Source organism: Apodemus sylvaticus, chromosome 18 (assembly GCF_947179515.1).
Source record: "Apodemus sylvaticus chromosome 18, mApoSyl1.1, whole genome shotgun sequence".
NCBI classification, from domain to species: domain Eukaryota; kingdom Metazoa; phylum Chordata; class Mammalia; order Rodentia; family Muridae; genus Apodemus; species Apodemus sylvaticus.
The window spans coordinates 24,520,138-24,588,714 of record NC_067489.1 but is presented as its reverse complement, the minus strand read 5'-3'; the positions used below and the strand labels follow the sequence as shown (position 1 = coordinate 24,588,714).

At 49.9% G+C, this 68,577-nt stretch overlaps 2 protein-coding genes across 3 annotated transcripts; one reads left to right on the top strand and one right to left on the bottom strand.

Annotated features, from left to right (window-relative positions):
- Window positions 1-10,660: 10,660 nt before the first annotated feature.
- On the top strand, window positions 10,661-15,233 carry Brf2 (BRF2 RNA polymerase III transcription initiation factor subunit). The gene is made up of 4 exons (XM_052162441.1): window positions 10,661-10,926; window positions 11,768-11,827; window positions 12,950-13,271; window positions 14,444-15,233. The coding sequence occupies exons 1-4, from the start codon at window positions 10,773-10,775 to the stop codon at window positions 15,150-15,152; spliced, it is 1,245 nt and encodes a 414-aa protein (XP_052018401.1). The 5' UTR covers window positions 10,661-10,772; the 3' UTR covers window positions 15,153-15,233.
- On the bottom strand, window positions 15,169-54,602 carry Adgra2 (adhesion G protein-coupled receptor A2). 2 transcript variants are annotated; one of them, XM_052162437.1, is made up of 20 exons: window positions 53,932-54,602; window positions 40,128-40,199; window positions 28,752-28,823; window positions 28,368-28,439; window positions 28,147-28,218; window positions 27,569-27,732; window positions 26,936-27,149; window positions 25,958-26,122; window positions 25,155-25,353; window positions 24,422-24,571; window positions 24,134-24,295; window positions 23,156-23,380; window positions 22,765-22,981; window positions 21,263-21,462; window positions 19,999-20,126; window positions 19,592-19,715; window positions 18,993-19,138; window positions 18,454-18,543; window positions 18,121-18,254; window positions 15,169-18,015 (listed from the first exon to the last, which is right to left on the bottom strand). In XM_052162437.1, exons 1-20 carry the CDS (start codon window positions 54,321-54,323, stop codon window positions 16,982-16,984), a joined length of 4,032 nt encoding a protein of 1,343 aa, XP_052018397.1. In that variant the 5' UTR covers window positions 54,324-54,602; the 3' UTR covers window positions 15,169-16,981. The 2 variants fall into 2 exon arrangements, with proteins under 2 accessions (XP_052018397.1, XP_052018396.1); XM_052162436.1 differs by having other exon boundaries at window positions 15,169-18,254.
- Between the last annotated feature and the right edge of the window lie 13,975 nt (window positions 54,603-68,577).

Sequence of the window (68,577 nt, the reverse complement as noted above, 5' to 3'; positions counted from 1 at the left end):
ACTCACAGCTGTCTTAGGGTTTCTATTCCTGCACAAATATCATGACCAAAAAGCAAGTTGGGGAGGAAAGGGTTTATTCATCTTACACTTCCACATAGCTGTTCATCAACAAAGAAAGTCAGGACTGGAACTCAAGCAGATCAGGAAGCAGGAGCTGATGCAGAGGCCATGGAGGGATGTTACTGGCTTGCTTCCCCTGGCTTGCTCAGCTTGCTTTCTTATAGAACCCAGGACTACCAGCCCCGGGAAAGGGGCCCTCCCCGCTTGATCACTACTTGAGAAAATGCCCCACAGCTGGATCTCATGGAGGCACTTCCCCAACTGAAGCTCCTTTCTCTGGGATAACTCCAACCAGTGTCAAGTCGACACAGAAAACCAGCCAGTACACAGCTCTCTTAAAGAGGGACCGACAGCTTGGGGATGCTAGAATCTCTGAGAGCAAAGTTTTCATAAATGGCTGGCATTGGGAGGTTTGCTTCTCTTGCCTCTTTGTTTACAGTTCTTTCAGTTTGGTCCCTGCTACCAAGCTGAGCACTTAGACTCAGCCTAGTGTGTTTTCAAATATCCACTTCGAGAAAGGACACATCTTGACTTATTATTAACAGAAAGCTTTTGTTTAGATAGATAGATAGATAGATAGATAGATAGATAGATAGATATAGATCAGACAAAGAAAACAGGGAAATAGTTATAGAGTATATAAACAGCATAAAAAGCTTTTCTAAACCTGGACTTCTGGTAGAAGTTGACCCCAAGGTCCAGCACGTACCTGCCCGTCTCAGCCATGCAGCCTTGACTGCTACCTGATACAATTATTTTCACTTATGCCAGGATTTTTTCCTTAAGGAGGATGCCCTTTAAAAAGAGATCACTGCACTTGGGAGGCAGAGGCAGGTGGATTTCTGAGTTCCAGGACAGTCTGGTCTACAAAGTAAGTTCCAGGACAGCCAGGGCTACACAGAGAAAACCTGTCTCGGGGGAAAAAAACCAAAGAGAGAGATCACTGTTTTGTTTTCAATCTTAAATGTGTTTCCAAAGCCTTGTATTACATGCTGGGTGACCAGCAGGATGGCTTTGTAGTTCGAGGTGCTTACCACCCAAGCCTCGGGACCTGGGTTGGGTCCTAAGAACCCACCTTGGAAGGGGAGAACTAGTTCCTTGTAAATTATCTGTCCTCCACACATGCACTGAGGCTCATGCGCACCTGTGTGCCCAGACACTAATGATTTGGGGGTGGGGGGAAGGAAGGCTTGCTTTTCAGCCTAGGGCACTGGTGGAAGGTGACCCAAAGAGGAAGATGTAGTGACAATCATTTAGGTCTCTGAGGGTAGGTCCTTGAAGGAGATGTTGGGAACTGCTTCCGGCGTCTCTTTCCTGGCCACCATGAAGGATCAACCCTGTGTCCCAGCCATGATATGCTGTGGTGTGGCAACACAAACCCAGGGCAGAAGAAAGAGCCAGTCAACCTCAACTGGGAAACTCAAATAAATCTGCCTTTTCAATTGATCGCACCAGGCTCTTCACGCCTACTGTGGGACTCTTAACACAACCACACATCACCTCTGTTTTGAACATACCTCGTGAAGATGATCATAATTGGAAACAATCAGTTCTTTGCAACATGGGCTGACTGATAAGATTCAGAGAATATACATCCCGCCCCTCAGCTGACATCCACCCACCAAGAAGAGCCAGCTTTTCTCTGAAGCAGGACTGCCACCTATGGGCCGCAAAGGGGACTGCTGCTGGAGGGCCCTCTGGGATCAGCCCACCATTAGAAAACAATTGTAGGACGTTGCCCATCCTTCACCAAACCCAGAGTGTCAGCACCCAGCCTTCCTTACCCTTGAGCTTAGTAACCAGACAAACGGATCTTGTGTTTGGGGCTCCCCTTTCAGCACCATCTTCAGCACCCCTACAGTCTCGCCTCCTAGGGCATCCTGACCCCAACAAAGCCGGTTTTGTTGGGGTCTCCCACAACCGAAAGCTCAAGGGTGAATGTCCTCAGCATTTATTTATTTATTTATTTATTTATTTATTTATTTATTTATTTATTTATTTTAAAGACAGGGTTTCTCTGTGTAGCCCTGGATGTCCTGGAACTCACTTTGTAGACCAGGCTGGCCTCGAACTCAGAAATACGCCTGCCTCTGCCTCCTAAGTGCTAGGATTAAAGGCGTGCGCCACCACCGCCCGGCTTGATGCCATCTTCTGGGGTGTCTGAAGACAGCTACAGTGAACTTACATATAATAAAGAAACTATTCTTTTTTTAAAAAGGAAGGAAAAAACAAATAGCTCAGACTGGGGAAATGGAGTCCCCATAATTCAATCCCCTCCGAGACTTTGCATAATCTATAGTTCCCCAGGAGAGAAGGCTGGTGGGGTGACTGCAGTCCTGCTGAGGAAGTAAAGCAGGCCCTGGGTACAGTTCCCACCTATCCCATGCCAGCCAGGAGGTGGCACACAGACATCCCAGCCGAGACAGAGCATCATAACCGTGAGGTCAACCTGGACATAAGGGCTTGTCTCAACATCTTTTTTTCAAAAGAAGAGCTAAAGAAAAACGTTAACAGCTGGGCAGTGGTGGCACACGCCTTTAATCCTAGCACTTGGGAGGCAGAGGCAGGCAGATTTCTGAGTTTGAGGCCAGCCTGGTCTACAGAGTGAGTTCCAGGATAGCCAGGGCTACACAGAGAAACCCTGTCTCGAAAAACAAAACCAAGCCAAAAAAAACATTAACAGATGTTTTTAGTTGTGGATGCTCAAGAAGTTGGGCATATTGTGCTTTAGCCCAGTATATTCTCTCTCTCTCTCTCTCTCTGTGTGTGTGTGTGTGTGTGTGTGTGTGTGTGTTTGTGTGTATTTATGTGTGACAGTGGGAGTGCTTGTGCAACTGTGTGTGTGTAAATAGACACATACATATACACATATACATATACACATACATATACATATATGAATGAACGGGAAAGGTGACTGAGACCTAGCCGAGACGAGCCCTGCCCATTCTTCATACCGTGGCTCACTTGTCGGTGTTAGAGAATGAGTGTCCACTAAAGAGCTCAGGTGATGGAGAAGAAATGCAATCACAACCACTCCAAGGCCTGAGGAGACAGCCAGGCTTGGAGTGGCTACGAGAAGCCTCAGAATGAAAGTGGCCGAGTCCCAAAGCTGCGGTCAAGCGAGCAGAGAGGAACATAGCTGGGGCTGGGTCGCAAACCTCACTGGTGACTCACACTAGATCAGAAGGGTCTAAATAGATGACCTGAGGAATTCCATCTATTTAATGCTTCTCCCGGGCCCATCCAGGACTGCTATTAATAGCAACTGAACCTTTTTTACACAGTGTTAGCCCTCCTCGAGATGATCAGGCCTCAGGAATTTACAACCATAGGGAAGGTGTGCCAGACCAGACCGACAGTGTGTTAGATTGGCTGTATCTAGCCCCGGGGGCAGATGGGATTCCTTGTCTCCGGACCAGCCTCTCCTTGAGCACATTCCTTTCTGGTCTCCCACAACTTGACAGTCTTCCCAGCATCCTCTCTGGGCTGTCTGGAGCTGCCTCTTTGTGCCTCCTTCCCCAGTAACTCTTATACAGCCGTTGTGGCAGTCTCTCAGGAGTGCCTCAGATAAAGCAGTCACCACTGTGGGTTACCAGTAGCTTTTTTTTTTTTTTTTTTGGAGACAGGGTTTCTCTGTGTAGCCCTGGCTGTCCTGGAACTCACTCTGTAGACTAGGCTGGCCTCGAACTCAGAAATCCACCTGCCTCTGCCTCCCAGAGTGCTGGGATTACAGGTATGCGCCACCACCGCCCGGCTACCAGTAGCTCTTAAGGGTAGGTAACAGGAAGGACTGGAAGTACCAGGAATGACACGTAAGCCTAGGCACGCACACTAGGCATGCAGAGTGTGTCCTGGATCTATCTGAACGTCTGTCCTGTCACTTAGGTGTCCATTACCTGTGTCTGCTCCTCTGACCCTTAGAGTTGCCAGTGAGAGGCTTTATAATATTGATCTTCTTTGAACAATGGGAAAAATGGAACATCCTGGTTCTGCAAACTCTCCCTTCCCCCTTAAATGGACTGAGGTTCAAGAGCTGCACACAGTCATGGATACAGGCAATCTGATTCAGTTCTGTAGAGTAACGTAAGAACGACTTCAGAGCAGAATCGGCAGCATGTTCCTGTGACCCAGCACCCCAAGACTGAAGCAGGAAGACTGAGGGATGGAAATCAGCCTAGACTACACAAGAAGACCCCGCCTTAGTTGGGTGGCGGTGGCGGTAGAGGTGGCGGTAGAGGTGGCGGTGGCGCACACCTTTTAATCCCAGCACTTGGGAGGCAGAGGCAGGAGGATTTCTGAGTTCAAGGCCAGCCTGGTCTACAGAGTGAGTTCTAGGACAGCCAGGACTACACAGAGAAACCCTGTCTCATAAAAACCAAACCAAATGAAAACAAAACAAAAAAGACCCTGCCTCAAAAACTTTAGAAATGTTCTTGAGAACCCACTATTATTTCTAATGCTAATTGTGATGCTTTTTGAGATCTGAATAAAAACATCAGCTGGACCATCTGAGAAGCATATATGCATGGAAAAAGTGAAAATGTAAAACATGAAATGAGTAGCATTCAAATTGGTAAGTCCCCCAGTGAGCTGGCCAATGAGTCGCCCCTTGTCCCCCCTTCCTAGCACCACCCTGGCCCCTCTTTGTTCAGCCAGACAGGAGAGTGGGAAAAGGAAGTTCCTGTATAAAAGAATCATCCTTTCCAAAGGAAAGATCTGGAAGAAATGCCTGCCCACGTATCTGTCAGTGATAGAAAAGGCTCCCTGACAGAGAGGATTCCCGGTAGGAATCCAGACAGAGAGAAATGCTGGATCTCAGAGTCAGATTCTCTGTGTGTGTGTGTGTGTGTGTGTGTGTGTGTGGTGTGTGGTGTGTGGTGTGTGGTGTGTGGTGTGTGGTGTGTGGTACGGCATGTGTGTGTGTTGTGGTGTGTGTGTGGTGTGTGTTGTGGTGTGTGTTGTGGTGTGTGTGTGGTGTGTGTTGTGGTGTGTGTTGTGGTGTGTGTGTGTGTGTGTGTGGTGTATTGACAGCGCCCGCGCTGCCATGGTACCGAGTAGCGGGCATAGGCCTGGGGGATTAACAAAAAAAACACAGACATGGGTCATTCTGCAAGGAGAATGCCCAAGCTTTACTGAGAGACTAGCAATATATATACTAGAGGCCAGGGAAGGAACAGGAGAAAACAATTATAGTCAGAGGTCAGGCACCTGGTAAGTCCGTACCACACCGGGTGGGAAGGCAGGAATCAAGCTAAGCCACGGGATGTTTTGCTCTCAAGAAACCTGTGCAAACAGCTCAGCTGGGTGTGTTGAGCCAAGCTCTCTGGTTCCCAACAGTGTATGTGGTGGTGGTGTGTGTGTGTGGTGTATGTGGTGTGGTGTGTGTGTGTGTGTGTGGTGTGTGTGCATGTGGTATATGTGTGTGTGGTTTCGTGTGTGTGTGTGTGTGTGTGTGTGTGTGTGTGTGCATGTGGTATATGTGTGTGTGGTTTCGTGTGTGTGTGTGTGTGTGTGTGTGTGTGTGTGTGGTGTGTGTGCGTGTGGTATATGTGTATGTGGTTTCGTGTGTGTGTGTGTGTGTGTGTGTGTGTGTATGTGTGTGTGTGTGTGTGTGTGTGTGTGGTGTGTGTGCATGTGGTATATGTGTGTGTGGTTTCGTGTGTGTGTGTGTGTGTGTGTGTGTGTGTGTGTGTGTGTGTGTCCTTAACCCTAACCCTGCGCTTGTGCCGTGCAGATGCCAGTGATCAATCTATGGTGTCCTTCCTCAGTTGCCCTGGAACTCACTGTGTTCAGGCTGAACTAGAGCTCATAAACATCTGTCTGCCTCTATCTTCCAAGAGTTGGGATTAGAAAAGGTGTGTACCACCACACCCAGGCCACTCTTTTTAAAGAATTCTTTTATTGGGGCTGTAGAAATGGTTCTGTAATTAAGAGTACTTGTCCATCTTTTAGAAGGCCTAAGTTCTGCCCCAGCCCTCACTCTGGGCAGCTTGTAGCTGCCTGTCATTCTAGCTCCAGGAGATTTGATGCCTTCTGGCCCCTGCAGGCATCTGCACACAAGTGACCTATAATAACACTGACACATCTACGTAAATAAAAGGGCTTTTTTGTTTGTTTTTGTTTCTCAAGACGGGTTTTCTCTTTGAGGCCCTGGCTGTCCTAGAACTCACTCTGTAGACCAAGCTGGCCTCGAACTCACAGAGTTGCCTGCCTCTGCCTCCCCAGTGCCGGGATTAAAAGCATGTGTTACCACTGCTCCTCTAAAGAAAGGTTATAAAAGAAGTATCTGCTCTGCAGATAATTCTTGCAAGGCCTAAGACTTCTTTACAAATTTGTATTAGAGGGAAGTGTCATCAGAGCCAGGAAGGACAAACGGCTGGGTGATAGACAAAGTACAGCCATCGGCCAGTAAGCTGCCCATTTTCTCAATTATAGTTTTGGGAACACAAAGTCTCATTAGATACAAAGGAAGCCCATTGCATCTCAGTCCTGATTAGAACTCTAGTAGAATTAGAGCAGCTGGCCTGGCCTGTTCCACTTTGTCTTCCCAAGGCCCAGCTCCTCTAGCTGAGGATTCACCATGAACGTGGTCATTGTGTCACCTGGCTCTTCTGAAGAATAAGCATCATTTCTCTTTCAGGGTTGTTGTTTATCGGTTGCATGAAAATATATTGATCTTCTAAGGAAGGCGGGTGTGCTCCTTAAGAGAGGACCCTTATTGATGAAGAAGTTAGTAAGACACTCTCTGGAGTTCATTCTGTACAATAGTTTTCTGTTTGGTCTCTCATTGCCCCTCCAATGCAAGGCTGGAAATGAGTTAACGCACACCTGTAAGTTCTGCACAGTCTCCACTGTCAGCCTGAGAAGCAGGAATTCTCAAGCATACTTGAAGCCCTGGCGCCCATGAATCTGCTCTCAGATTCCTCGGGTCTCTCATTCTTCTCCACATTTAACTCATTTCCCCCCCCCCCCATTTTTCAGATACAACTGATTCTAAAACTTTCAAGCATTTTCGTTGATACTATTTCTGAGCACAGTGGTACACATTTGTAATCCTACCTTCTTAGGTAGACACAGGAAGATTATTTGAGCCCAGAAGGGTTGGGTTTTTTTTTTTTCTGTTTTTGTTTTTTCTTTGTTTATTTTTAGATAGGGTTTCTTTGTGTAGCCCCAACTGTCCTAAAACTACCTCTGTGGACTAGGTTGGCCTTGAATTTATAGAGATCCACCTGCCTCTGCCTCCTCTGCCTCCAGAGTGCTGAGAATAAAGGTGTAGGCCACCACTACCACCTGGCACTGAGCCCAGGAGTTTGATACTGTCTTGGGCAATATAGCTAGATCCTGTGTGTGTTGCTGTTGTGTGTGTTGCTGTTGTTTTTTTAATTATCTATTTATTTTATGTATATGAATACACTGTCGTTGTCTTCGGACACACCAGAAGAGGGGGTCAGATCCCATTACAGGTGGTTGTGATCCACCATGTGGTTGCTGGGATTTGAACTCAGGACCTCTGGAAGAGCAGTCAGTGCTCTTAACCACTGAGCCATCTCTCCAGCCCACTTCCGGCTTTTGCCAGAGTTTAATTGCTAGAGCCTGTGTTTGACAGCTCCCAACTGCCTGCAACTCCAGCTCCAAGGGGTCTGAAACCCTCTTCTGGCTTCCAAGGATATCCACACAGGTATGCAAATACCTACACACAGAAACACACATGTAATTTTAAAAAATAAATCCTTTAAAAAACACTTTTGTTACTTAATTTAAGCTTATATTTATATATCACCATGCGTCTTAACTTGTGCTGCCATGACAGAATGCTTTCAAGCTTGGTGGGGGCTGCTGCCTCTTTCCAAGAGACAGTCTTAAAGGCTGTATCCTTCAGAGAGATGGAATCCTATGTCCTCATGAGGCAGAAGGCTTAAGGGCAAATGGAATATCCTTTTTATACTGTATTGGTCCATCCCCCTCCCCCCCACACACCAGATAGGGTTTCTCTGTGTAGTCCTGGCTGTCCTGGAACTCACCATGTAGACCAGACTGGCCTCGAACTCAGAAATCCGCCTGCCTCTGCCTCCCAAGTGCTGGGATTAAAGTTGTGCACAACCACTGCCCAGCTGTAATGATCCATTCTTAAGTGCAAAGCCATCATGGCCACAACTTCCCAAAGACCCTGCCTCCCAATACTGTTTCCATGGGGACTAGGTTTCCAACACAGGCGTTTGGAACAATGGCACCAACACATCAAGCACATTGAATTTGTAATTTGGTTTTTATAATGGTATCACTGGAAGCAATATTTTACTCAGGAGTCTTTGATCTATATGAAACTAAGAAGTTAGACTCTTAGGGCATCTTAAAGATCAGGTTTTATTTTATCTTTTTTTATTTGTTTACTTTGGTTGTTTTTTTGAGACTTGGTCTCCAGTAGCCCAGGTTTGTGCGCTCTCTCTGTCTCTCTCTCTGTCTCTCTCTCTCCGATCTATTTATTTATTTTACATATATGAGCACACTGTCACAGACACACAAGAGGGCATTGGATCCAATTACAGATGGTTGTGTGCCACCATGTGGTTTCTTGGAATTGAACTCATGACCTCTGGAAGAGCAGCCTGTGCTCTTAACCCCTGAGGCATCTGACCATCCCCTTGCTTTTAACTTTTGATTTTCATGCCTCTACTTCCCAAGTGCTGGGACAAGAGGCATGTTATATTAAAGTTCAAAAGATTGTTTTTCCCGTTTCTCTCTTACAAAAGGAGAAAAAAAGTGGGTCTAGCTAGCCCTGGCTGGCCAGGTTCACTCTGTACACCAAGCTGCACTTGGACTCACAGAAACCTCCCTGCCTTTGCCTTCTGAGCGACAGAATTAAAGGTGTGTGCCACACAAGGACAGCTCAAAGTTCAAGGTTTTATTTTTTTAATTTTTTTTTTTTTTCTGAGACAGGGTTTCTCTGTGTAGCCCTGGCTGTCCTGGAACTCACTCTGTAGACCAGGCTGGCCTCGAACTCAGAAATCTGTCTGCCTCTACCTCCCAAGTGCTGGTATTAAAGGCGTGCGCCACCACTGCCTGGCTAAGTTCAAGGTTTTAAACATGTCTGAATCGGCCTGTATCTTCCAGTTTGCTGAAAGCTGAAGGGGAGAGAGGAGAGAGAACATGCCTACACACACACACACACACACACACACACACACACACACACATATGTATGAGAGAGAGAGATTGAGATGGATTGAAGACCAAATGTAGTAGCACATGCCTTTAATCCCAGCACCCAGGAAGTAGAGAGAGGCAAGCAGATTTCTGTGAGTTTAAGGCTAGCCTGGTATATATAGTGAATTCCAGGACAGCCAGAGCTACACGGTGAACCTTGTCTCAAAACAACAACAAAATGAACAACAACCACAAAAAACCCAAACCAAACCAACAACAAAATCCAACAATTTAAAATGTATTCTTAGCCAACTTCTAGTCTCCACCAATCCAGAAGCCCTAATATCATCAGACAGCATCTGAAAACCATGGGAAAGATTCTCCCATATCCCGTAACGTGCTTACCAGTGGTCCCATCATTGTATGCTATATAACTCTTTGTTCTGTAACTAATGCAATCTTCTTATAACCACTTATACCGTTCTATGTGCTATTTGGAGAAACTCGCATCTATCTGTTCCTGGGCTCTCCTCTTCCTTTCTGGCTCTAACATAAACTTTTGTGTATCCTCTTTGAGGTGAGAACTACAGTTTTGCTTGTTATTCTCCAAAGTTATCTAAGTCTACCACTCAAGATTTGAATTCATTTTATTGTATTTATTAGAGACAAGTTCTCACTAAGTTGCTCTGGCTTGGCTGAACTCTATATGTACACCAGGCTGGTCTCAAACTCTGTCTCCCAAATGTTAGGATTAAAGAAGTATGGCTACCATAATCATGTTTTGATTTATTGGCGATAGTGTCTCGTGTAGCACAGACTAGCCTTCAACTTGTTCTATAGAGAAGGATGACCTTGAACTCCTAAACATCCTGCCTCCATCTCCCAAGCACTAGGATGACAGGTGTATACCACCATGTCCGGCTGAATTCCCCCATTTTATAGTTGAAAAACAACAATAACAAAACAGACGTTGAAAGAGAGAAGGCAACTTAGTATAGGGATGTCCGTAAACTACAATTTTCTGCTCTCTCACTACAGAGTGATCTATTTTCTACTATGGTCAAACTTAACGTTCCTTACTAGATAGGAAGGGAGAAACTGGTTCCGCCTTTTAAAGGAGGTTAAATCAGGCATGGTAATGCAAGCCTGTAATCCCAGCACGCGGTAGGCAGTATTCTAAGTCAGCCTGGGCTACATAAACATGATAGTCTAAAAAATAAATAATAAATTAGATAATATTAAAAAAAAAAACATAGTGTTTCGCAGATAACAATTCCTCATTTGTGCTTTGTGTCAACTCCCAACGCGCCCTAACTTCAACACACCAGATAGCCTGAGACCTAGTTAAAGTCAGGAACCTCCCTTTCTAACTCGGGTTTCTACCCGAGTCCACCGAAGGGATCGGAAGTGGCGTAAGCCGAGGGGCGGAGCAAGCCATCAGCCGATTGGCCAGCTGACGATAGTGCATCCGGAACAAGCGCGCCTCCATTTTACTGCTGCAGTGCAGTTAAAAGGTTCTCTGGAATTGGCGTCTGGCCGTACCGCGGCTCTTAAGAAACGATGAGATGCCGAACGGTAGCCTCTGCCCGGACTGCGGCTCCTCTGAGCTCGTGGAAGATTCGCATTACTCTCAGAGCCAGCTGGTGTGCTCCGACTGCGGCTGCGTGGTCACCGAAGGTGTCCTTACCACTACCTTCAGCGACGAGGGCAACCTCAGAGGTACTGGTCTGGAAGCCCGGGGAGAGCCTTGGGCGGTGTAGTTCTTAAACCCGGATTCCTCTTCCTAGCTTCCTCCCCTTCTTGGTCAGGCGTACAGTTAAATGTGGGAGAAGCTGGTTTAATTAAACAGATTAGCTGGAGGAGGGTGCTATACATCTATTTATTCAGTATCTACTAGGGTGTCTGGCATTTGGTGAAGTATACTGGCTGGTGAATGAATGAAACGAAAAAGGTTTCATTCATCTTGTCAGACCTGGTCAGTGCTGAAGGAGTGCCGGTAAATTATTTGGAAATAGAACACAAGCCATTATCACCTAACGGGTTTTAGCACTAATTGGCAAAATGCTCGCCTTAGCATTCCACGCCGTTGCTTTAGTATAGCGGTTCTCAACCTGTCGGTCGTGACCCCCGTGGTGTCCACTGACCCTTTCACAGAAGTCACCCAAGAGCATCCTGCCTATCAGCGATTTACATTATGATTCATAATTCACCTTGTCCTGTAACTAATGCAGTCTTCATGAAACAATTACAAAATTACAGTTATGAAGTAGCAACGAAGATAATTTTATGGCTGGTGGTCACCACAACATGAGGAACTGTATTAAAGGGCCGCCTTGAGGCAGCCCTCAAAAGTGAATGTATCAGAGAGATTACTGGAAAATCAGAATCACCAGGGCTGCTTTTTGTTATGTAGTTCTGTCCTATTACTTTTACGTGGATGGGAATCTTCTCTGAGGTGGAAGTAGATACGTTTGAAATCTCCCTGGTTTTATGCAGTCAGAGGGCAAGGAGGTGTCGAACAGAGACCAGCTGTGCCAATTGTTGTTTGCTTATTTTACAGAAGTAACATACTCTCGAAGCACAGGGGAAAACGAACAAGTTAGTCGCAGCCAGCAGCGAGGTGAGAATCAAACCTTTGTTTACCCTAAAATATCAGCTTTGCTTTTATTTAACATCGCTGTGTAATATTTTGATATTGTGTGGGAGCTCTAACTGCATGTCTGTCTGTGCAGCATGGACATGCCTGGTGCCCATGGAGTTAGAGGAGAGGGTTAGATCATCTGGAATTGCAGTTATAGGTGGTCGTGAGCTGCCCTGCCGATGCTGGGATGCAAACCCCGGGGTAGCAAGAGCAGCAAGGGCTGTTTAACTGCTGAGCCATCTCTCGAGCCCAGAGCATCAACCCTTTATAACACTGTGGCTTTAAAGACGGTTGTTTTGATGACCTAGTCCATCTGTGTGTTCTTGTTTTCAGCATTACTGGTGTAAGGCAGGCTGCAAGAGAACAATTATTAATGTGGTGTTTGCCTACAATCTCAGCACTCTGGGGGTGAGGCAGGAGGATAGAGTTTGAGGTCAGTCCAGCCTACATACTAAGTGTGTCTTAAAAACCAAAAGGAATAGAGGGAAAGGAAGGCTTGGGTCTGCACAGGGATTAAAGGATCCTCTAGGAGCCTGAGGAAAAAGCATGGCTCTGGAGCTAGGGGGTAGGTCGGGGATAGAATACATACCCATCATGTGTAAGGCACTAGGTTCAATCTCCAGTACAGAAACAAATAGAATGCACGCCTTTAATCCCAGCACTTGGGAGGCAGAGGCAGGCGGATTTCTGAGTTTGAGGCCAGCCTGGTCTACAGAGTGAGTTCCAGGACAGCCAGGGCCACACAGAGAAACCTTGTCTTGAAAAACCAAAAAAAGAAAAAGAAAGCAATTTGGCCTTGTCTGTGAGTTAAAATAACACATGCATGGGCTGAATTTCTACAAATGTTCCGTTTCATCCATAGGACCATAGTTCTAAAGAGTAGAGCTCAGTGATTAAAAAGCACGCCCTGCGTGCCTGAGGATCTCCATCTAGCTCCAGCACCCCAAAACACATGGCCATATCAAGTGTCCTGCTAGCACAGAAGAGCGGATTATTTGTGCATCTGGTATATATGGCAAGTTTAGCAGAACTGAATTGAGCCCTGGCCAGCAGTTGTACACTATCTCCTTTGACCTCTCTGCTTGCCCTGTGTTTTTCTAGATCTCCGTCGAGTAAGAGACCTGTGTCGAATTCTGAAGTTGCCACTAACGTTTGAGGACACAGCAATCTCCTACTACCAAAAGGCTTACCAGCTGTCTGGCATCCGCGCTGCTAGGCTGCAGAAGAAGGAAGTGTTAGTTGGATGCTGTGTTCTAATCACCTGTCGGCAACATAACTGGCCCCTCACCATGGGAACCATCTGTGCTCTGTTGTATGCAGATCTGGACTTGTTTTCCGGCACCTACATGCAGCTGGTGAAGCTTCTGGGGCTGGATGTGCCATCCCTGTGCCTGGCAGACTTGGTGAAGGCTTATTGCGGCAGGTACTTGTCTAGGAGGAACCCTGGGATGGGATGTATCCTGTGCATTCTTTTACCCGTGGCTGTCTCAAAGTATGTGAGGGTCTTTCCTATTTTATGCTTACTAGTATTCATACAGTTGATACAAGTTAATGCTGTTTATACAATTCCAAAATGTTATCATTTCAAATCCCTTTTTCATCATAGGACTGATCATTTAAAAAAAAAAAACAAAACGTTTCTTAATCCTGGCCCAGTACTGCTGAGTTGCCCATTCTTGCTTTACAAGTGCAGTCATTGGAATTACGTGGCAGGGGCCAAAGATGCCAGTTAATGGTGCTTCGGGCTTAGATGCTAAGGTTTTACTGGGAGTTTTGGTTGTTTTTGTTTACACAGTCTCACATAGCCCAGGCTAGCCTCGTACGTCTGGCCATCTTACACCATCCTCCTAGTGCAGGCATTACAAGAGTGCCCCACTATTCCTAGCCTGCCTTTGTCTGTTTTATTTTGTTTTAATAAATTAGTTTTTCCTCACAAGTATACTTTAAAACAAAACCACAAAATGGCTGACCAAGTATGGTGGTACACATTCTTTTTTTTTTTTTTTTTTTTAAGATTTATTTATTTATTTTATGTATATGAGGACACCATTGCTGTCTTCAGACACACCAGAAGAGGGCATCGGACCCCATTACAGATGGTTGTGAGTCAGCATCTGGTTGCTAGGAATTGGACTCAGGACCTCTGGAAGAGCAGTCAGTGCTCTTAACCACTGAGCCATCTCTCCAGCCCAGTAGCACACACTCTTAATTCCAGCACTTGGGTGGCTAAAGCAAGAGGCTCAGGAGTCTGGGCCAGCCTGGACAACATGATGAGACCCTGTGTTTAAAAAAAACAATAGCAAAAAACCCAGTAATGGTTGAAACTTGGTCATAGCCTAAGTAGATGTAGGTAAGAGCACACTTTCCATGGAACAGTTAAGGACATTGGAAGTGTGCGGAGAGGAAGGTGCTCAACTGTGTTAGTACCCTTCACCTGACAAGCGTCTGCCCCCTTTCCTCAGTCCCTCTCCCCAGCAAGCTGGGGCGTCTTCAGGACCAAACAGCTTCCCGGTCTATCTTGGGAGGATGACGCTTCTCACCCTGGCAGGGCACCGTTATCATTTATTCACTTAACCCTCATTTTGGTTGTTTCAGCTTCAAACTGTTCCAAGCGTCCCCATCCATTCCAGACAAATACGTGGAGGACAAAGACAAGATGCTGTCTCGCACCTTACTGCTGGTGGAGCTGGCGAGTGAGACGTGGCTGGTGACTGGACGGCACCCCTTGCCGGTCATCACTGCAGCCACCTTCCTGGCGTGGCAGTCTCTGCGGCCTGCAGACCGGCTGGCCTGCTCGCTTGCCCAGTTTTGTAAGTTGGCAGACGTGGACCTGCCTTACCCAGCGGCCTCTCGCCTGCAGGAGCTCCTGGCCGTGCTGCTTCAGATGGCCAGCCAGCTGGCCTGGCTACAGGTTCTAAAGCTTGACAAGCGGTCGGTGGTGAAGCACATAGGTGACCTTCTCCAGCACCGCCGCATGCTGGTCCGAATGGCTTTTCGAGATGCGGCAGCAGAAGTGGAGAGCAAGAAGCAGCAGCAGGGACAGGGGCAGCAGGAAGAGGTGGGGGATGGTCCCTTCGATTTGCCCAAGAAACGTCCCGCCAGTCCTGCCCTCCTCCTCCCCCCCTGCATGCTGAAGCCCCCCAAGCGGACCCAAACCATGCCCCCCGATTCTGTAGTGACTGGAGATGAGAACATTTCTGATAGTGAAATAGAGCAGTATTTGCGCACCCCTCAGGAAGTTAGAGACTTTGAGAGAGCCCAAGCTGCTAGCCAGGCAGCCATGAGTGTCTCTAACCCTCCCTGATGCATGTTCTTTAAGGTGTTTTCATTTGTGGCTGCAGTTTATTAACAGGTCTGTTGTGTTGCAAGAAATGACTATATATGGCCCTTGGCTTTTTTTTTTTTTTTTTTAAAGAAACCCAAGCGTAGCCTTGCAGTCAATCTTGGACCCAAGGTTCTAGAGAAGGTGGGAGGTGCATGTGATGTCTGTTGGGGGGAAGCCCTGACCCTTGCACACTATCTATAGTCTAGGATGGATCCTTCCTAAGACTAAGAGATCTATCCAGCCCTCTTGTACCCTAGTGTGCAGTAAACACACTGCTGTTGAGAATGACCTAGCATTCTAGTGGTACCAGTCGTTCCATGAGCTCCTGGCCTGTGTCTGCCCTAGTGGTTTTCAGTATTCATAAGATCCTTTACATCATTAACAAAAGCACCATGGGTGCACGACAGCTGTCACTCAGTTTCCGCAAGATTTTAATATATTAAAACACAGAGGCATCTGCTGGAAAACATTCTATTGTATAAAACCAGAGCTCTTAAAACACGTTTTCTTTGGCACGTCATTCCCTCCCTCCCCTTTCCCCGGCATATTGCAAAAAGCTCTCCAGTGCTAAGGCATCGGCAGGGTACGTTAGCAGCAGCCAGCATATGTGAAGAGTAATACAAAGCTTTTCCTCTAATACTGTCTGTGCAGCAAGCATAAATAACGGGCCCATCTCCAAGTACGCAGTCTTCCCCGCTCTGTTCTCTCACTTGACCAGACCCGGGTCCCCTGCTACCTCACCGGGCCCAAGGATTCCTCTACTGCCATGGTTCTGTAGTGAAGGCATCTTAAGTTGAGGGAAATGGGGTCTGGAGTTCTGAGCGAGCAGTGGAAGCAAAGGCTCGTGAGCAACCTGGACCCAGGTGCTGCCTCAGAGTTGGGTTGGGTTTCATTGAGTTAGGAGGTGGTTTGGTGGCATCTTAGGTTTCTAACTGAGGTTAGAAATCAGATCATTAGCATGGCTTTGCCACAGGAGCCTCAGGGAGGCATTTCCCCTCAGTCCCCTGGAGTTGGAGGGCTGGCTACAGGAAGTGGGTATTCTAATTGAGCAGCTAAGCCGGGCCACTTGCAGACCACTCTATAGATTGTGAGACCCAAACATCAGCTCCCTCCCCTGGAGTCTTCAGGCACCTGCTGGCAGTATCACTTCTCAGGTGTGTGGGGTTCAGGGTTTGCTATGAACTTGGCTGGAGGGAACGTGTACCACTCCTGTAGGTAGGGATTATGTCTCCCTAATTGTGCCCCTCTCCAACCTTCCTGTGTCCCGTGGACCTAGCTGATCGCTAGAGCTGCCTACCACACCGCCCTGCCCCTCCCACACCCCTTGCATAGTTAATCTGAAAGGCAGCACCTGTTAGGCCCCCAGCACATCTGCTAGGATGGTTTCCCAAGCCAAAACTGGGGGAGAGGCCTGGGATCTCCGCAGTCACCTGACCGCCTTGCCAAGCTGGCAGTTCCCAGGTCTCCCTCTCATTTCCTGAGCCTACCTGGGCGGGGCTGTTGCACTCAGTTTTTGGGTCACCCTAAGGACGGATGGATGGCTTATCCCTACCTGGGAGGATACCAGGAACTTGGCCATCAAAACTGGTCTGGGATTGTCTGTCGCTACTGCGAAGGGATAGTCCACCAGAGAGTAGTGGCAAGCGTCGGCCTCCCCCTTCCCTAGCTTGGATAACTAAAGATGGTGAACCCAGGGGCAGCCATCAGCATGGCCGCCTTAAACCTACATACACGAAGAGACGGCTTGGACCGCCCAGGAGAATTTGAGAGTAACAAGCCGGCCTGGCCGGGCCATCCTAAATCTGGCCCTAGACGGTGGTCTCGCTTTTCCAGAGGCCGGTCTTCATGCAACCTCCCGCTATGGCCTCTGCGCCAGTCACACTGGCATCCTCATACTTGCCCCCTTTGGGGGCACCGTTAAGACTGGTAGTGTTGAGCGGATAGGAGCGGCGCTTGCTCTCCCTCTCCAGCGCGCTGCCGCTGCCCTTGAGGTTGTCACGGCTTGCGCTGCGGCGCTGCCCGGGGCGCCCGGTCTCGGGGATCGGCGCGGCGCTTGTGTCGCTGCCCTCCGACGGTGTAAGCATGGGCTCAGCCTCGAGTGGAAGCCGGTCGCCAGGACTGTTGCGGCTGCTGCCCGGGTAGCTATCGGACGGACTGTTGTGCAAGCTGCCGCTCTCGCTGGACAGCAGCTCGGCAGCTCCCGGGGACGAGCCGGCGCGCAACGCCTTAAGCCGGCTCTTCCCACCAGTCTCTCCGGCTCGGTGCCCCTTGGCCCGACTCTTGTGTACTCGGCGCCCATGATGCAGGTTGTTATGGTGCCGGGGAGCTAGGCTGCCGCGGGAGCTGGTGGGCTCTGGCTCTCCATCCCCGCGGGCGGCCACGCTTGCCTCGCACCCCTGACTCTGGGCCACCTGCAGATTGGTGAGTTTGCAGGGGGGCGGCGGCGCGCGGCCACTGCTGCCACTCGGGGAGGACTTGAGGGAGGCTGGTCCCTCCCCCAATACTGGGGTTCCATCCTCCGCAGCCGCCGCCAGGGCCCGGGGTGGGGCGTGGGAGGCCGAGGGCGAAGCAGGAGGGCAGCAGGCGCGCCAGGAAGCCCGGACATCCCTACGTCTGGCACAGTGGTGCGTGAAGACAAAGAGGCCCAGAGCTGAAGCTGCCACACCGTACAGACAGCTACACACCACTCGGGGCAGCCAGCGCTGAGACACCGCCAAGGCACCGCAAGCCCACATAGCCAGGTACAGGAAATGCGTGGTCATCAGCGCCCCCAGCTGGACTCCAGGAGAATAGACGCCATCACCATCCTCTGGGGGCGCAGGTGTCCCTACTCCTGCGCTAACTGTAGCCAAAAGAGAACCAGAGTCACTCAGGAGGACGCCACTGCTCCTGAGCCTGGTGGAACCCTTCAGGTCTTCCCCTGGCTCCAGAGAGAGCCTACTGTTACCCTGCTTTGGATTCTGGGCCACATGGCCCCGTAAGTGAAGGCCCGCACACAAGAAGTAGATCCAGGTGATAGGCAGAATCAACGCCACCGGTATGTAGAAGGCCCCAAGGCTTGGACGCCACACCAGCCAGCAACTAGGGGGAGACAGAGGTGGTGGATGAAGAATTTTGGAGAGCCCCGGAGGTGGGGCACAGGCTGGGTGGCCGATGAGGGGCAGGACCTGACTTGTCAGCATGCAGGGGCTCTGTGGCTGGGCGGAACAGCAGGCATGGGGCTGGTGTGAAGGTTGGGCAGGAAGATGGTGGTGTTGAGGCAGGAGGGAGTGGTGCTCACTAGGGACTGTGGTCCCGGTAGTTGTGGATGTTGACCGCAGCGGTGATGCCGCAGATTATGAGGGGGATCCCTCCTGCAATCAAATAGAACCTGGGGGGAGGGGAGACGGGGTTGGAAGGTTAGAGTGATGAACCGCTGGAGATAAGGGAACCAGGTGCTCAGAACCCTCAAACTGACGTCTGTCTTTTCCTCTGCTCTCTTGAAATCTGTGTGATTTGGGGAGGAGGGATGGGGCAGGGAGATAAGACCCCTAAAGGTTGGGCCAGCTTCTTCAGAGCTTGGCCAAGAACTGTTCTAAGGAACAAGAACCAAAGCCGTTCTCTCCACCCCTAAGCAACCCGAGTGAGGGAAGTTTTCAGTATCCTTTCCCAAAGTCCTCCGGTGCCGCCGCCTCCTTCCCTACCCTCTATGCCTGAGACGCTTGCCTCTTCCCCTTTGGAGGTTGATGCCCAGGGATCTCGTGCTCACCCCCACCCACCGGGGCTTTGCCACACCTGTCTTGAGGCCCTTCTCAACAGCTGATAGGTGTAAGCACTTACCGGAGCATGGGGCGGGGACCGGGCGGGGCCACATCCCCTTCTTCCGGAGGGGGCGCCCTCCAACTAAGCTCCTTGTGGAGGACTCGAGCCTTTACCCCCATCCAGAGCAGCGAGGACAGCGAGGAGTAGTGCAGAGTGATGCCCACCTACAAGGTCAAGGCACTGAGGCTTGCGACCTGAGCTGCTGACTGGGCTACACCCTGGAACGTCAACGGCCAAGCATGTTCTCACTCTTGCCACGCCTCCAGCGGCCCACGGGGGAACTCATCGCACTGGTCCTCGGCGGCGGCGGGGTCCTCTCTGCTTCCATCCAGGGCTTTCCCCCACCCTAGGGATTCTCCAGGGCCCAGGCGGGGCTGTCTGGCTGCTACAAGCCCTCTCCCCACTGTAATCCCCACTCCCTACCTAGCCCCATCTTAGGTGATCTCGAAGCTGGCCTGATCATTCCTGTTAGTCTCCATATCACCTCTTTCCAGCCCCACAAAGCTGGCACAGAGAACAGAGGAACCAGGGGGCTAATCCCGTGCACCTTACTGTTCTTCTGCTCCCCTACTCCTCTGAAGTCACTCTATATTCTAGAGTGCCAATCTCCTTCTTACCGCTTGACAAACCATTTGGTAGTTGGTGAGAGTGACGCCCCCGACAAAGACAGCAGAGGTCATGGCCATGTGGAAACACAGGTTCAGCAGCATGTGCCAACCCTTCCGGGACACGTGGATGGAGCTGCCTCAGAACAGAGTCTCTTATGAATGAGCCATCCAACCTCCCACAGGGTCTCAAGACCACTGGGGGAGCCGAAAAGAGGAAGACACGTTCTCTCTGAGCACGTATATAAATGTGCTCTAGGTAAGGGGGAAGCAGTCCTTCATCTCTCTACCCCCACCCCCCAATATAGGTTCTCCAACTCCAGGGCCTGGTCAGGTCATGTGGACCTGCTTGAAAGAGAAACATCTGCCTGTCCATGGTGAGCCCTCTCCACCCCCCTCCTCGCTGGAGCAGCCCTCACCTGTGGTTGAGGATGTACGTGATGATGGTAGAGAAAAGACAGAGCAGCAGCAGAGCCGTGCAGGGGTACACAACAGGATGCAACCCAGCCCCAGAGCCTCCGGCCTCCCGCGGGAACGCACTCAGCTCCTGGGAAAGAGGGGTTGAGAGGACTGAGCTGTCCCCATCTGTCCCTAAGCCGCTTTCCCTTGTCTTGACCCCTGCCGGCCTTGACCCCACGTCTGAAAGTTTCAGTCCATTTGGTAGGCAGAATGTCAGTGTGAGGAGCTGGCCTCGGGGAGCACTGGCTGTCCATCCTCTGCCTTTCTGGGGTCACCTTTTCAGATGCCCAGTTGAAAACTCAAGCGTTATGAGGGCTGGGGAGATGGGTCATGGTTAAGAGCACTGGCTGCTCTTCCAGAGGACCTGAGTTCAAGTCCCAGCACCCACACAGCAGCTCACAACCATCTGTAAGTCCAGTTCCAGGAGATTTGATACCCTCACACTGACACGCAGGCAAGACACCGGTGCACATAAAATAAAAAGAAATAAATCATAAAAAACAAAAACGAAAACTCAAGAGGAAGATTGTCTGTGATATGGCTGTGTCTCTGCCCAGAACCAGCAAAAGTTGTGTGAGGAACGGGGTGAAGGAAGACTGACTAGATGTGTTCCCAGGCTGCTTTTCAACTAGAAGAATTCAGGTCAAGATAAGCACAGTGATACGATACACGCTCATTATTCTAGCATTTGGGCAGCAAAAGCAGGAGGATCATCAGTTCAAGGTCAGCTATATAGTGGGCTGGGCGTCAAGAAATCCCATCTCAAAAACCAGAAACCACCCAAATGGCCATGGCGCACGCCTTTAATCAAAGCACTGGAGGCAGAGGCAGGCGGATTTCTGAGTTCGAGGCCAGCCTGGTCTACAGGGTGAGTTCTGGGACAACCAGGGCTACACAGGGAAACCCTGTCTCAAAACAAACAAGAGAACAATAAAAACTCCAACCAAACAACCCATACCCAAAATCAAAGGGCCTGAGGCCAAAGCTAGGCGGTTCCAGATCCCTCTTGAAAGATGGAGGGGAACGGAAGAGACCAGAGGGTCATTTCCCATGAACCCCGACACCAGCAGAGCGCAAGGCTGCTGTCCCTTTTGTGTATTTTCTTGTGGCTCCAATTGATCAAAGTTCCCCAGTCCCTACCTCCCACACATATTTCCTTGCCTCTCTCTCCCCAACCCCCGCATCTCTACATTCTTCCCCCCCATCCCCCACCACCATACACACCATAAGCACAGCCACATTGCCCAAGTGCTGGCAGTCCAGGGAGCTGACGTTGGGCTGGCTGAAGCGGAGCTTGCAGCCTTCGGAGCTCCAGCCTCCAGGTCCGTCTTGGTTCCACCAGGCAGCCATGGGGTCAGCTCCCTCCGCCCAGTGCCTCAGTGAAACGGCCACTGGCTCAGTCAGGTTTCCCACACCACAGCCACCTGCAGGGACAAGGAAGTCCATGGAGAGACACGGAGCTGTCAGGAGGGCTGCTGAGAGTGACCAGAGCATGCAGGGTGACTGCTGACCTGGGGACATAGCTGGATACAGCCTGGGTGCAGGATAGCAGAGAGTGAGAGACAGACAGGCCACACCACTTCTAACAGCTTGCTAGGTGCCTGTCAGCCGAAGTGTGGACCCTTAAGGGGACAAGCACAACTGTCTGTGCCCAAGTACGCCTCAGCCCACCAGAAACTGGCACATGTTAGGTACTTAACAAGTGTTCCCACTGAGACTGGAAAGAGCCCATTTTAGGAACGGGAAGGGATCCTGGGGTAGGGGTAGTGACGGCCACACCTTCATGGCACACATGCATGGTATGCAGAGGAAGGTCTGTTATGATAAACCAGTGGTGTCTGAAGGGGCTCTGCTGTGTCTAGAGGTTTTTTCAGAGGGCAAACCTGATGACAGTGTGGGTTCCACTGTGGCTGGAGGGGGCCGGGCAAGGAAACCAGGGTTTGGAAGACAGAAGGGAAGAGGGCCTTGGAAAGACACATGCGGGCGGCAGGCAGTGAAGGAAAAGCTGCTCTTGATGGGACAGACCAATTAAGGCCGGGGCTACAGTGTTGGGGACAAAACCGCCAACAAGGCAAGTGTATCCCTCCTCCCTCCAGTTATCCCCCCTGCTCTAGTCTCTAGCCTGTGTGCTGTGTCTGGAAGTTCTGACTACCCCCTGGGGTCAATTCTGTCAGTCCTACCCCTAAACGCGATGCCACGGCTGTCTTGCTCTTTTGGACATTTTTCAGCAGGGCCGCTGCTTTATGGATCTAAGGAGCCTCTGATTGGAATAATAGGGGAGTATTATTCAAATACTCCACTATTCAGGGAGACAGCAGCTTCTATGGGGCAGGCCATGACCTTCATGTATCACGTAGCGCTGTTTCCAGGATGCGCTCATGCACTATTGCTTACCTGACCAGGGGCCATGGGTCGGTGCGAGAAGCCAGGGGTTTGGTATGGAGGGAAAGGAAGTGAGGCTTCGTGCTTGTAGGCTTTCTGATGTGTCAAATGCTTAGAGTTTAAAACTGCTCTTTGTCTGCGATGTCGAGTCATGTCATTTAAAGCTTAATCTCCACCAATCCCTTCCTATAGGACCTATCTCCATCCCCGCCCTTCCTTGAAAACTGGTAAGGTTTCTGATGTCCTCTGCTAACTGAACCAGGGCAGCGGGGGTGGGGGGATGGGAGTGGGGAGACACGGAGGTGAAAGGGACAAGACAGACGTGCAGGAAGTTAGTCCCTTACTGGTTCCTGCAAATATGACTGGGGTGGCCACACCACGCCTCTTGCCAGGCCCAGCTGCTCCGGGACGGGAAGTGTTGCCGTGGCTGCGGAAAAGACGGCCATTTCTGAAGACCAGCAGTTGCAGGGTGCAATCTGGAGGGACTGGGGGAGCCAGAGCAGCCGGAAGGGTTGAGAACAGGCTGGGGGGCAGCTGGATGGAGGCCAGGGCCACGCTATTCTGAGGGGACATAGGAGGTCCTCAGAGATACTCAGCATCCCTGGGTTTTGATGTCTCTCTCCCAGCCCCTTCCTGTCGCCTGTGCGTCCCACCTCCACCCTGCTTCTCAGTACCACCCTCCCTCCTCAGCTTCTGGTTCCCACGCCCACCCTCTTCCCTTCCCCTGGTGCCCACCTTGATGTGGAAGGATGACAGAGAAATGTTGGGCCTCCCAGTGGTGCAGCGGAACCGAAGCTGCTGGTCAGCTAGGGACTCGGGCTCCAGGGGGACATCGTGGCCAGGGCTGCTTGGCTGGACGCCCGGCACGCCCACCTCCCTCCTCTGGAAGGCCGTGCAGGTAAGGCCCACATAGCTGTGAGGCTTGATGAGGTAGGCCTCCAATGCCACATTCCTTGAGTTCTAGGGACAGGGAACTTGTCACCCAGTGTCTGAGATATATAGGTCTTCTGCCCAAGACCACACATTTCCTTGCTTCAGATCTCCCTTTATCCTTTATTCTTCACTGTCTCTTCAAAGCATGGAAAGTCTTACGTGTGCCATGGAGTCACCTATATGCACACTTGTGCTGTGCATGCACACACATACATACACACGCACATGCACACACGTGCGTCTTCCGGTCTCAGGCTTTCTCCTTCTCTCTCAGAAGCATCGCTGCACCCGTATGCTCCCTATCTTTTCTACCTGCTATTTCTGTTGCCCGAAACCTCAGTTGTCAAGCAGGGTCCACGTCTATGCACCCCCTAAATGTCCCCAAGTATCTAGCCCAACATCTTATATAGAGATGCTCTACCATGCTTATTCATTCTACCAGTTTAGAGATGTCACTGCCCCTCAGTCAACTTTGGCACTCATCATTCCACTGAAAGTGCTGTCCACCCTGGACCAAGCCTCCCTTTTCCTGCACTCACGCCCACTACGCTCCTATTTCCTTCTGCCAGCTAACCCTCATCTCAGCCCCCAGCAGGGAAGGCCCAGACCACGCCACCATCGCGGCCAACAGTCCATGATCATGTCTGTGTTTGCCACCACGCTACCCCAGCCTGCTACACAGTGGCCCCTGTCCCGGGAAGGAGGAAGCACTTCCCTTCTATGAACCCCTCCCCCAGTGCTAGCCCCCCCATGGGTCCCTCCCACGCCAACCTACGGTACCACAGAGATGTGCTGGGCATGGGGGCTGAGGGCAGCTCCTCCGATTCGCTCCAGGGCACCCACAATGCCACTACAGGCTTTGTCTTCTCGCTGGGCCAGCCACAGAAGATGCTCGTCCACCAGCATCAGGTTGCTAGCCATGTCCACCATCACCTCTACCAGCTGAGGGAGGGAGAGAGGGAGGGAGGGAGGGCCGTTACTAAGGTCAGGGATAGTATTTGGGACTCAGCAAGTGTGAGGCCTTGGAGGATTGCTTCCAGGGGGCCCAAAGGATACATTGAATCTCACCTCTTTGATCTGGTCAACATAACCCAGAAACTTCTGGATCATCTGAGCCACATAGACCACGTCCATCATGTCTGAGAAGCTGGCAGCCTCCGCAGTGTACACACGCAGCTGGTGGGCCAAGGTCAGTGCATTGGAGGCATTGATGGGCATCTGGGGGTATTGGGGGAGGGAAGAAGATCAGCCTGGTTTCCCCTTTCTGTTCTAGAACTAGCCTCCGAACCCAGGGCCAACCCAGGAGAAGAACCAAGACCATCTACTGAGACCATTATGACCAAAAGTGTACACTGAGTCCCTGATCATCACAACTCTAGGCTATTTAAGTGGAGCACCACTATCCTAAGGACGGGGAGGCTGTGAGCCAATGTGATGGTGGATGGGGAAGACAGAGGAGAGCGGAGAGGCCTGACCCTGGGGAAGACAAACACCAAGGGATAAGGAAAAGGTGCCATCCCTTAGTTCTTGCTGTTACCTCCTTTTGAGACTGGGTCTCTCTATAGAACTGGTCATCCTGGAACTCAGTACACAGACCAGATTAGGTTTGAACTCACAAGAGACCCACCTTCCTCTGCTTCCTGAGTGCTGGGACAGAAGGCATCTGTCACTATGCCTGGCACCTGTGCCCACTCTTCATGCACACCCGAGAACCGAGGTACAGCCTCCCCTACGAGGCATCAAGCCCCATCCCAGCCAATTCCAGGAATCGAAGTTGGGGGGGGGGGTGCCCCAGCCTCACCAGCACAAAGGTGTAGAGCACCCGGGTGATGTCATTGGTGTACAGACAGTGCGAGTAGTCCCCTGGCTCCCAGCGGCCAGCTCGGTCACACCTGCGTGAGGCTCGGGTACCTGGGGCTCCCCCGCTCAAGGGCACAGAGGTGAAGGGGTACTGTAAGCAGGACTGGTAAGCCGTGATGCCAGCCAAGGTTCGGGGCCACCTAGCGGTAGAGATCGGAAACTGGCATGGCCAAGGCTCCTTGAGACAATCCCAATCCTCCTCCCCTCCTAATCCCAGCCCAGGACGGTGACCCTAGACCCCCGGGGCTTAGTGAAGAGTTCAGTAAAGGGTGTCCTGGGAGACTTTAAGGGGTTCCCAAGCTCTGCTTTCTTTCAGTTTTTTTTCTGACAATGCTACTGCAGGCAACATGTGGAGGTGTAATGCAGGGATCTGGGTTCACAGACAAGTTCTGCCACTAATTGGACAATATGCTGATTATTATTATTATTATTATTATTATTATTATTATTATTATTATTTGGTATTCTTAGCTTACAGTATAAGGAATAATACCGGCCCTCCATACAGAGGGCCTCTAGAACATTAGCATGTGACACTGTTTCCATGAAAGCTTTTGCAAAGTGGGAGGACCCAAAGAGAAGATGCTCCTCTGCCTGAGATGTAACAGCAGGATTGTGGGTTAAGTGACAAAAACGGGGAGACCTTGGGACTGGAGGAAGAAAGCAAGTGTGTGCCCCTGGTCATTTGTGCTCTCGGGGGGCGTGGCTTGGGGAGCAGCCATTTATAAAGCAGAAGCAGCCAACCTGAAGTCCCCGCGGTTGTTGGTCACCCGTTCGGCAGGGCAGTAGGAGGCAGACGTCTCCAGTACTACTATCTCTACTTTCTTGCTGGTGTTGCCTTGGACCGTGGACACGGAGCACTCCCATTCACCTGAGGCCCACACGCCGATGTGGGACAGGGTCAGCTCACTGCAGGGGAGGAAGGGGAGCTGGCTTTGTGGTCTGGTCAACATCATCACCATCACCACTATCATCATCATCACCATCAATTATTATTATCATTATTAATCAACTTGACCCAAGGTAGGGTCATCTGAGAAGACGGAACCTCAACTGAGAAATTGCTTCTGTCACGGGAGCATTTTCTTCATTCCTGTATGATGTGAGAAAGCCCAGCCCACTGTGGGCAGGGTCACTCCTGGGCAGGTGGTCCAGGGATGTTTAGGAAAGCATGGGGGGTGGGCAAGTCGGGAGGCAGTGTTCCTCCATGGTCTCTGCTTCAGTTCCTGCCTCCAGGTTCCGACCCTGCTTGAGTTCCTGCCCTGACTTCCCTTCCTGTCCTCCCCAAGTTGCTTGTGGACATGCTGTTTGTCACAGCAACAGAAAGAAAACTGAGACACTTGGCGATCGATCGCTCTCAGGCCCAGCTGTGCCTCCCTTCCACGCCCCCTGGATGGCCCATCTACCTACGCCTTGTCCTGGGACAGACACCAGCTGTGCTTGCTTTAGGAATGAGAGGTCCACGCGCATACACGCTCACTGTCTTCTGATTGGAGGGGCACTGCAGCCACTGCGGAAGCCCCTCCAATCAGAAGGCAGTGAGGATTTAGTTCTAAACTCTATCCAGACCATGGATGATGGCATCTCAGCTCTCTATAATCTCCCTCTCCCCCTCTTCCACTCCCCACTTCTCCCTCTCCCAGGAGCATATCTGGAGGGCAGTGGTGACTGTGGCTATCCATCTCCATGCCCTCTACTAGAAAGGGACAACAGAGCCTGTACCTGGTGATGAAGCTGCAGTCATGGATGAGGTTTTCTGCAAGGACGATGCCGGCCTGCTCATCGCCCTCCATAGGGGCCCCGTTGTGGTACCAGTGGATGCGGGTATCGTTGCCCAAGTAGCTGGCTGAGCATTGGAAGGGCAGGCGGTCACCCTGGAACACCACTTGACGCAGGGATGGGATGAGGTAGTGTGTGTGCAGCTCCAGGGCCCCTTCTGTGCATGAGACATCGGGGATGACATCTGAGCTCATGCACACGTGAGCCTATGTCTGTGAGTGGCTCCAGTCAGTGCCTTAATTGTCAGAACATCATAAGATTGGGATCCCACAGAATAGGCCCAGATCCTCTGCCCCTAGTGATCTCTGGCTGGGATTGAAAGGAGTCAGAATGAATCCTCCCAGAGAAAAGGGAAACAAAAGCATACGGTGGTGTTACCCAGAAGGGAAAACCAATGAAAATATAGGCAAGCAAACAGACCAAGAAGAGGTTTAGGCATGCTGGTAGAGGGTCACCCCATGGAGCTGGGGCCTGGAAAACATGGTCATCATATATAATATAACCACGTCCGTAGCCCAGAGAGCCTTGACCTGTGCCTGAGGGACCTGCTTTTGGGGCCTGGGACAGGTTTCTCACCACATCGGAGCTGGGACTCCTGGAGGCTGCTCAGGGCGTGGGCGTGCAGGGCACTGGGGTAGGCACAGAGTGTGCGCTCTGACAGCTGCAGGGAGTGATTCCGGGCCCAGGGGAGCAGCCAGCGCAGGTGGCAGTCACAGGTCAGAAACTCAGTACCAAAGTCCCTGCAGGGCAGGTATAAAGACCCTGTGTGGGCTCCCAGGGATGAAGCTAAGCAGGTAAGGCCTGGAGAAGATAACCTTGGGTACCTGTGTGCCCTGCTGCCCAGGACGTGACTAATTTGGGGGCGTTTCTAGTAATCTACCTAGCCAACTGGCATGATGTTCACCCCTCAGGGCTAGAAATGGCCACATATTTAGCCCCAATCAATGTGTTGAATAGAGAATGGGAGTTGGGGAGTTGAGAAGGAGGCAGTGTAGGGTGGTGGGCAGGTAACGCCGTGGTTGCTCACAGGATCTGGGAGTTTCTTTAGGGGGAAGGCTGAGATTTGTCCTTCCAAGTCCCCTGGTTCGAGGTATCTCCCTTCTGGGCAGAGGAAGGGACCAGGGGACTGCTCCAGTGTCGGGAAAGATACTCACACAATCTTAAGGGCTGGCAGCTCATCAAAGACCCCAGGTTGCAGACTAGAGTAGATGTTTCCAGATATGTTTCTGCAGAGGGCAGGGAAGGGTGAGATCAGATCTTAGGGACTCCCTGGGCCAAGCCAGTAGATTGATGGAAGGAGATGATGTCCCAGCCTTCTTCCTCCCCTCCTCCTCCACAGCTCTCCCCCCTCCCCCCTCCAAGGCCTATCACTCACAGTCTGAGAAGTCTAGGGAGGCCTTGAAATGTCTCAGAGGTAAGACAGCCAATACGATTGTTGGAGAGATCTCTAGAGAGAAAGACACACACACACACACACACATTCAGCAAGTCCTCAGATACAACAGGATGAAGATTCTCTTCTGAGAGAGACACTCAGCTGGAGATTATGTGCGCTGTGCGCGGTAGGCTTGGGTCCAATGGCACAGCAGACTGGAAACAGCTCCAGGGTTGGACACAGCCAGTGTACGGAGTAAAGGCTAGGTGTCTGAGAAGGGACAGGGCAGGGTGGGTCCTAGGGGGTGGGTGCTTATGGTATCTGGGAATTTCTTTGCAGATAAAGAGAGGGCTGGGGATAGGGTGGGCAGGACGCACTACTCACAAGCGTTTCAGCTCTCCTAGACCTAAGAAGGCTCCGGGCTGCACTGTGCTGATGACATTACTTCTCAGGTCCCTGTGGGAAGCATTGAGGAGACCTTCACACTTCTGTCTGAAGGCTTCCCTACTCCTTGGGTAGAGCATTTTGTCACCCCCGAATGCTGGCTTTCTGTGGAGCTTGGCTTTTTTTCTACATCTGCTTTCCTATACGGCCACCCAACGGGTCTCTTCAGCCTCTCTAGCCACCAATAAAGGGTACTGTTCAGAGAACTGTTTGTAAGCTAAAGTCCAGTGAAAAAGAACAAATCTGTACTGAAGCCCCTGTGGACTAATTCACAAGCTGCTTGCCTAATGATGACAGAGAGTTGTGTTGCAAATGGAAAGCCACAATTATCTTGGGCTATCTTTAGTTCCCTTAATAGCCGCTTTGTATTCAGCCAAACTTCCTTTAGACTATCAGCTAAGACCTTTGTGACTTAGCAGATAACCCAAAGCTAAGAATGCCCTCTGATAGCATCTGAGGCCCAGAAGAGCTGATCATCTTCACTTGGCTGTCATGCCTACCTGTTTTCCGCTAACTTGGTAAATGGTTCGAGGTATGGATTTCTTTGTTCTGGGACTATAAAGTTTATGTCACCTCTTCCTTGTCATTCAGGGCAAGTGGAATCCATTCCACTAGGCCCCGGTTACCCATCCGTGGCTCAGAACCAACCACATCTTACTCCTCAGGGACAAGAGCTGTGCTTTATGTCAACATGTCTGAGATGATACAGGAGGCAAGAGACGAGATAGGAAGGGCTTTGGGTGGGGAAACAGGGAGAAAGCTTTGCATTGGGAAACAGAAGACTTGGTCGTTTAACAGAGCCACTCTAGACCTTACAGGGTGGTTCTGGGAAGCCTTTGAAAACTGCTATAACTAGCCATCAGAGGGAGTTTTCCAGTTATTGTATTCAATAGCGCTCTCTCCCTCTCCCTCTCTTCCTCCTCCTTTCCCTCCCTTTCCCTCTCCCCCCTTCTCCTGTGAGGAAGAGGGCAGAAAGTCTGGTGGGTGAGCAATTCGCTGTGCCCCTGTACAGCTCCAAGCTAAGGTTGCCAATCATGGATCCAGATGAGGCCCAGGGCTAATAAAACCCATGCAATGTCTTTAGTCCCACCCCCTACCCTCCCGCCCCCACCCCCTGCCAGCCCCACTGCTGTCAGGAGGTGGCAAGGAAGCTGCCTCCAGGGCTGAGCAGGTCACAGCAGGACGTACCACCAATAAGTCTCATAGCAGCAGACTCTGAGTCCCAGTTCAGGGGCTCAGACACCACTGATGCAGGAATACAACTCTTGACCCTCCCTCTCCTCCCCTCCCCAGCCACTGCAAGTTCCCGCTCCCCCCATCCCCCCCCCAACCAAGAGGACCTGCCTATCTAATGGCACCAGCCCAGGACCTACCATGCAGGCTGGCCTCTGCACTAAGGGCCAAACTGGGTACCTGCCTACTGGTCTTCTGTATTATCCTCTATGCTGTGCATGGCTACGGGAGGGCTACAGATCATGACCCACCTACCCAAGGCTCCACCACCCACCTACCCAAGGCTTCACCAAACCCCTTTTCTAAGCTAACACAGACTGAAACTGAGGCTGTACTAAGGGTCATCTCTTTAGCTCCTACCTAACGGAGCCTGGAAGGCTAGGAGGCAGTGGGTGAAGACACTCCTGGGGGAAGACAACAGAACTCTGACAAAGATATCTGGGGGCATCAACTTGGGGTCATCTTAGTTTCCAAAGTTCAGCCATCCCAGCCAAAGCTAAAAAGCCTTGGAGACTGTTCTGAATTATGGACAGGAGAGAGTTAACTAAGCTATGTCCCTGCTGGGTAAGAGGAAATGGGTGTCGGGGATGGGGAGGCGCTGTCCTGTCCCACCAGGGGGCCTGTTTGTGCAGTCCCTGTCAGGGAAAGAAACAAGAGGCAAGACCAGAGGCAGAGATGAAGTTTCTTTCAGGCTGTTTGTACCTTAGCTCCCCCCCCCCCCCCCCCACACACACACCAAAGACTCAGACGATGGTGAGTCCCCTTAAGGAAGAAGGGAACCCCTAATATCAGAGCTCAGCGCCCTAGAGAAAGAAAGCTCCAGCTGTGGGGAGGTGCCCAGTGCTGGGCATAAGCTGAGAATGTGCAAGGGCTTGGCCTGGCCCTAGATTCCCTGCATGCCCAGGCGAAAGGACAGAGTAAGTCCCCCTGCCCAGGACTGCCCTTCCTGTGTACCCCCACCCCACCCCCTCTGGCTGTCAGGCTCCACCCTTTCATCCCACCCTCTCCTGTTGATCCAGCATGTGCTCCCTGGCCTCTGCTGGGGTCTGGCCATTCTCAGGGATCTGCCTCCCACCCCCATGCAGGGGCGGGTAGAGGGAAACACATTCCTCATTGTGTGTCACTTCCCTTCATGGGCTGCCAAGGGGCTGAGGCGGCAGCCCCCCGCCCCTTCCCTCTCTGCTCACTTGTGTTTATTCTCATTTCCTTCCCCCCCCAAGCCCACCCCACCCCACCCCACCCCGTGAACCCCACCCGCCTGCCCCACTGATGCTCTGCAGATGGGAGCAAGGCAGCCCTGGGGCCCCAGCCCCTCTCCCTGCCCTGTTTCCTGCAGCTGAGCCACTCTCTGCAGGGCAGCTTCCACAGGGACAGGCCGTCTTCCCCTTTCCTCAAGTAGGGCTCAGAGGTGACCAAGATGGCCTCTTACAGTTAGTTTCCTAGGGGGTGGGCCAGCTCTGGGACACCAGGTTTTGGGTGGGGGGCGGCAAATGCCAGGGGAAATGCTTCCGGGGCTGAACCCTGACAGCCCAGTGGGATGAGCCACTTCTAGTCCCCGAATAAGGGAAGTGGCTCAGGGCTGCACCTCCCCAGGGACAGGAGGAAATGCTACCCCAGGAGCTGTATATTTTAGAAATCCAAGGCTCTTGTCAATTGGCTGTTCTGAATCCTTCCTGTTTAATACTGCTGGGAGAAGCTGATGAAGGCTGAGACTCCCACCCTAGAAGAATGTTCTACACTTAACACCGGGCACATGGTTTTGAAGGGCTGAAGAACCCTGGCGCCACAGAGCTGGGGTTGGGGGTTACTGGGAGAGCTCTCACCTCATGTGTAGGCCCTGAGTTCCAACCCACAATGAAAAAACAGTCCAGATATGGTGGTGCATACCTTTAATCCCAGCACTCAGGAGGTACGGACAAGTGGACCTCAACAGTTTGAGTTTGAGATAGCCTAGTCTATATAGTGAGATCCTGTTTTTTTGTTGTTGTTGTTATTTGTTTGTTTTTTTAAGACTGGGGCTGGTGAGATGGCTCAGGGGTTAGGAGCACTGACTGCTCTTCCAGAGGTCCTGAGTTCAAATCCCAGCAACCACATGGAGGCTCACCACCATCCGTAGTGAGATCAGACGCCCTCTTCTGGTGTGTCTGAAGACAGCAACAGTGTACTACATATAATAATAAATAAATCTTAAAAAAAAGACCCTTGCTCCAGATTATCCAAGCTAATCACCTATTAGTTAATTAGCTGAGGTCACTTGAAGCTAAAGTATCCAGTTGAAGGACACAGAACTGTTTCTAGAATATGGATTGCGTGACTCCCTGTCTGCTTCCACAGAGCTCTGGACCTGGGAAAGAGGCACTGCACTGACGGAGTGTCCCTATCCCCATTACCTTTTGTCCAGTCTCGATCATACGCTAGCCCAGGCACATTCTTCTCCTGCTATGGGTGTCGGCATGAAGGAAGGGACCCCTGACAGCAAAAGAGGAGGGACACTTCTAGGGCAGTCACGCCCTGTGCCCTTTCCGGAACCTGAGTGTGGGAGTACAGCAGGGAGATATCAAAGCTGGCCGAGGCGGTGACGCAGACCTTCCATCCCGGCACTTAGGAGGCTGAGGCAGGAGGATTGTGAGTTGAAGGTCAGGCCACAGCTATATATCCAGAACCTGTCTCCAAAACCCAGAAATAAGCAGAAGCCAACGCAAAACAAAACAAAAAGGCTGCCAGGTGAAAGTTCCTGAAAGAACTCGATCATTACAGCCTAGAACAAGAAAGTATCAGGAATCCATCAATGTATAAATAAATAAAAGATTTAAAGTACAGTGTGTTCAGTCAATGAGCTACTTATTATTTGCCCACAAAGAGGAACCAGTACTGCTAAAGCACGGATGGACCTGGAAAATGTTACCCGTGCTGAGAGGATCTAGTTATAAAAGATTACATATTATATAATTCTATTTATATGACATGGCCATAACAGGCAAATCCATGAAGATGGGAAGGATATTAGCGGCTGCTTAGGTCTGGCAGAGGCACGGAGACTGACAGCTAATGATTCAAGTTTTCTTTTGTGGATGATGAAAATGTTCTAAAATTAGATTAGAGCGACGGTTACACAATTTTCTGAAATATATCAGGGCCCATCGGACTGTACACTTTAAACGGGCAATATAAATTACATCATGTTAAGAGTCGTTAAAAGTGCGAGCTGGCGAGACGGCGTGTGTATGCGCTCACACGCGTTCGGGCAGAGTAGGGTTGAATAGAATTGGCTCCTCCTAGCCCTGACAGACCTCCCTGCCTGTAGGTCTGAAAACCAAATTATAGGTTTGCTGGCCACACAGCAACTTGCCCTGAGCCCTACAAGGTTTCCAGAGTTCAACTTGAAAGCACAGGCTGCCTACAAAACTGGCCAGAACACCCACCCCTGCAGGTATAGAGGTTGCTGGGAGAAGAAAGGAAAGGATCTTGTGGCTGGGAAATCCATTATGGTCTCACACTCTCACCTTCCCACTACCTCGCAGGATTCCTGAAACCCTCTATGGGTGTTTATTGAGCGCATACACGGTACCCGGTGTTTATTGAGCGCATACACGGTACCCGGTGTTTATTGAGCACATACACAGGGCCCAGCACTTAGACTGATGGAGGCAAACAAGAGGGGCTGTCCTTGATTCCTCTAGCCTTCCCCCAGGGCTTCAGCTGTTCTGGAGCCCAAGACAGCTTCTCCGTGTCATTCCTCCCCAGCGTTAGTGGGAACAAGAATGGAATGGAGAGACAGAGCGGGCCTCACCCTTGGCCACGCCCACAGATTAATGGAAACCACCTGGCTAGTTGAGCCGCCCATTCCCATGAGCATCTGCTTCTAATGAGCGCCCCAGCACCCGCTGCATACCAGCCCCCAGGGCTCATTAATCTCATTAGGCAATGACAAATCATCCCGAGCTGAGCAAACTCCCCTCCTTGGGCCCTTTGCTCTAGCTTCACACAAGCCTCGGTGGGTCCACATCCACACGGAGTCCCGCACCCTTCTACACACTAAGTCTCTCTCTCTCTTGACCTCTTCTGGGGCATGTCTGTCCAGTGGTCGCACGGGAGGCATCTCATAGAGCCCTGAAGGTTCGTCTCCCGACCTGTCCCTTGTCCCTTGTGCTTGCTGGGGACCTGGACAGAGAAGCATATGAAGCACCCGTGGAATGAGTCCTCCACGTCACGGTGGGGTGACTCTATGGCCCACTACCTGTTTAGCACGCATGCGGCTAACCAATACATCACCAGCACCGCTAACAACACAAGCAGGGCCTAGTGACACACAGCTGATCGCATCTGGAATGTCAGGACTCCAGAGGGCAAAGGACTACACATGGAGTTCTAGGTTCTCAGAACAACCCGGGCCTGCAAAGTGTGTCTGCAGATGAACGTACTTGCCACTGAGATTGCCAACTTGCGTGTTGGCCTTAAAACCTATATGGTGGAAAGAAAGGGTAGACCCCGGTGAGATGTCCTCTGGTCTTCATACATGTCCCTTGGCATACAAAAAAGACACATGATGGGAAGTCTGGACAACTACACATAACAAGTCAGGCAAACACCTTACGATGTATGGAACTCTTTAGAAAGGAAGGGCACTGCCTTCACTGGGATAGCCCATGCTCAGAGAAGAATTCCTAGCTCCATTCTCCATACAGGTCACACAAGGCTTGTAGAGGCATTCAGAAATGAAGGAAAAGACCAGGAGTTGATCCTGGGCCTCTTTATACCAGAGGAAGGAGCATGCTTTATTTGTTTGTTTGGAGAGGGTCTTCTGTAGAGCTATGTAGCCTGGGCTAGCCTGGTCTAGACGGTAAGTTCTAATCCAGCCTTGAACTTGCAACAGTGTTTCTGCCTCTGCTTCCCCAGGACTGGGCTTACAAGTGTTCTGCATGTCTGGTTACCACAGCTAGCCCTGGTCATGTTCTTTGTCAGTTTCTCCCCTGCCCCAAATGTCTTTCCTTTGGGTCACAAACAGGCTGCGTCAGGCTGAGGGGCCATAACAGTGCTTTAGGCATGTCTGGTCCTTCTGTCTGGTCCCTGGGCTGGCCATGAGCTGCCTGTGGCCTACTGGATTTTTGGTCCATTGTACCTAGCTGATGATGGGTCCCCCTGGATCCTAGATCCACCACTAAGATCCTTCTCCCCCCCCCCCCCCCCAGACAGAGTTTCTCTGTATAGCCCTGACTGTCCTGGAACTCACTCTGTAGACCAGGCTGGCCTCGAACTCAGAAATCTGCCTGCCTCTGCCTCCCAAGTGTTGGGATTAAAGGCGTGCGCCACCACCGCTTGGCTGCTTTTGCTTTTCAAGGGAGGGTTTCTCTGTGTTGCCTTGGCTGTCCAGGAATGCACTCCATACACCAGGCTAGACTCAAACTCAGAGATCCATCTCTATCTCCCAAGTGCTGGGATAAAAAGCGAGAGCCACTAAGATCCTCTGAACACGGACGGCCACTTCTGCATGCACTGAGCCTCCTTCCTCCGTCCTCCAATCCCACATTCACCCTGATGTCTCTGTCAGCTTACCTGTACCTTTCCCCAGCCTCACTCAGTAAGACCCTGGAGTCCAGAGCAGATGGCATGCAAATCTACTGCCCACCCTTGGCCAGCACAGTCACTGACACACACACACTCTACTCTCTCTTTCTCTCTCTCTCTCTTACTTACACACACACACACACACACACACACACACACACACACACACACACACACACTATCCCTTTCATCCATTTGCAAACTCTCAGCTATAGCTTACCACTGCAGTGACTAGACCAGACCCCAAACCTCCCATAAGACACCATGCCTGCAGATGGCGGGATATGGAACTGACATGGTCTCAGCTGCCCATGCCTAGACATCTGAGTCCTCCCACTGGACAGGAAAATCAGTGTTCCCTGGACACCAACTACACACCAGGCCACAATGTCATAGTTGTGATGAATAGGCCCACAGTCTAGGGGTCAACTGGTGTGTTAGCTGCCAACCTCAGATGAGCATGAGAATTCCCTCCCTGCTGGGTAAAATTCCCAGGCCCCGTCTGACCCAGTGACTTAACCACCCCCAGGAACAGGGCCCATTGCTTATGGGCCTTCTCCCTGCCCTAGCACAATGGTTCAATAGTTAGTCATATGCCCATCTGGCTGTGTGTCATGGTATGTACCTATAGGACTGGCTACCTATCGGGAGAATCCTAGGAGTGCAGCATTTCAAGGCCGTCCTGAGCTATACACTGGGACCCCCATATCAAAACAACAAACAGACCACTAATATTAGATTCTGCTAACATCAGTGCGCTGGGGAGGTGTTCTGTGCAGGTACAACCAGCTGGCCTTAACGAGACCCCCTTCAACAATGCAGTTGGATATCTTATAATCCTCTGATGGCTCAGGAGAAAACTATCTTGTCAGAGAAAATTCTAATCCAAGATGGTAGCATCTTTTCCTTACTTACCAGCCTGGCCTAGGAGTTTGTTCTTGACAGTCCCCACAGTCATGTAAGCCTGACAGATACACACTTATCAGTCAGCAGGCTAGAGAGCCTGAGTTCTCCAGCCCTGCTAGGTGCTCTCCCTACCCTGCTGTGCACAGCATATCTCTTTCCCCCAAAGGCCCTTCTTCCTCCTCACTGAAGTTCTGATCTCCCCAGGCAACACTGTAGGCACCACACAGATCCCAGAACAAGACGCTAAGTGCCTGGCTTGCCTACCCTATCACCTCCCTATTTTACAAGGGTCAGTACCCCACACTCAGCAGCCATTATTGGTCATTTTAACCTATATCCACACACAGTACCATCCCCCTGGCCCCTACCCACTCTATAGTCATCCGCTTCTTCTCTTTTGAAGTCATTCTAGTACAGGTTCCCACCTTTCCTAATGTTTCGATGCTTTAACACGGTTCCTCATGTTGTGACCCCAACATAAAATTATTTTTGTTGCTACTTCATAACTGTAATTTCACTGCAGTTTTAAATAATAATGTAAACATTGGATATTTCAGATAGTCTTAGGCAACCCCTGTGAAAGGGTTGATTGAACCTAGTGGGGTTGAGACCCACAGATTGAGACCCACTGTTCTGGGAATTTTTCTTTTTTGGATATACCTTAAACTGGCCTTGAACTCAGTCTGTATCCCCAAACTGCTGAGAACCCATCGGCTCTTTGCAAATATTTATAATTATACTTGCATATGATCCAGGTTGGCCTGGTACTTATTGCATCAGAGGATAACCTTGAACTTCAGGTCCTCAGGAGTTCAGGGGTTATGGGCATTTGGTACCACACCCAGTTTACAGGTGCTGGGGACTGAGCCTTGGGCCATATTTGAGGCCCCAGAGCTGGGAATTCTTGTCTTTTCTTGTGGCACAGTCCTCAATACCCAGCAACTAGGCAATACTCCTTCCAGGTACTTCTTCTGAGGGACCCTTGCTGCAGGTTCCCTGTCCGTGGTGCTGGGGAGAAGAGCCTAATTTGTTACTTTGTATAGGTAGGAAAAAAAGGAGGTGGCCATGGTGTCTCAGAAAAGGAGACAAAGGAAGCAAGAGGACAGATGGGAGATGTCGGAAGGACGGCGTGAGGCTCACAGAAGGGCTCCACTATGGGTGCCGGGAAGGAAAACATATAGGTTTGCCTTTCTCCCAAAATGTCCCTAAGGAGATGCTTGGTTTCCTGTCCTCTTAAAATCAAGACAAATGCCAGGCAGTGGTGGCACACACCTTTAATCCAAGCACTTGGGAGGCAGAGGCAGAGGCAGGTAGGTCTGTCTGAGTGTGAAGCCAGCCTGGTCTACAGTGCAAGTTCCAGGACAGTCAGAGCTGCACAGAGAACCCATGTCTTGGAAATAAAAAAAAAAAATCAAGACATAGATCCATTCCCAAATGCCCAATCATATATGGAAGAATGAACTTGTTCCCTCACCTGTAATCCCAGCATTTAGTGGGCTGAAGCAGGAGGCTTCAGAGCCCAAAGCCAGCCTGGGCTACAATAACAAGACTCTGAAGAAGAAGACTCTGAAGAAGAAGACTCTGAAGACTCAGAAGAAGAAGAAGACTCAGAAGAAGACTCAGAAGAAGACTCAGAAGAAGACTCAGAAGAAGACTCAGAAGAAGAAGAAGACTCAGAAGAAGAAGAAGAAGAAGAACAACAACAACAAGAACAACAAGAACAAGAACAAGAAGAAGAACAAGAACATGAAGAACAAGAAGAAGGAGGAGGAGGAAGAGGAGGAGGAGGAGGAAGAGGAGGAAGAGGAAGAGAGGAAGAGAAGAAGGAAGAGGAGGAGGAAGAGAAGGAGGAGGAGGAAATTATTAAGAGCTGAAAGATGAGAGCAGATGGGGAGGGGACCTGGGCTCCCTCTCTGACTGTGCTGTGCAATATTCTATGTAAATGGAACCACCTGGGGGGAGGATTTCTTTGAGCCTCAGACCTGAGCTTGAGGCTAGCCTTCTGTCATTATCACAGATACGATCTGCAGAGCCCGAGGACCCTGGACACAGACACCCAGCCCTACACTACACCACCCTCGCCTCCCTCCCAGGGCCCTCTTCTATTCCCAGCCTGCCCCAGGAACCCACATGGACTTGGCCACTCTTGTCTCCCATGGAGGCCACCGGGTCCCCCTCTTTACCTTGGTGGATTTGGCAAACTTTCACTCCCCCTGAGAGGCAGGCAGGAGGGAGGATGCTTTGACAAGAAAGCCAAGCATGGTTAAGTGGACTCTACTTCTCTGATGCCCTTGAACTCCCCAGTCCTGGTGACCCCTCCTTAACTTGTCTGAAAGAGGCCCTCAAACTCCTCTATGGTCACATGTACCAAGATGTGCGTGCTCTCCACCACACTGACGTCACCCTTCTCCATTTGTATTTTCCAACACACTGACCCAAGGCTTTGGAACCAAATGGTATAAGAAGGGGCCAAGGGCCCTACTGCATGAGTTAGGAATGCCTCTGAGAGGGACACCAGAGGTTACAGAGGTATGCATGGAAAGAAAGCAAGAATCAGTCCCCAGAAGAGAAAAGATCCCGGAATTCGTTTACATAAGGCAGTGATTCTCAACCGGTGGATGGTACGACCCTTTCGCAGGGATCACCTAAGACTACCAGAAGTCATATTTACATTATGATACATAACAGTAGCAAAATTACAGGTATGAAGTAGCAATGAAAATAATCTTATGGGGGTCATCATAGCATGAGGCACAGTATTGAAAGGTTGCAGCATTAGGAAGGTTGGGAACATGGGTGTAGAGGGACGAGAACCCGAAATGATGGCGTAGACTGGGTTTTAGAAGCATGACCGTGGGTCAATGGGAACCCTCACCTGGTAGGATGAGTGACTTAGCCGGTGTCCTATCCAGCCTCATCTCTTCTTCCTCAAGTTCCCCGAACACAGCTGGGTCCCCAGCCTTCTACCGTCTCACTTCCCTAACTCCTGTGGCCCCCAGACTGCTGCTCAGGAACTTTGTCCCACAAACTGCCCCTAGCCAGCCCCAGGGGTCATTAGTATGGGCTGAGGGTCTCCAGGAGAGAGTAAGGACACGTCTCCAAATGCACCTTTAAATTGGTGTGTGTGTGTGTGTGTGTGTGTGTGGTAGGGGAGCAACGCTCCGGAGCTCCCCACACTCAGTCCAGGACTCTGCCCCCTCCAGGCCCTGACTGTTGGTTTGTTTGTCTGGGTGGAGGAAAGAGCGCTCAGTCACATTAAGTCTCCCTCAGCCAGTTCCTGCTGGGTTGCCAGCTGGGGAGGACCAGGCTGGCTCACTCAGCCCTCTTGGCTAATTGCTCATTAAAGAGCATTAATGAGCTTCCCTTTGCCCTACCACTGCCTAGAACAGGGAACAGACCTTACTTTGCCTAGATCGCCAGGCAGTGCCTACTGAAGAGCCAGTTGCTCCCTCTCCCAGACCAGCAGCAGCTCTGTCCTATTGTAGCTCTGGCTCTGTAGGATCCAGTCCCTCTCTCCCTCTTCCCCCCACCCCCCAGAGTGACCAACCCACCCGTGGTTATCATGCCACCCCGCCCCCACCCCCACCTTGCCCAAACACTTCCAGCACTTACAACTTCTCCAGCAGGGACAGTCCCAAGAAGGATCCATTGCGGAGCCCAGTAATCTTGTTGTTGCTCAGAAGCCTGAAGGGACAGGAAGAACACAGATACACGCTGTTAGAAGGTAGGTGGTGCAAAGCGCAGACGGAGCGGGGACCCAAGATGGCCGTATGGCACTGTGTAAATGCCACCATCTAGCGTTCTGCAGCAGGGATGCCACCCGCCCCTCTAGGAGGTTATAGGGAGAAGCTGATGGAACAGTCCAGCCAGAACGAGAGCCTTCAGCCATAGACTGGACCTAATTTGAGATAGGGGTCAGTAGATGTTGTGATGGCTTGTTTCCAATTGGAGCCTCAGTGTCAACCCCATGGAGCCCATGCCAGGCCCCCCCGCCCCCCCCCCCCGCCCCTAGCTCTGTCCTCGCAGAAGTCCTCTCTCGACCCAAAATCCAGAGCATAGTGGTGGGCAGACTGGCCTCATCTGGGTCGGGGATGGAGAACGAACCCTAAAGCCCTGCATGGACACACACTCTTTTAATTCCAAGGCTTGGGAGGTAGAGAGCGGGAGTTTAAGGTCATCCTTGGCTATGTAAGTTTGAGGCCAGCCTGGGCTACCTGGTGGGATCCAGTCTCAAAGACAAAAAGCAGTAAGCAAAACAAAACAAAACACAGACACACAGACGGGGAGACAGGAGCGTGAGGAGGAAACCTTGGTGGAAGAGAGCTTTCCAATGCTCTCCTTGGACTTAAGGACTCTACTGGAGGGTGACCACTCTCAGAGACCAGGGTCTCAAGTTCAGAAGGGCTGTACTGTGACTGAATCCTCCTCGCCTTCCCAACCTGTGGAAAGACTGATGAAGCCCTGGATCTCATAGAAAACCAGCCCTCCCCCACCTTGCAATCTCTGCTCTATCCTTGGTTTCTTTACTGCTTATATTCTAGGGAGAAGAAGCCCCCAGCCTCATCTTTGCCCACCCACTCAGCCTTTCTTTCCCAGACTTCTCGTTAGGAGGAGGCAGTTCCAGACTGGCCAGAGGGCCCAACCCTCCAGTTAATTGCTTATTAGAAAGCTTTAATGAGAAATCTCAACCTAAACTCCTGGCTGCCCTGGGCTGAAGCAAAGGGTTTTCCCCTTCTTTGCTCTGTTCTTACTAGTGGAAAACTCACCGGAGGACCAAAGGACAAACTTTAAGAGGTCTCTGGAGTAGACGCCCTCTGTGCTGCGTGGTATACAGAGAAACCAGATTAGGAAGCAAATATAGAGGACCTGCAAAGAGATCTAACCTCAAACCTCATAGGAGTGATTAACCTAATGAATCAGAGAAGGACCCCGGGGCTCTGACTGTCCAGGACCTTTGGAATGCTAGGTAAGTGTTCCAACCACTGGGCCATATCCCAGGCCCCACATTGGCTAGGATGGCGGCAAGAGAGGGAGCTGTCTCTGGATTGATGGAAAGAGGAAGATAGATACCCCATCTCTTTCTTCCCTCCAGGTAGAGCACTTCCAACTTCCAGGACAGTCCAATAGTCTAATAGTCTTTCCAAGGGTGACAAGGTAATGTTTTCCAGCAGAAGAATGACTTAGGGGAAATTACTAGGTTTCCAAAATGCTACAGGCGCGCACACACACACACACACACACACCACGCACGCACGCATTCACGCACGCACTCCATCTTGATATTTCAAAGAGCACACTAAAGGTGTCAGCTATATGCTGCCTACTTGTAACTAGTGCACAGGAAGCTGAGGCAGGAGGAGGAAGGCTCAGGAACTGAAGGACAGCCTCCACTACAGAGCAGTAAACCGTCTGGGGGTGGGGGAAGCACATCCCATCAGAGCTGAGCTACAGCTCAGAGTAAGAATATGGGGCATGTAGTTAATATGCGCCAGGCCCTGAGTTCAGTCCCAACACACACAGCAAAAACAAGATGAAAATCAAAAGGCAGCTCAGACATAGGAAAAATTAAGAGCTTTTTTTTTTTTTTCTAACAAACTCCTTTTTTCTTGTTTTATGGATAAGGATGCCAGGACCGAGTTCCAATTCACAAACAGAGAAGCCCCAGAGAATGTTAGTGCTCACGCTTGGAATATGGATGTTATCTTAGAGTGGACAACCTGTCTGAATTCTAGAAATGTCTCAGGACTGAGGACTGCAGTTAGAAAAACCCTGACATTAAAAATCCTACACCAGGGGGCTGGAGTGATGGTTCAGATACTCTTCCAGAGGTCCTGAGTTTAATTCCCAGCATTGTCTGAAGACAGCTACAATGTACTCACAATCAATCAATCAATAAATAAATAAATAAGTAAATAAGTAAATAAAATAAAATAAAATAAAAATCCTACAGTAGCCAGGGTAGTGGTGCATGCCTGCCTTTAATCACAGGACAGCGGAGGCGGAGGCGGATGCATGCAGATCTTTCTGAATTTTAGGCCACACTAGCCTAGGTAGTGAGTTTAGGCCATTAAGGTATACATAGTGTGGTACTGTCTCAAAATAAATTCTAGTTCCAAGGGGATCCAATGCTTTCTTCTGGCTTCTGTGGGCATCAGGCATGTGCATTATATACACATACACACACTCACACACACACATACACACACACTCACACACACACACACACACACACACACACACGCACGCACACATGTGCATGAAAGGAACACATCAAAGTACCCATGTCAGAGGTCACCCAGCAGAAGCTGGTTTTCCCCTTCTACCATGTTGGCTCTGAGAGGAGAATTCGGCTTCAGGGTAGTGGTAAGTGCCCTTGACCTTTGAGCCATCTTGCCAGCCCTGTGTTCCTTTTCTTTTTGAAATGTCATTATATTTAAATGATGTGTATGAGTATCTGCTGTGTGGATGTGTACATGGGTGTGCAGGTACCCGTGCAGGCCAGAGGAGTTGGATCTCCTGGAGTTGGAGTTGCAGGTCACTGTGAGCCACCTGATGGGACCACCAGGAACTGAACTCTGGTCCTCTGGAAGAACAGTTCATGCTCTTCTTACTCACTGAGTCACCCCGTCAGCCTCTGCCTTTTCTCCTGCTTTGTACTCTAGGCTGTCCTGAAACCGATGATCTCTGTGACTCTCTTTCCCTATCAGATGCTAGGATTACACGCATGAGACAACAGACTGAAAATTCTTTCTAATACATAATTAAATATTTTATATATAAAAATGTTTGAAAGATCATGGAATTGAAATCAGAGTCCTTAAAAATGAAATTTCAAACTCTCAAATTTCTAAAACGAGAACCTGAGATCTCAGGTAAAGACCTCTGTCCAGATGGGCTCCTAAGTGTTGATGGGGGCCCCACATTTCTAGGCCCTTCAGTCATTGGTCCTAACCTCTTTCATATATCCCAAACCTTTAACTTAGAGCTGGCTCATAGAAATATAACATGATGGGTCCCCAATGGAAGAGTTAGAGAAAAGACCCGAGGAGCTGAAGGGGTTTGCAGCCCCATAGGAGGAACAACAACCAGAACCAAAGAGTACACATGGAGGGACCCATGGCTCCAGCCTCATGTGTAGCAGAGGATGGCCTTGTCGGCCATCTATGGGAGTAGAGGCCCTTGGTCCTAATGCCCCAGTGTAGGGGAATGCCAGGACCAGGAAGCAGGAGTGGGTGGGTTGGTGAGCAAGGGGAAGAGGGAGGTGATAGAGGGTTTTCGAAGGGGAAACTAGGAAAGGGAATAATTACATTTGAAATGTAAATAAAGACAATATCTAAAAAGAAAGAAAGAAAGAAAGGAAGAAAGAAAGAAAGAAAGGAAGAAAGGAAGGAAGGAAGGAAGGAAGGAAGGAAGGAAGGAAGGAAGAAAGATAGAAAGATAGTGTGAACCACAATGTGTAATTTAAATTCTCTATCAGTCTCTTTTTTAAAGTTTGGAATTGATTTTAATCAACTCTGATTAAGCCCAACATATTCAACGTCTTTTCACTTCAATGTGTAATCTATTCACAACATTATCAATTAGATATCTTATTTCTCTGTGTGTAACAAACCTTGGGAATCTGGAATGTATTACAGTCCTACCAGCACATTCTGGGTCAGATCAGCTACACTCTAAGTGTGCACAGCTAACATGGTAGGGTTCGGGGGCATTACAAAAGGTGGGGAGCAGCCCGTGAAGCAGTCCAGGATGAAACTCAGGACCAAAACAACGTGTCTCTTGGCCTGGCCAACTCCAGACTACATCCCATCCTATTCTTCAGGGACCTCCTGTGTATAACAGGGCTCCTTCTCTAGATGCCTCTGTGCTGGGACAAGGCACACCAGCACAAATGCCCCCAAAGCCTCAAAACTCATACATGCAGAGACCATGATTCCGACCTCCACACACACAGAAAGGCAGGCATTAGGCAAACGGCTCTTTATCCTTTTCCACCGGGCTCCACCCCTCCAGGCAGGAGTGCCACTTGTGACAGACTCCAGCAGATGGCTGGCTCTGCTGAGTCCCTCAAAACCCAGAACGGGAACTCTTGCTTTAATTTCCCCAAGAGAGCCGAGGAATTTCACTCTAAACCTGCAGCATCCACAGAGTGTTTGTGGGTTGCTGTTGCTTTCGAGTTTGTTTTCAAGTGTGTGGATCTAGAAAGTTGTTTTTACTGAGGTATGTCCTACTCTCTGACAGGCAACAAAAAAAAAAAAAAAAAAAAGGAAGTTTCTTAGAAAGGGCAACTAAATACTCATGGGAACAAATATGTACAGAGCAGAGATTGAAAGAAAGGCCATTTGGAGACTGTCCCACATCGGGACTCATCCCACACACAGTCCCCAAACTCTGAAACTATTGTGGATGCTAAGAAAGGCTTTCTGAAAGGAGTCTGATATGGCTGTCTCCTGAGAGGCCCTGCCAGAGCCTTACAAATACAGAGGCGGATGCTTACAGCCAACCATTGGACTGAGAGCAAGGACCCCAACAGAGGAGTTAGGGAAAGGACTGAAGGAGCTGAAGGGTTTTGCAACCTCATAGGAAGAACAACAATATCAACAATATCCAGACCCTCCTCCCCCCTCCCCCAGAGCTCCCAGGGACTAAACCACCAACCACGGGGTTCACATGGCTCCAGCTGCATATGTAGCAGAGGATGGCCTTGTCAGGCATCAATGGAAGGAGAGTTACTTGGACCTATGAGGGATGGATAGATGCCCCCTGGGAAGGGGAATCGAGAGCGGGGAGACAGAAGTGGGTGGAGGAACACCTTCATAGAAGCAGGGGGTGGGAGGATGGGATGGGGGTTTCTGGGAGGTGGGGGAAAACTGGGGTAAGGTGTTAACACTTGAAATATAAATTAAAAAAATAAATTAAAAAACCCAAAAGTATAAACAAATAAAATGAAATAAAATAAATGGAAGTTGCAGATCTGATAGTGGGGTGAACACAGACACACAGACACACACACATACAGACACACACACATACACACACACATACACACACACATACATACACACACAGAGCTCTATCCAATGGGAAGGAAAACATTCCCACCATTGTTGACTGTCTCAGAAGAGCCGGCAGCAGCCTGGATGCAGGAGGGAGCTATGTCCCCCACAGCCTCATCCAGCTATTCCATATACAGCACCAGCAAGGGCTCTCTTTAAACCCCCAGTCAGATCCATCCTCGGGCCATACTTCTCTCTCACACGACTGCCTCACAGGGAGCCAGCTTGGCGAGTCCCTTCCAACCACACAAACCCTACAGGCCCCACGGAGACCTGGAAAAGCAGCTGTAGCTTCTGCCCCCTACCTCCCCACCCCCGCCCTCAGCTCAAACTTTCTATGGGAAGGAGGGTTAGTCCCTGGGGTCCCCTCTTCCCTACTCTAGAGTTTGAAACCAGGCCAAATACTGGGCACACCAAAGCCATTCCAGAATCCTCTCAGGGTTGGGGCCCTATTTTAGGGAGGAGAGTGAAGAGAGTAACCACCAGTGGAGTGGCTGGCGTCTCTAGAGCCCTTGTGGCCTCTGGGTAGCCACAGGAACTCACCAGATACCACTCCCACATCAAAAGTGACCCCATAGGACTCATGCGGGCCCTGCACTATGGGGCACAGAACCAACATGTGGAGGCAGTGAAAGGTTCTCACGTGCCGGAGAAAGTCAGTGTGTGTGTGTGTGTGTGTGTGTGAGAGAGAGAGAGAGAGAGAGTATTTGTGTGTGTGTGTGTGTGTATGTGTATGTGTGTGTGTGTATTTGTGTGCGTGCGTGTGTGTATGTATGTATGTGTATGTGTGTATGTGTGTGTGTGTGTATGTGTGTGTGTGTGTGTGTGTATATGTGTGTGTGTGTGTGTCCATTCTTTGACCCAACAGACTCTGGATGGTCAGGACCCACACTCTCTAGGGCCCAGAGCGCCAGGGGTTTAGCCCTTCACCAGCTTTGCACAATCTGGGAAGGCCCTGGCACCAATGCCCGCTGCTGGTGTGTGGTAACAGGCAGCTGCACAGTGAGGGGGAGGGATGTTGTCTGTTTGCTGATAAGCTATGCTGAACCATCCAGGGGAGACCTGAGCTCCCAGATTGTTCTGTAGTACAGAGCTCCGGGCCTCCGAGTATCTCCAGGGCCTGAAACCTAAAATATAATCATCACCTCTAGGACACAAATGCTATGCTAGGCTAATAACTTGGTGATAAAGTGCTTGCCTGATATGGGTGAAGCCTGTGTCTGACCCCCAGCATAAATAAATAGATGCTACAAATTGGAGGCATTGGCAAATGCTTAATTTGCATGATGACCAAATGTCATACTTTATCAGTGAGCAATACATATGGCGTTTAGTTAGGGATATAGGCTAATGGCTCCCCCTCTGGGTCTTCCTTTCCCTTTGAGTTTGCCCTTGGTGTCTCGGACATGCAAGACGTCCTGCCCACTCCTGATCATCTTTACCATTGCTTTGCTCGTCTGGAAGCCTATCCAGGCAGTTCTGGATGACATCAGGGAATAGAAGAAGCAGGTGGATCTACTTTCTCCAGTACTAGAGAGCCCTGTCCAGACCCTGCCCCTAACCTCAACCTGGGACACGGAACAAGTCAGAGACAAGCCATGGGTCACAGCCAAGACCAAAGGAGAAGCTGCCTTATATCCCGACTCCTGCTTATCTGCTTACCTCTAACTCAGCTTTTCTTGTAGGTCTTGTCTTCTTCCTCTAGTTATCTCTACGAGGGCATCTGACTTGGTAAAGAGTAGGCAAGACCAAGATATTCGGGTTTATATGAGGAAGGAGTGATTTTGAGCTTTAGGACCGAATCTACAGGCAGAAACCTCTAATAAAGTGCTATAGGCATCTGTGGAAGTCCTGAAGGGGACTTGGCGATTTTGTGTTTCCAGCTTTCTTGCTGGAGTGCGAGGAACATAGACACCTAGACTTTCATCTGTTTACTCCCTAAACCTCAAACACTCAGCTCTTAAAGACACATGGTAGAGGAAGAAACAATCTACAAGGGGGGGAGCAGGGAGGAAGAGAGGGAGGAGGGACTTTCAATCTACCTTAAGGACTACTGACTACTGTCATGATATAAAATACTATCAGAATGTGGACGGAGCTGGGGTATAAAAGGTCTTGTGTTTGATACCCAATAAGTAAGTAAATACACACACACACACACACACACACACACACACACACACACACTCCCAAAGGATTAATTTGCTACCAAATTAACACTGGCTGACCAATCCTTCACATTTATATGGAAGTCAGGCCCTTAATCTCCCCTCCCTGGTGTTAATCTGGGGCTGCCCCGTTATTGTACAGCTCAGTGCTCCTAGTTTCCAAGGCTATAAGGTCCTTGGGACAAGGAACACGTCTCTCACCTGCTTCCGGGACTTAAATGAGTAGATACTGGCTGAGTGGATGGGCAAGCGGAGCTCCCAGGACAGGGATGCCCAGTGGGCATGGAGTCCGATGCAGAGCCAGCTGTGCCAAGTCAGAGCCAGCCTGGTCTACACGGCCAGTTTAGGCTAGCCAGGGCGATACCAACCAGTGCTACATAGTGAGACCTTGTCTTTAAAAAAACAAAACAAAGCAAACCAAAACATTTAAAAAATTCCTTCTGTCCTCTAACCCTTTCTGTCTCCGAGACCTAACTCAAGGGCAGAAAGGGAGAGCTAATTTTTCGGGTCCCCCTTCATTTATCCAAACTGTAGCATTCCGCTTTGTGCTTCTGGGTCACACTACCTGGAGTCCGTTAACCTTGAGGGACCAGGAAGCCTCCTAGGGGCTTCAGAGTACCCAGTCTCTCTGTCCTCCCCGAGGTCACCTGCAGAGGTGGCAGCCAGCAGGCAGTCTGGAAGCAGGAGCTTGATAGAGGAAAGTTTTCGAGCTAGGGAGGGGCGGAGTTCCTCACAGGAGGCCCCAGGCTTCATCAGCTTTCCCATTCTGGGGCTAATGCCTCCTCTAGTCTAAAGTACAGGTTTGGACCTCTCCGCGCAATATCAGCAAGGCATGAACCCTGGTGATATTGTGGTGGGTGGGGGCTGGGGTGAGAGGGGTGCCCATTCCTCTCCTTTCCTTTCCAGCTGGGAGATGTCTGCTCCTCCACTCAGGTCACCCCATAGCCTGCCCTCACCTGGCCCCATCCATCTTGCATATCCCGTTGTGAGGGAAGGCAAGGGCTGGGGGAGTGGGGCCTCAGTGTCAGCTTCCTCCAGTTTCTCTGCCCCCCCCCCCCCGCCCCATCGCCCTTCCTCTCCGTGGTCCTGTCCTGAAAGCAAAGGAATGTTCTGGAGTTTGGGAAGGATGGGGGCCCCTCAGTGGAGGGAGGAAGGGGAGGAGGCAACTCCGTCCTGTCAGTGTCTGAGCCCTAAATAGAACACAGCAGCCAGGCTAGGGGAAAGAAAATAAACAGCCCCTCTCAGCGGCCCTTCCTGATGGTCACCGGATTTTCCTTCTGGTTCCTTAGCCCAGGGCAATTTCCCCTTAGCTTTTTCTCCCCTCTCTTCTCTGTATAGCCTCTCTCTTAGGGGTGATGGGGGAACCAGTGCTTCTGGGCAGGCTGTGTGACAATGGGGAGTTGTCCTCCCCTCTCTGGGCTTCAGTGAGGAAGCAGACAGAGGCTATAAACTGAATGGAAAGACCCGAATCAACTTAGAAGCAGAAGAGGGTCTTATCCCTACGACCCACTTGCAGGATAAACTTAGAAACAATCTCTCAGTTTATAAATATGACCCCAAAATGTAAGAGTCAACCTACATTAGATTCACATTACACTGGTTTACCAGCACAATGGGGATAGATACTCAGGCGCTTCACCAATTCCACAGGAGCCTGCAGAAAGGGCCTTAGGGTTCAGACGGTCCATACACATGTCTTACTTAAGCCAGGCAAATGACCCCATCCTAGTGACTTTCCAAGCCAGGTCCCGGTACCATTTGGGGCTGAAGTACATGCATGTCTTTGGGTCCTTTGGGACCCAGTCTTTTCAGTTCAGGAAGTAATGGGCCAGCAATCCGATCCCTGATGACTCCGCTCTTCCCACAGGGCTCTCCTGAAACAGGACCACATAACGCATTGCACCCTAATATCTGACGCCAAGAGTCTGGAGGATAGGGGTTCTCAAGACCACGAAGCATGAGCAGTCAACGTCTCTGGCACCTGGGCATACCACCTCCAGCCCCTCAAGAAAGTGGGTGGGAGGAGTCAGGGAGGCTCCGGGACTCCCCTTCACATGGAGAGTCAAAGGGAGCAGGAGTTCATGAGGTGAGACCTTCACCCTGAAGGGCTTGGGAGTGTGTTGAGAGACTCAGGCCTCCCTCATCTCCTCCTCTCTGGCCTCTTCCCTCCTTTCCTTCTTTCTGTCTCTTCTCCCCCTCCCCCTCCCCTGCTCACAAAAGCTCTCTGTACACAGCCACTTCCTCTGGCTGCTGTCTCGGAGCCCAGACCTTATGAGAACCATATGGGGGAAAGAGGGTAGGAGAGAAGGGGGTGGGGAGGCAGGCTGGGCCCGCCCCTATAGCCAGCATCTTTCCTCTGCCCTCAGGCTGTGAGCTTGGTGGCTGGCACACTTTGGCCCACAGTCTCCTAACTAGATCCCGGTGGTTCGCAGTGAACCACCCAGGCCAAAGCTGAGAGCCCCAAGGGTGATCTTTGCACTTGAGCCATCTCCCTGAGGCAGGAGCATTTCAACAAGGACCCTACCTCTCTCCCTACCCACCACCATCAAACTCCCAGGATAAGAACCCAGCTAGCAGTGGGCACATCTGTGCAGACAGCCCCTTCTGCCCTATACAGGAACATCTGTCTAGGCTGAGCAGGTGGCTTGTTCTGAAGGAATGATCAATGATTGCTTATGTCTGCACCTCTGCCCTCAGCCTAAAATGTTCCCAGGTCAAAAGGACTTTGGTCCTGCTGGAGAGAGAAGGGAGAAAGAAATGGATTTTTTTAAAAGCAACATTTGTATCCACCGGATTCCAAATAGCAAGACCCTCATCTGGTAGAAACACTGAGATCCTATGAGCTGATTCCACACTGATCCCACCTAGCGATCCCTCTAACATCTCCATCCTCAGCTACAAAGCCTTAAATTGTGGGCCTGGGCTTGTCAGTCTCTAAGACCCTTGTCAGTGCAGATGAAGTAGGAATTTATGGCCCTGGCTTGTGTCCTCTGGGGTCCTCCTGGGGAGATTTCCTTCTGTGCTTATCCGTTATCAGCCCTTCCTGGAATCCCTTGTTCTCGGACCTCCTCCCCCCCTCACTCTCAGAGCTCAGGACCAGAAAGCAGGCCTTCAGCCACTGCCCAGTTTGGGGGGGGGGGAGGTTCCCACTCAGAACAAAATCCTCCCCTGCATAAGTCACCTACCCTAGGACCCCAGAGAGAGGGCTCATAAAGGCTCTCGCTCTGGGCATTTGTACCCACAGCTGCCCTGCAGACTGGGCTGTGAGGCTGGGGGTGGGGGGTGGGGTGAGAAATGGATCAGGAAGGAAGCCAAGAGCTCTGCTTTCCTGGAAAACTGCAAACGAAAGTCCACCATGGAGGAAACAAAGCAGAGGGTGGGGGAGAGAGGACCTGCCGTGTGCAAAAACAGAAGGCAGAATGGAGATAAGGGGTGGAGGAAGGATTTCTCAATGAGGTAAACAGGACTGCCCCTAGGGAGGCCCCCCTAGCAGACAGGGACCTTATCTGGCCCTTTGAGTCCTAGTCCTAAGTGTCTGCCTGGCTTCTATCTGGAGGGTTCCTGTGGCTGCAAGCTAGGGACCTGTTCTGGAGGGGGAAAGAAAGTCCTCAGTGGGAATGTAGCAAATGTCTAGGAGGGAGGACACAGGCACAAAGCAAAAACAGCTGGCTTAAGTCCTGCTGCTCTACCTGGTGACAAGCTAAGGGGGGGGGGGGGGGGAGGTGTGTGTGTGTGTGTGTGTGTGTATGAAGATTTGTTTTGTTTGAGACAGGATCTCCCTATGTAGCTCAGGATGGCTTGGAACTCACCGTCCTCCCAGGATCACAAGCACCCCACACCTAGCAAGACTCCCCACTTATAAGGGGACTTCCAGTCCTGGAGAGATGGCTCAGCGGGTTAAAAGCATTGACTGCTCTTCCAGAGGACCTGGGTTCAATTCCCAGCACCCACATGACAGTTGACAACTGTCTATAAGTCCAAGATCTGACACCCTCATCCCCAAACATATAAAATAACAATAAATAAGATTTTTAAAAAGTAAGGGGGTTGCTGTGCTCTTCCTTGGAAGCAGCAGCCTTTTCCAGCCCTCCTGTCCCATCTCAAGATGAGACGTAACAGGGTGCTTGGACTGAGTCCCTTCCTACCTTCCACTGAGATCCTGGGTCCTGGTTTGTTTTTTTGGGTTTTTTTTTTTTTTTTTTTTTTTTTTTTTTTTTTTTTTTTTCACTTCAGAGACTGCTGGCGGGAAGGGAGGGGATCCATCAGGATCATAAATGTGGAAAATTGAGAAAAACATCTGGAGGGAGATTCAGATTCCATTACACTCCAGACTGGTGGATGAGTGGGCTTTCTTGTCCTGTCCTTTCCAGGGTCCTGCCAGGCTGCAGACCAGTCTCTTGGGAAGGTACTGTGCGCCAGCTAGGTGAATGGCCGGGAGGAGAGAGAAACCTTCCCTTAGGGAAGGGCTTAGGGCTGGAGCAGGAAGGTAAGTCAAGTCTGCTGCTGCTTTGCCATGATATATTCTCACCAAGAACTGGTCCCGCTCCTTTGAGTGGCGTCGATGGGAATTAGCCATGGCTGGAAAGCATTAGTTGCCAAATCATTCTAAGATGTCCTGCAAAACCACTTTTCTATTTTTTCCCCTCCCTTCCCTCTGTCTTGACCATGTTAGGATTCCCTAATCCCCACCAACAGACACACAAGAGACAGCTCCCACACAAGTGAGTCCACTGAGCCTCCAGAGCCTGTGCCCAATCACCTCCACCCCCAGCCGAGCGAGCGAGCTATCACTGTGCAGCTGTGTGTCACAAACACTGGCCAGCTATTTCTCACAGCAAAGCATTTTTCCCCCTCTCCTCCACAACTAAGTAGGCTGGGGAATGCCCAAGCTTTCCCGAACCCTAAAACATCACTACACTTAAACCTACTGTGTTCTCTTAGCAGCCACTAAGGCTACAAGCCAGAAGGCGCATCGAGGTGGGAGAGAGAAGAAATACAGTCTCCGCTACCAGGCACACGTCCCAGCTGGAGAAAATGCAGGCCAGCCGGCCAACATCACAGGCTGACCAGTTGTGTCCTGTCAGGAAGCCAGCTGCCTCTGAACCCACCACAGGACTCACTGTATTGTTCTGGGCACAATCGAAAAAGATGAAACCAGCCCCAGCTCTGGGCCAGGGGTGTTGGAGAAGAGGCTGCCTCCCAGGGTCAGGATGACAGGGAAGGGGGAAGCGACTTTTAGGCTAGATCCTGAACAGGAAAGCAAGGAACCGCTGCTAGGGCACGACCCTTAAATTCCACGTCGTGCGTGGATCGTGGAGCACATGGTCAGCACAGGAAACCGCTGGGGTGCGGGATGTTCTCCGTGTGCGGTTGCCGGAACTTGAAACTCTGGTTAAAGAGCACAGGCACTGGCGTCCAGTAAAGCAAGGACTTAATCCGGCCTGGAGTTGAAAAGAGAACTATGGAAAGAGGCCGGGAGGCACGTGTCTCCCCTTCAACCAGGTTTTCCTACCAAATCTTTTGAGTAATTAAGTTAATCGATAAACAGCCAAACTATTTCCATGGGGGGAAAGGAATAGGCCGGGACCGGGGCTCAACCGAAGTTCACTTCCCAAATATGCGCAGTGGGAGAGGGCCCAAGAGGAGTTGGGACACCGGGTGTTTCTTTGAGACCAGAAGCATCTGCATTCCAAGGACAGGCTTAACAGAGCTCAGGCTGCCTCGGTCCTAGGAAGCCGGACTGAGGAGCAGAGCTCCGCAGGCCCGGGGCGGGGCACCATAGACTGAGTTATCCCAGTTAGAGAAGAAACCAGGCAAGCCAGCTGAAGCCAGTAGGTTCCCGGTCCTGCGGGCTCGAAGCCTCAACCGTGGTGGGTCCCTGACTCCGATCAGCCTTCCCACTCCCACCCAGCTCAGGGCCCCGTAAAGCTGCAATACTAGTCCATCTGGGACAAGGGACACGGATTGGTCCCTCCAGCACATCACCTGTGCAGGTGAGCGGGCCTCTCATTCTGGGTGCATACCCGGGTTCTCGAAACTCCGATCCTTTTACTTCAAGTTTCCTGGCTGACGCCTGGACTCAGACTTTCCCCAGGCTCTCAAGTGGCAAGATCGTCCCCCTCACCCCATCCCCACCCGACCCGTTTAGATCCCACTCACTGACCTGACCCCAGCACAGACTAGGGTACTCACAGGGTGATGGTGCCGTTCGGCAGAAGGCTGGGATCTGGAGGTTCGGGGAGATCCCCACCGCCGCACACCACCCTCCTTCGAGTCGGGTTGTGGGCGCCGCCACTTAGTCCCTTGGGCCGCTCCCCAGAGCACTTGCAACCGCGGATAGGGACCGGGCAGCCAGGAGCACCCCGAGTGCCAGGAGCCAGGAACAGAAGACAAGGCAGCAGCGGCAGCAGCAGCAAACGCGCGGGCGGCACCGGCATCCTGCGTCCCCCGGCGCCCATCAACCCATCGCCCCGCGGGGACCTACAGCGCTGGGGCCGGACGGCTCGCCGGCCAGAGGGACCCGGGCGTGCGGGAGGAGTGCTCAGCGGGAGCCCCGGGCGCCCGGGGGCGGGGCGGGGGGCCATGGGCGGAGGCAAGCCTCGGGGTCCCCGCTGCGGCGCCCCGGGGGCATGGCTTGCGAGCACCCGGGGCCGGGCGGGACGCGGGCGCCGCTGACAGCGCAGCGCGGGTGGCCCCCGGCGGCGCAGTCCGAGACTCAGCGCAGCGCTCCGAGCCGACGGAAGCCTGGCCTCTGCGCGTGGCCGGCTCGCTGTGCGCGCGGCTGAGACCTAGCGGATCGTGCCGGGCTCCTGCTGCTGCCGCCGCCGCTGCCGCAGCTCCGTGCCATGGATGGGGGCAGCAAGGCGCCGCGCCGCTCCCGCCGCCAGCCCCCGCCCGCCTCCATCACCGCCTCGTCACTCTGCGAGGCCCTAGCGCCGCCTGATACCCTGCCAGGCGGCTTCCCTCCTTCAAGTGCAAACCCAGAAAACAGCTTAAACAGCCACCCACTCCTATACCCCATCACCTACCCTGAACCAAGACTGTTCTCCAGCTCAACTCTTTTTCTACTGGCCAGGGCTTTCTCTCTCTACTGCCCAGCTCAGACTTCTAAGGCAACCATCACTTTCCACAAAACTCTCTCTTATCCAGCCTACACACCCTCCTTCCTAAGACTTCTGTTGAAGTTAGGGTTTGTCCTGGGATGCTTGGTGGTCCGTGTTAGGCACTGATCTTTGCTCAGGATCTAAGGTGTTTGTCTTTGGCCCCTGACACGATGAGCCGATCTAAAGTTGACTCTCACAGTCCTGTTCCCGCCCCTCAGACTTGGATTGAAGCCACAGCAGGAGGGCACAAGACTGAGACAAGGAGGCCATAGACCTTACCCTGTGAGCAGTGACCTTGCCCAGCAGGAGGGGCATGTCATTAGGCCAAGGAGAGGTCAAAGGTTAAGGCAGACACTGCCAAAGCTATCGGTGAGGCGCTTTGTGTGTGTGTGTGTGTGTGTGTGTGTTGAGGCTGGGCAGTAAATGAATAAGGGGGAAATAAGAGAAGGCCCAGGGATTTATAATAGGGTGTGGGTAGACAGTACCACCAGCCAGGGTATCCCATTATAGGTTCCAGGCCCAGCTGATGTCTTTTATTAGCTGTTTGACTTGACACTGCACATAACACCTAGGGGTGTGTAGTCTATTGGGCCTTGCTTGTGAGTTGTAAAGGGATGTAAACTGAGGCCTGAGAAGGGAGAAGAAGGGCCAGTCCTAGGTAGGATCTGACCTTTGACAGCTGGAGAGGAGTGTCAAAGTGCCTGTGGACACCACCTCAAAAAAGCAACAGTAACAATGACCAACAACCAACACCTGTGGGTGATAGAGGTCCTGCAGTGCAGACTGAAGAGAAGGCTGGCTGGGGTCGGAGGACCCAGGATGCTGCTGTCCCAGTTTCCCCAGAAATGATGACCTTTTTTAAAAAAAGATTTATTTATTATAAATAAATACATTGTAGTTGTCTTCAGACACTCCAGAAGAGGAAGATCTTGTTACAGATGGTGGCGACCCACCACGTGGTTTCTGGGATTTGAACTCAGGACCTTCAGAAGGACCTTCAGTGCTCTCATCCGCTGAGCCATCTCTCTAGCCCCTTGATGACCTTTTTTTAATCACTCAGTAGACCCCTCATTGCTAGGTAGCTGGCCAGCTTCAGGACTGGGACAGAACTCCTGCTCAAGACCCTTCTGTGCTAACAAAGCACCCCACCTTGGTCCTACAGGGGGGTCAGTGCCTTTTCTGCCACTGTGGCCTGTGAGCCACATCTCCCATCTCCTTTCCAGGGTAGCCTCTCCCGGGCCTGATGGCTGCAGCCACCAGCCTCTTAGCTTTCCCTCGCTAGAGTCCCTGGTCAGTCCCTGTTGCAGGCTCTGTTTCCTTGAGCTTCCAAAGATAAATAAATAGTGGTTGCAAATGGAGGAAATGAGAAATGGAATGGAGACTCCCAGCAGGAGCCTTAAGCAGGCTGCATTCCTCAGGAAAGGGGCCAGCGATGGGCAGAGACCAGGCACACAGTCCGCCAGGGCCAGAGATAGGGAAGAGCTGAAGGGGCCTCTGACAGAGTCACAGCTTCCCTGGGATTTTTTTTTTCTTTTCTAAAAGACAAAGGCTCAGGAGACAGTCTCTTGTCCCATGGAACCCTCTGAGGCTCAAAAGTTACAGATGACATGGGTGGGCTGTTGAGGGGAGGTGCCCGTCGTGGGCCTGAGATTCCTGGTGGGGACGTTCACACAGCACTCCTGATGGGTGTCATTTTGACATCTGCACAATGGACAGAGTGTGGGGTGCACCTCCATTTTGTATATAGGAAGAAACCTGAATTCTGAAGTGCAGGATGGTCACTTCCCTTTGAAATCTTTTCTAAGTGTCCCACTGAGCTACTCAGTGCCTTCCCCCAAAATCCTATTACTGCCTGTACTTGTGTAAGGGTACAATCTTTTTGTGTTAAAAGGCTGCAACCTGGTACATTTCTGGCTCTACTTGGGAGACTTACTGTGTCTTTTAACACAACCAGGGCCTCATGCATCCGGGTTGGCCAGTGCTTTAATCAGGGTTTCTGTCCTACAAGGAAACTCCATAACCCATATGCAAGTAGGGGAGGAAAGGGTTTATTGGGCTTACACTTCAGTTCATTGTCCATCACTGGAGGAAGTCAGCACAGGAACTCAAGCAGGCTGGAACCTGTATACAAGAGCCGATGCAGAGGCCATGGAGGATGCTGCTTGCTGGCTTGCTTCCCATAACTCCTACAGGGGGGCTCAGGGCCTTTTCTGCCACTGTGGCATTATAGAACCCAGGACCACCAGCTCAGGGGTGGCACCACCCACACACCATGGGCTGAGCCCTCCCTCATCGATCACCAATTGAGAAAATGCCTTACAGCTGGATCTCATGGAGGCATTCTCTCAACTGAGGCTCCTGCTTCTCAGATGACTCTAACTCGCGTCAAGTTGACACAAAAAAACATGCAGAATATGCTGGAACTCACTGTATACCTAAGGATGGTTTTGAACTCCTGGCCTCCCTATCCATACCTTCTGGGTGCCAGGATTACAGGAGTATGCTTCCTTGCCCAGTTATGCAGTGTTGGGGACAAATGGTACCCAGGACTTCAAGTTTGTGAGGCAAGAAAACACCGTACCAACTGAGTCACAACCCCACTCTACCCTTCCCCCCCCCACCCCAGGCTTCCTTCTTTTTTGAAATAAAATGGCAACTCACACTTCATTCCTAGTCTCAGGCAACCTAGTTAAGGATTCTGGCCAAGTAAATATATGCTATTGGCAGGGGGATCAAGAGTTAGCCTTGACTGGCCTTGGTTACATATCAAATTTGAGACTACTGCATTCCATGTATGTATATATGTGTGTGTATGCATTCAATGTGTGTGTGTGTGTGTGTGGTGTTAATTAATTAATTATTTATTTATTTATTTATTTATTTATTTTTGGTTTTTTCAAGACAGAGCTTCTCTGTATAGCCCTGGCTGTCCTGGAACTCACTCTGTAGACCAGGCTGGCCTTGAACTCAGAAATAGCCTGTCTCTGCCTCCCAAGTGCTGGGATTAAAGGCGTGAGCCACCACTGCCCGGTGTGTGGTGTTGAAGGCCCATACCATGGTGCATCTCCTCTCAACATCATGCCAATGTCATTGTATTCGACTCAGGCTCAGATGGTTTGTGGGACAAGAGACTTTCTCCACAGACTTTGTCTGCATCACACACACACACACACACACACACACACACACACACACACACAGGGGTTGAACCCAGGGCCTCACACATTCTACAAAGCTCTACCACTGCATCCTACCATTCTCCGTAGCTGTACCAAATAGACCTTTTAGCAAAATTTAGGATTATGTACGAGATAATGGGGCAGAGTGGCTGACAGGAGCAGAGACATTAACCCACCTGGTTCTAGGAAATCGAAGTCTGTAAGAGTCTAAGAGTTCACACCATACACTGTCTTCCTTCCTCCTTCCTTCCTTCCTTCCTCCTCCCCTTCCTTTGTGATAGGTTCCTGCTCTGTGGTCTCAGCTAGCCTTATCCTATTCAGTAGCCGAGGCTGGCCTTGAATCCTCCAGTCTCCGTATCTCGAGCGCTGGTTTTACAGGCACCAGTCACCACGCTCGACTCTTGCCATCATCGTAAAGGACGTTGGTGGGATTTAACTGACTTCTGTGCCTGGTTTGGTTCACTAATGACTGTACTGCTGTAAATTACATAATTTTGTTTTTTCCTTAAGACCAATTAGTATTCCATTATGCATTATGTACATATTCCGCCTTTATTCTTTGATTCCCTTTTCTGTAGCACAGCAGGATAACTGTTGCTTATCATAGCCTATGATATAGTTTTATCTTTTTTTTTTTTTTTTTTTTGCAGTACAGGGGATCAAACAGAAGGCTTGCATGCCGTGGGCAAGAACTCTTTCACTTAGCCACACGCTTAGCCTATATGACATATTTCAGAATAGCTGCAAACGTGCCGGTACACAGGAATTATTAATATTAATGTGTAAGGAGTACAGAAGTGCTTTCAGGGTTTTTTTGTTTTTGTTTTTGTTTATTTGTTTTTGTTTTTTATTTTTTGATTTGTTTTTTTTGGAGACAGAGCTTCTGTGTACAGCCCTGGCTGTCCTGAAGCTCACTCTGTAGACCAGGCCGACCTTGAACTCAGAAATCCGCCTGCCTCTGCCTCCCAGAGTGCTGGGATTACAGGCGTTTGCCACCAACGCCTGGCTGTGCTTACAGGTTTTTTTTTTACTTTTTTTTTTTTTTTTGAGACAGGATCTTATATACCCCAGGCTGGCCCCAAATGACCTCGAATCCCTGATCTTCCTGCCTCCATCTTCCATGTGCTGAGATTACAGGCATGTATCATACCCAGCTCTGGAACTGCTTATTATACTAATTTGACAATTACATATTGAATGCAAAAAACAAAATTGTTGCGCTGTTCTGCACAAACATGTACAAATACTATAGCTAAAGATTTCTGAATTCAGCCTGGCAGCAAGAACTGAACCTCTAGCATGAAGAAGACCCAGACAGGGGGACCTTGATATTAATAATATAATTTTGTTTTTTTCTTTAAGACCAATTAATATTCCATTATGTATGAGAAACCCAGAGTGTGCACAAGGAGCTTGTATCAAAGGAAGAAGAGATAGGATTTGACTTGGTAGTCCTCATAACAGAGGGAGGGCAATTGAACTTTTCTTTGTTTTCAAATTATCAATCATCTGTGTATGTGTATGTGTGTTTCTGTGTCACATATGTACACGTGGGTATGCTTTGGGAAGCCCAGAAGAGGGCGTTGTACATTGTCCCGATTAGTTGATGGTTTGTTGATTATTATTATTATTATTATTATTATTATTATTATTATTTGTCAACTTGACACAAGCTAGACTCATCCAGGAAGAGAAACTTCAATTGAGAAAATACCTTCAGCCAGTGAAGTGGTGCATGGCTTTGATTCCAGCACTCAAGGCAGGAGAATTGCTGGGGTTCAGGGCCAGCCTGGTCTACAGAGTAAGTTCAAGGACAGCCAGAGCTGTGCAGAAAGACCCTGGTGTGTGTGTGTGTGTGTGTGTGTGTGTGTGTGTGTGTGTGTGTGTGTGAGAGAGAGAGAGAGAGAGAGAGAGAGAGAGAGAGAGAGAGAGAGAGAATACCTCCATCAGATGCTTCTGGCAGTGATGGGACATTTCTTTTTATTAATGATTTATGGGGAGGGGAGGCACCCTGTTTGTCGGGTGGTCTCCTAGGTGATATGAGGAAGTTGGCTGAGCAAGGTGATGTGGGGAACAAGCTAGCAGGCTGCTTTCGGGCATGCTTTCTCCTTTCTGCTTTGTGTCCCTGAGGGTTGTTTGAGTTGAGTTCCCGTCTTGATTTCCCATCACCACCGAGTATAAGCTGTAAAGTGAAATAAGATCCTTCCTTCCCAGGCTCCTTTGGTCTGTAATGGTGTTTACCCAGCAACAAAAGAAGCTAGGTCAGACAGACTGACTCCTCTATCATTCTCTCCCTAAGGCTTTGAGGCAGGGTCTCTCTATGAAACTGAGACGTATTCTTAGCTACCACGAGGTCAGCATTCCGCTGGCAAGCCCCAGTGACCCTCCTTCCTCCAAACACCCCAGGGCTTGGGTTACCGGCAGGCAGGGGGCATGTTGTTGGCAGGGGGGCGGTTAGGGTAACTCAGGGTTAGCCGTAAGGGGTTAGGGGATATGGAATAGGGTTAGGGATAGGGTTACTCAGGATGCCGCAGTCCAAACTCTGGACTTCATGATTGCTTAGCAAGTGTTCTTAACCACTGACACATCTTTTTTTTTTTTTTATTAGACATTTTCTTTATTTTTATTTCAAATGTTATCCCCTTTCCTGGTTTCCCCTCCAAAAACACCCTATCACCTCCCCCCTACCCCTGCTCACCAACCCACCTACTCTCACTGGGGCATCGAGCCTTCTCAGGACCAAGGGCCTCTCCTCCCATTGATGCCCAACCAGGCCATCCTCTGCTACATATGCATCTGGAGCCATGGGTCCCTCCATGTATGCTCTTTGGTTGGTGGTTTAGTCCCTGGGAGTTCTGGGAGCACTGGTTGGTACATATTATTGTTCCTCCTATGGGGCTGACAGATCCTTCAGTTCCTTCAGTCCTTTCTCTAGCTCCTCCATTGGGGACCTTGTGTTCAGACCAATGGTTGGCTGAGAGCATCCACCTCTGTATTTGTCAGGTACTAGCAGAGCCTCTCAGGAGACAGCTATATCAGGCTCCTGTCAGTGTCTGGGTTTGGTGGCTGTATATGGGAGGGATCCCCAGATGGGGCAGTCTCTGGATGGCCTTTCCTTCAGTCTCTGCTCCATACTTTGTCTCTGTATCTCCTCCCATGGGTATTTTGTTCCCCCTTCTAAGAAAGACCAAGTGTTGATACTTTGGTCTTCCTTTTGTTCTAACAGATCAGAAACTAAGGGGTAAAGGATAACAAACTTTCATAGTAAATGAAACAACTAGGATTTGAACAGAAGCTAAGAATTCTTTCTTTCTTTTCTTTTTTTTCCAGCAGTGGGATGGAACCCAGAGACAGGCGCTTGCCTGATCTCTGAGTGGCACACACTCCAGCCCCAGGCCCAACAGGCTATTCCTGTGTATCCCTGGTTGGCTTGGAATTTGCTGTGTAGGCAAGCGTGGCCTTGAACTCACAGAGCTCCACCTGCCTCTGCTTTCTGAATACTGGGATTAAAAATGTGTATGACCACACCTGGCCAGAAATTTATTTTTGTGTCAGGGCCTTGTGCATGACAACAGGCTGCCCTCCAAACCAATGTGTGGCTGAAGAGGATCTTGAACGTTGGTGGTGTTTACTGTCGTTGTTTTGTTTTTTAATGTTTTTTAAAATGTGTGTGTGCTGCTAGGCACGGTGGTACACAACTTTAAACCCAGCAGAGGCAGAAGAGGTAGAGGTAGGTGGGTCTCTGTGAGTTTGATGTCACCCTGGTCTACAGAGTGAGTTCTAGGATGGCCAAGGCTACCCAGAGAAACCCTATCTTGAAAACCTAAAAATCCAAAATCTCTCTCTCTCTCTCTCTCTCTCTCTCTCTCTCTCTCTCTCTCTCTCTCCCTCTCCCTCTCCCTCTCTCCCTCTCCCTCTCCCTCTCCCTCTCCCTCTCCCTCTCCCTCTCCCTCTCTCTCTCTCTCTCTCTCTCTCTCTCTCTCTCTCTCTCTGTGTGTGTGTGTGTGTGTGTGTGTGTGTGCATATGAATGTAGGTTCCTGTGGAGGCCAGGAAGTGTTGGTTCCTCCTGAGCTTGGGTTACAGGTGGTTGTGAGTCACTCACTGTAGGTTCTGGGAACCAAACTCAGATTCTCCATTAGAGTAGCAAAAGCTATTAACTTGCCAAGACATCTTTCTAGCCTGATGTTGAACTTCCGATCTTTCTGCCTCTGCCTCCCGAGTGCTGAGATTCTTCGATCTTCCGGAGAAACAAAGGTTTCAAGGCTCCCCTTAAGTGTCTCACTTCCCTGTGGGTTTGCATGTGTTTGTTCCTTGGATTTCTCTCTCAGCAGAATACTTTTTAAAAAAAGATTAATATGTTTTTATTTTATGTGTGTATGAGGTTTTATTTTTGTTTTTCAACTTAAGATAATTTATCTGGGAAGAAGAATCTCCATTGAGGAAAGGCCTTCATAAGACTGCCCATGGGTAAGTCTGTCAGGCATAGCCTTCTTTAATGATTGATGTGGGATGGCCCAGCCCATTGTGGGTGGAACCACTCCTGGGCTGGTGGTCCTGGGCACTATAACAAGGAAAGCTGAGAAAGCCATGGGGAGCAAGCCAGCAGGGAAGGATGCCCCTTCCATAGCCTCTGCATCAGCTTTTGCCTCCAGGTTCCTACTCTGCTTGAGTTCTTGCTTGACTTCCTTCATTGATGGACTATGGTGTGGAAGTATTGAAATAAAGATCTTGTCTGAAAATTCTCAGTGATTAGAGAGATTGGCAGTGTTGCCCTTGCAGAGGAACTGTGCTCAGTTTCTGGGACCCACATGACCACTTACAACCCTCTTTGACTCCAATCCAGAGGATCCTACATCCTTATATATGGTGTATGAAGACACTTGTCATGCCTACGGTATACATACATATATACAAGGAAAATATTTGTATGCATAAAATAGCAATAAATAAATGTAACAATAATAACAACATAAGCTTAAAAGGAGACAAACAAACCCCCACGAAGGGCACCAAATGGTATAACTCAGTAACAAAGTATATGTCAAGCATCCTCAAAATAATAAGCTAAACACATACAAAAAAGAAATACATAAAAGGATGGGAAAAAATGGTTGGAAAGATGACTCAGCGGTTAAGAGCACTGACTGCTCTTCCAGAGGTCCTGAGTTCAATTCCCAGCAACCACATGGTGGTTCACAACCTTCAGTCATGGGATCTGATGCCCTCTGAAGACAGCTCCCGTGTACTTATATAAATAAAATAAATAAATCTTTAAAAATATTTTTAAAAAAAGATGGAAAAGGTGAAAAATTAGTAAAATAAATGTATAATTTGGGGGCTGAGGGTTTAGCCCAATGGTAAAGCATGTGGTTAGCATGCTCTTCAGGGGTCTGGGATGCAAGAAGACACAGCTCACAAGCACACAGTGGCCTCTGAGGCACTGCAGAATCATTTCCCCAGTAGCCCAGCCTTGCCTGATCTTCCTGCTAGCTGAAGCCTGTACCCAGACCGTTCACATTTTCTCTGTTGGTTTTTTTTTTTTTTTTTTTTTTTTTTTTGTCTTTCAGAGGTAGGATCTTGACAACGCCACAGGGGAATAATGGCGGGTCATTGGCTTGATATGTAATGTGGTCTTGGACCATTGCTTCCAATTAGCTCTGAGCCACCGTGAGGCACTTGGCTGGGGCTGCCCAGTCCTATTTCCAGAGACTCTAGAAGGCAGTTGTCTGAGCCCTCTGCACTGCCCTGGGCCTCACTTGCTGGAACACATGAATTGAGAGTTTGTGACATGGCTTGTGCCTTAATTAGAAGAACTGAACCTGGGCCTGTCAGAAGCTACCCAGCAAGTTACCCACCAGTGAGTGCGTCTTGTTGGCAGTCACATGCTGCCACATATGAAACACCCAGGAGTTCACACCTTCCCAGGGAAGAGCGTACATTCACCTTTATCCAAGTCGGGTTCACCCAAGGTGGCATGGCAAAGGGTGGGAACCTCCGAGCGGAAGCTGAAGCTAAGGATGGATCGACGGAGCCTGATCTTATATTTCTACTGTTCTTTCTCCTCTTTGAGTGAGGATAAAACTAAATGTCAAAAGCCATAATTGAGTCGGGGCTGTGGGTCAGTTGATAAGAGTACTTGCTTATCGTACGCAAAGCCTTGGGAAACATAGAAACTCTATTTTTAATATTTCAGAGGGAGAGGCAGGAGGATCAGGAGTTCAAGGTTGCCTTTGGATAGATGGCCATTCTGACCTACAAGAAATGCCACCTCAATACAGTTGGAAAAATCCCCATAATTACAACACATTTAAGAAGTTTAATTGGCTTTTGTTTGTCATCTTTTTTTTTTTAAATTTCTGTTTTCTTTTATGTGTGTTTGTGGTTCTAGAATCAGGTAATGCTTCATTCTGTAACATGAGTGTGCCAGATTATCAGGCAGAGGATGCTGATTTTACAGACCAAAGAGGGCTGAGAAAACCAGAAGCAGAAAAGGAAGGTGATTGGCAGCTTCACAGTTATTTCTCTCAACACAAAAACAAGCATATAGACTACTGGGTTAGGAAGAAAAAAAAAAACAATAGCAACAGCAGCAAACCAGAAACAAACCCATGCAAACCACACATTTGAGTTTAGCCAAAGGAGTCAAGCATAAACACGGGGAGAAAGACCAAGCTTTAAGAAATGGTATTGGGAAAACTGGATACCACATGATGAGAAATGAAATCAGATTCCCGTCTCTTATCCTATTTTTAAAACAATGAGCTCAAAATTGAGCAGAGGTTTTGATATAAGACCCAAAGATAAGATGCAAAACTTTGACACTCTTAGAAGGAAGCACTTTAAGACGTAAGCAAGATGGGCTAGGAAGATGGCTCAGGGGTTAGCATCCTGGCTCTTGCAGAATTCATTTGGTTCTTAGCTCTTAAGTTGGGCCTCTCACAACCACTTATAATACCCACTCCAAGGGATGTGACATTTTCTTCTGTCCTTTTGGGCAGTCTCCCTCCACCTCTCTCTCTCTCTCTCTCTCTCTCTCTCTCTCTCTCTCTCTCTCACACACACACACACACACACACACACACACACACACACACATGACTAATAGTAACTCTTCTTAAGAAGTTATAAAAATGGTTACAGACTTTCTGAGTGGGAATCTAACAAGTCAGGAGATCATAAAAATAGACAGATAGAAGTGCATCACACTTTAAAGCTCTGCACAGCAAAGGAAACAATTATCAGAATTTTAAAAACCCATACACATAACAACAAAGACAAAGGAAACCATGAATGTGAAAGAGAGCAAGGGGTGGGGCTATAATGGGAAAGTTGGGAAAGAAAAGGGAAAGGGAGATGCTGTAATTAATTACACTCATTCCTACAGACTAGAGGAACATCTCTGCATCCTATTCATCCGATAAGGGATTAATATCCAGCATGTCCCTGCACTCATGTCCCCGGTCTCTTAAAACATTAAAGACAAAAACTCAAAAAATTAAAGACACAAATCAGAAGGGCAAATAATCCAGTTAATAAAGAGTCAAAGAACTGGACAGTGCTCTAAAGTACAAATGGTCATTAAGTGCATAGGAAAAAACCCAATGTTTTTAGCCATCGAGGGAATATAACCTAAAACTACGCCAAGTTGAGAATGAGCATTGTGCTACACACGTGTGACTTGGGAAGCTGAGGCATCCTAGGCTGCCTATGACCAGCCTGTGCTGTATAGCAAGACTGTGTCTCAAAAAACAAGAACAAACCCCACTATGTTGAGCCTCCTCCTCACTTCAGTCATAATGACTACCATCAAGAAAGAATCAGCAGGGTTAGGGATGTCTCTCTGTCGTAGACTGTTAACTTAGCATTCATGAGGCCTGGAATCAATCCTTTGGACCCTGAAAACCAAGCGTGGTGGTGGTATACACCGGAACTCCCAGTTCTCTGGAGGTAGGGGTAGGAGGATGAGGGACCAAGAGTTTAAAGTCATCCTTGGTTACAGGAGACCTTGTTTTAAAGAAGATGAGAGACAGGAGCGGTGTATGCTGTTAATCCCAGCACTTAAGGGGCAGAAGCAGATGGTGCACTATGAATAGGAAACCAGCCTGGTCTAGATAAGCATTCCAGGCTAACCAGAGGCACATCATAAGACCCTGCAGAGAGATGGGGGTTGGGAGGAGGGAGAAAGGGAAGGAGAGAGGCAGGGAGAAAAGGATGCAGAGAAAGAGAGATGGAGAGAAAGAGAGCTGAGGAAGGCTCAGGGAAACCCAAACACCTTGTGAGAATATAAACTGGTGCAAGTCAGTATGGAGTGTGGGAGTAAAACCAGGATGGCCATACGGTCCAGCTATGTTTTCTGTATAGATGGCAAAATGAATCAAGGCAGCACAACTAAAGCTATTTCTACCCATGCTCATTGCAGACTAGTTACAAAGGCCAAGTGATGGATCCTGTTAGGTGCCTACCAATAGATGAATGGATAGAGAAAACGTGGTTGGTGGCAGAAAGACTGTAAGAGCCAGAGGAACGGGGAGTTTGCTGTGAGATTATCTCCTAGAAACGTCAGAAGCTATGCCCATGAAGTCTCACCAACATGGCTGCCTAACCGGCAGCTGAACAAGGACAGTGCCTATAGACATGCTAGCATGGAAGTGGGAAGCCCATGAGGTCTCAATCCTAGACAAAGAACAACAGGCAACTAAGGAGTACTGAGATGGTGTGTGTGTGTGTGTGTGTGTGTGTGTGTGTGATCAAAATAGTCTTCTAGGAAAGTGCACAGCAATTGTTATCCAATAACACATGGTGAGACCTAAAACATATGAATAACATTAAACACACACACACACACACACACACACATGCACACACACACAACAAAGAGAAAGGAGGCCATGAATGTGAAAGGGAGCGAGGGATGGGGTATATGGGAGGGTTTGGAGAGAGGAAAGAGAAAATGTTATAATTATACCATTATATATATGTAAATGTGGTATACATACACATAGTCAACCATGAAGAACAAATGTAAGTCATGTGCAGAAGATCAAAGGAATTGGAGGATGTCAGGTAAAGCAAAAAATAAGTCAGGTTCAGAAAGACAAATATAGCAAGCTTTCTTTCAGGTGTGGAATCAATTTTTTAAAAAGTAAAAGCACGCAAAGGGGCTGGCAGGATGGCTCAGTGGGTAAAGGTTCTTGCTGTGCAAGCCTGGCACCTGAGTTTGATCATTGGAACCCACAGTGGCAGTAGAGCCTGGGAAAGCTGTCTTCTGACCTCTATATGTTTGCCAGGGCACAAGCAGTGCACGCGCGCGCGCGCGCACACACACACACACACCATGCTTGCACTCGTATACATACAATAATAATAAATGATATGATGTGGAAGAAGTAGGGGTACTACGACTTGGGGCCGTGAGGCTCGGCAGGATTGGAGATGGGTGAAGAGCGTGGATGTGTCCGGGAGCCGGCCTGCCCAGGACGGGGTCACTCTCCATATGTCCTGCCTTCTCAGAAGGTTATAGAAAAGCGCTTCATTTAACTTGTGGATATAGAACTTCAACAGATTCCATTTTGTTTTGTTCTACCCAACCTAGTGTAGGAATTCAGTTCAAACCAATGGCTTCCAAAGACATTTTTGTGTGTGTCAAACTCAGGTCCTTGCGTGTGTGAGATGAACATACTTGCCCTGAGCTACATCCCCAGCCCAGCCACCTGGAGACTTTACTTAACAATTATATTTATCCTGAGGACGTGTGATGATGATAAGCATTGTATTATAGGCTATATATTATTTGGTGTGTGTGTGTGTGTGTGTGTTGGTCTCACTATGTACAGTAGCCTGCTGGTGTCAAATCACATTCACTATTAGCCCAGGTTGGTCTCAGTCTGGAGCTCCTTCCATTCCAGCCCTGCTCCCACCCACTGCTGGGGCCGCGGATGTTATTACAGTGAGCTGCAGGCATGCCTGGCACACACTTAGTTTTAGTTTCTGGTTCCTAACAGAGATTCTAAAATGCTTGGAATGTCTGGAGTGGGTGTTTGTTTGTTTTGAGACGAGGTCTTGCTATGTAGACCATGCTGTCTCATCTTACAGCTGCCCTCCTGCTTCTGGGTTTACTGGTCTGCAACACTGTAGTGGTGGCTTAGGCGATGGGTTCCTCTCAGTACTAGGGATCGAACCCAGGACCTTGTGCATGCTAGGCAAGCACTCTGCCACTGAGCTGCACCCTCTCTCCTCTTTCTACTCTATTTTGAAACTAGATCACATTGATTTGCTCAGGCTGGTCTTGAACTAATTCTGTAGCTTAGGCAGCCTTAGAATGGGCCTTTGGAATAGCTGGAATTCTAGGCTGACTCCACCGACTCAGAAAATGGGTTTCTTTATTTGTTTGATTCACTGTGGATTGATTATATATATATCTTTAGTTTTGGTTTCATCTTTCCAGATTTATTATACGAGAGATAGTTGTTCCTTTTGAGTTGTGGTTCTTCTGTTGCTGCTGCTTCTGGGGCTGAAATCTAGGGCCTTGTACATGCTAAGTACACACCTTACTACT

Coding starts and splice junctions, on each gene's coding strand:
- Brf2 (XM_052162441.1), top strand. CDS start 10,773: ATGCCGAACGGTAGCCTCTGCCCGGACTGCGGCTCCTCTGAGCTCGTG. Junction 10,927..11,767: donor CGACGAGGGCAACCTCAGAG/GTACTGGTCTGG, acceptor CTTATTTTACAG/AAGTAACATACTCTCGAAGC. Junction 11,828..12,949: donor TAGTCGCAGCCAGCAGCGAG/GTGAGAATCAAA, acceptor GTGTTTTTCTAG/ATCTCCGTCGAGTAAGAGAC.
- Adgra2 (XM_052162436.1), bottom strand. CDS start 54,323: ATGGCCCCCCGCCCCGCCCCCGGGCGCCCGGGGCTCCCGCTGAGCACT. Junction 28,440..28,751: donor CTAGGAGAGCTGAAACGCTT/GTGAGTAGTGCG, acceptor CTTTCTCTCTAG/AGATCTCTCCAACAATCGTA. Junction 24,572..25,154: donor TGCTCTACACCTTTGTGCTG/GTGAGGCTGGGG, acceptor CAATACCCCCAG/ATGCCCATCAATGCCTCCAA.